Source organism: Nesoenas mayeri (assembly GCF_963082525.1).
Source record: "Nesoenas mayeri genome assembly, chromosome: 3".
In the NCBI taxonomy this organism is placed as follows: Eukaryota; Metazoa; Chordata; class Aves; order Columbiformes; family Columbidae; genus Nesoenas; species Nesoenas mayeri.
Window position 1 is genome coordinate 79,064,045 of NC_137544.1, and position 65,798 is coordinate 79,129,842.

Consider the following 65,798-nt stretch of genomic DNA (forward strand, 5'->3'; position numbering starts at 1 on the left):
GCAAGATTCATGAAGTGAAATGGCTTAATTATTTTCTAAGTATTTTTATTTTTACAATGTATATTCGGGTAGAAATACCTGATTATGATGAATATACTGTAAACACATGAATGGGTTGTTCAATTGCACGACAGTAACGATTCTTACATGCACATGAAAGTCTGTAAGGGAAAAATATCAACCCAATTAAATACTGTCTTTTCAAGTTATTGCTACAGTCTCAGCACAACTTACTCTTTGGATCATCACTGCTTACTCAGTGTGGCAAGATGGTTGGGGCCTAAGTGTCATCTACTCCAGTTATGATCTCAAAACACTGCATTCTTCTAAGCAAGCAAGAAAAGTGCATCTTCTCAGCGGCTATAGGGACCATCTCAGAACAGTAGAGAACTGCAAAAGAGGCTGGAAATTTTTAAGTCTGAAAAATTAAACTTCTGTGATAATCTCTATCAATAAGTTCTTGGTATATCACATAGAAGAGTAACTCAAATAGCTTACCAGGGAGATGGATACATATAACAATACTTATTTATTAAATAAAAAGCTAGGAACCACAGTTGGGGAACAAAACAAGAGCCAGGAATACATAAAGCAGGAGAATCCTCAAGTGCACATAGAGGATAAATTCTGCAGAAAGTCAGCAAAGCTGTGCTTCAGCCTTGTATGTTCAGGGATAGATCTGGTGGTTTCTGGGGGAAATGGTGGATAAACACCATTCTAATAGGTGACATTTGCACATAGTAAGCCTATAAATAATGAATACTAATCTACTGTGAGCAGACTCTACTAACACTACTTCAGGTTTCTTCATGGTGCCAAGTACTGACTGGTGTGATCTACTGGAAAGAATTCTGCATGGCCTGCATCTTTTTCTCCTTCCGTCCATGAAACAAATACTGTAATACAACCCACATTTCCCTAGGAGAACAATATTTCTTAGAGTAATCTTTACTTCTATAAAAGTAGTTTGCTTTGAGGTGGACAGGCTTGATGTTTTCCTCATATTCAACCTCAGGAAGCATAAGAATTAGACAATTCTTATGTACCTTTCACAGAGTATATACAGGAAAAAAAGGAAGGGTCGGGGAGTAGATCTGATCAGCTCTGCAAGGAAGCCAAAAGCATTGTGGTGCCACACTTACATTCCAAGTCTTCCACAGGGTCTTTGTTTGGGGCCTTTGTGGTAAAATGAAAGCACGAGCCTTGCCTCTGGCAGAAGCACCCCGCCATTTGTTTGCTCTCCAGAGCTTCCATTAGGTCCTTCACTTCTCCAGTGCTCACTGAAGAAAATAAGCCAATTAAACTATCAGCCAGAGATTAAAAATGGTGCCACAAGGTTGGACAAAGAACAGAAATTTTATTAAACGCTTTGGAGTTCTACAATCATGTTTGTACAAAACTGCCCAAAGACCTAGTGCAAGAAAAGTCTGCAGGAATTACATTTTCTTCACAGTAGATATAGCTGCACAGCAAAAAAAAAATTAATTACGAGAATTCTGTACCTAAAACAAGCTTAATCCCTGTGCCACAGTATGCGTGCAAAAAAGTGAAATTAAAAGTGACTGCAATCAATCACAGTAATGAATTAAGCACTCTCAGACACAGGAGATTTAAACAACAATGTGAAAGGTACAGATACTAAATTTTAAATAGATTGCTCTAATGATTATCTCCTGTGTAACACATATTTACCCACCTGAACTGAGGATGAAACATGTGTATCATTTTTAGTGAGGTAATTTGTTAAAAATACATACATGGAGTTAAACAGAAAACTGAAGAAACCCTGTAGGGAGAATAATTTCACACAAAGAGCCCCACTGAGTAAACCTATCAGAAAAAATATTTACAAAACTGATTTTATAAGCCATTCTGAGAAAGGAGCACAACAGGCCAAATTTCATTTCAAAATAAGCCGTTTTGCCTCTTAAAACAATTGAACTTAAACACTGGGTAATTTGGCCATATTCATACACAAGCAAATTGTAATTCTGCCACATTAATTTCTGATGTGCTGACAGGCTACAACGTACTGTAAATGGCAACAGGCACACTGGTTACATTCCTCTTGTGAGCATAATTAAAGTGAAAATGAAAGCCTGCTCATCATCCTAAGCTTAAATGACTGACATGTAAATAATTTAAGTTGTACATTTTCTACCAAGTGCAGTTGAAAGGTAAATGCAATTAAAAGAAAAAACATTTTAAAATGAAAACCCACAAATTCCATCCACAAAAGAAGTTGTAGCAGAAAATACTTTAATTTGCATTTAATAGATTCAAACATAGCAAAGATTCAGAATTGTTTAGATCTCAGCAAACAGTTCCAACATTGATTTTGATTTTAATAAATATTCCTTTTTAATAGGCTAGCTATATGGAGGAATTGTAAAGTGATGAACTGCTGATTGCTACTTTATAAACATAAGCATCTAGATTATTTACAATATATTACAGGCCATTTTCCAGAAAAGCACAAAGCAAGGTCAGATAAAGGCGACCCAGCCATCAAAACACAACTCAAGAAAGTGTGGCACAGTGTATTCCATGCACATATCATGACATACAGCACAAATCATCAGCTGAAGTAGAAAACCACTTCTGTTATTCCAGCTTACATAGGTCTCTGTATTTTGCTGTTTTAAATCTATATTCTCATCTTCCTCTGCAGGCACTGAAGAGCAAGTTGTTCAACAACAGCGCCTTACAGGTTACTTGTGCAGTTTGCACCAAGAATTTTACCATTTCGCCTAAGTCTTCACAACTTGTGAAAGACAAACTATTCTTCTCTGTCTTCTCACTACCTCTGGGATTACAATCATTGTGTCATTTCTAAAAAGAAATGTACTTTTACTCTGAAAGAAATGGCAGACAACATTGAGAAGCTGATTTCCAACAGGGAGCTGGAATTTAAAATTGTTTACAGGTCATGAACAGTGTCACCAACCTTATTCTTTAGTATAAAAACATATCTGTAAATTTCTAAAATTTAATTTAACATATAAAGAACTAAGTCATCCAACTCACATGACAAAACTTCATAGGCAGCACAGTCACAGAATGTACATCAGATGCAGTAAAAAACATGGTAACAGGAAAATTACTTCAACTCATTTGTAACAAGAAAAAAATCTTATGTCCTATTTCTACCATGACAAATGAAATGCCTTCCATATTTGACCACCAAGTGAGATGTACCTTCAAATCCAACAGAACTTCCCCATCCACAGCACTTGCTGCTCAGTTGCATTCCTGTGTCTTCATTACACAATGGAAAAGCAGCAAAGCTTCCCATCTCCTTACCCCATGGTACTACCCTTGCCTCCATTGCATCAGTGAGGGTTGCAAGGAGCAGGTGTCCAGGATCTGCTGGCCCAAATCTCCTGCATGCCTCATGAGCAAGTGCATGATGCTGATATGTGATGCTGCTCCAGTGTCCATGGATTTTAAGCCAGGCACGGGTGGAAAGAAAGAAAGAAAAAATAGCAAGTTGCACCCCCAGAAGAAGGCTGGAAGCAATTGGCTTTCCCCACAAAGCAAGGGGAAAAAGGGAAGAAACAATTCCAAGACTCAGGTCTTTCCTGGGGCAGCACAGCCAACACCATTTATTTACAACTAGAAAATCCTGCCTAAAGCTTTAGGCACTATAATATATAATAAAAATAAATCCCAGCTATACAGTGTTTGTCATGCAATTGAGCCTGTGGGTTTTAGCCCCTGCAGGTCAATCCAAAAGGCAAGGAATTAGTGGCCAACTGAAAAAACGCACGCTTTCTATATATACAATTATTGAGAAGAGTTAGGTACTCAGGCTGTTGCTCATTTACCAAACATAGGTGCTCACATATGAGCCTGGATTCCTGCTTCAATTTGATGGAGAAAAATAAACTCCAGGGTGCAAATTGCTGCATTGCAGAGTATATCATACAGAGCTTGGAACAGGCCAGATGAACTCACCGAGAAATCACCTGCCCTTCTCCATCAACTAGAAAAAGGAAGCCTGTGGTGACTTGCTCACACGTGGGTGCCCACCAGCAAGAGAGGCTGCTGGGTAAGAACAGCACATCCCCAGGCTGGCATCAGCTTTCTCAAACAGCTCTTTAAATTATCTACTGGCTTAAACAGGAGCTTCCAACTGGATACCAGTTCATTGCCGATTTGTGCAACTATCACCAAAACTTTGAAGATCGTCTTCCCCCCCTCCCCCCCTCTATTTTTTTCCCCTTACATTTAGCTTATCCTGGTTTGACTCAACACTGTTTCTTGAAAAAACAGCATTTTTTAATAATAGCAAGTGTCAGCAGCACAGCCTCATTTCCAGTCAGGTAGAAATTTGAGGCTAGTCTGGAAAAACAGGACACAGAGTGTATTCCAGCTTTCAGAAATTCTCAGCTGTAAAGGACCATGTTATGGAAGCCAATACTGTTACAATCCATTATATAAACAGGTCACTAAATATCTGGTAGGGTGAAAAATGTTTAAGAGCACTTTATTTTGCAAAGACTTATTTTTAAAAACAAGAGATGTTATCTACACTGTACCGGCACTTCCTACATTCATCATTCCTAACTTCGCTTTGACATGCTGGTTTGAAAAAAAATATTACTTCATTTTAAATTTAAACCAATATTTGGTTGCTACTAATCAGTAGTGCTGTTTCTGAATACTGTTTTAGACAATGGTAAATTATCATCGACAGCTGTGGACAATGATACACAAGTAATTTCTTATTTTATGAAAGTTACCCGTTTTATTACGCTGAATACCCTTTTAAAGAAGATACAGTTAGGGATTGCATAGATAGAGTATGCAGTACTAAATGTCAGTGTGATTACGAATTTTAAAAAGCATCTTTTTTTTAAAAGTGACTACAAAAACAAGTTCTTAATTTTTGCATTGACCTTTTCACATAGCACTAAAACATAATCTGTAAAAAGCAAATTATTTCCATGGCTCAAAGAATGAAGTATGCTATTTTAACATTTTAGACATTAAAAAGAATTTCTGGAAACTGAATTTGGGATTACAATCTAGAAAACAAAATGGACTAGATGCGAATTTGATTGCAGAAGCTTTTCGGCAAGCAGCACTCCACAAACATCTGCCCCGTCCTTACCCTACCCCCAAGCAAATAGAGGTAGCCAAGGGGCTGCAGAAGAGTCACTTCCAACTGTGCTGCACCACAGACAAGGTGGTTATTTTAAAGAAAAAAGGAAATTCTGGAAAGCAGCACTTAAGGAAAACAAAAGCTTGACATGAGCACGATGCAGAGGACCTCAACATTTTCTGCTCAGTAAGTTTCCTATTTTTAGGTAAGTTTCATTATTACAGTAAGTAGTCAGAACTCAACAAGAGCCCTATTTCCTTTTCTGTTTGTTTTTTCTTTTAGACAGCCAGAATCAGCATACCCAGTCCTCAGAATATAGAGAATGTACTCAGTACTGGGGAGAACTGAGAGGTGAACCACCTCTCTACAGACAGGCCAAGTCAGGGTGGAGGTACATATGTTTTAACATAAAAAACCTGTCTCAAAAAGGAAAAAAGAAAATGTATGAAGTTTCAGTACAACAGAACTGTGAGCAGAGAACTTAAAAAATAAACAGATCGTCATAATTTACACATTTTAAAACTATATATTTCATTCATAAATATATTTTCTAATTAATAACCGTTCCTAGTTCAAACATAAATATTCAAGTTGGTATTTGACTTTACTTTTTATCAGTTCATGTGGGTCCTGTAAGGATCAGTTCCCTCTGCTCAATGCAGTCATGTAAATGGTCTTCATCAATGGGTTGTGCAAAGGCCTTCATTACCTAGTTTGTTGTAATAAAACTTTAAAATTCTGCAGTTCTCTTATACTCGTGGAAAGCCTGTAAAACAAAAACCCCTTAAGTGTTATTAAGTCATGTCAAAGTGCAGTGCAAATCATCATCTTCCGTGGGGGCTTCCATATGTTTTTTTGAACATGATTCTGTTCCGAAGATTAACTAAGATGCTACTTTCCCTCTAAAGATTTACTATCTGACTCTCAGTTAGCTTTACGTAATATATTACAGGGGTTAAAGTTTAGATATGTTTTAATTTTTTACATCTTCATTAAACATCTAAAAATCTCTAACCAGAAGTAATAAAACACTAATTACATTCTTTTAAATGGGACCACATAGTTATATTAAAGAGCTGAAGAACCAGCATGATGAACAAAGCAAGCTCTACACATCTTTTAAAGCTGTTAAAATGTTATTTCATCACTTCCACAGGGTAAATTTTTGCTGTTTTCAAAAAATTAATCAAAATTAAAGTTTCACAAAAATAATCACATCATACACAAAAATACAAAAGTCTAAGGGCTAAACGACAGTGTAAAAAAATCTCCAAGTACTTTTCTTCCTTTTCACTACTTTTGATGTATACACACTTAAAACAGCAATAAAAAAGTGTAGAACAGCTCTACTCAGTGTCCAAAACTGAGGAGACATACCCAAAGCCTAATGCTTAAGACTGTTTGAGACTTAAATCCAGCTTTCACAAGATGGAATTTCAGCTTTGAGATCAATAGGTGAATTGGATCCCAATATACAATTACAACCCCTTGGCATTTTGGTTACCTTAATTTACCTTGATCTTGAAGCGCAAAATGAACCACCACAAGTCCATCACCAAATGGACCACGACAACAACCAAGGCTAATAATCAGCACCCTACATACTCAGTTTGATGGCATTAAGTTTATCAATATCACTACTAATAATTCAGCCTTTAAAAGCTGCAACTACATGTACAATACCAGCTTTCCACAGACCCTGAGTGTTGATACTGACATTTTATATTTTTTCCACTATACAAATGACAAAAAACTTACCTTCCAAAGGCATTTACAAGAGCAACTATTTCTTGACGTGTGAGTTGAAAACCTTTTGATGGGCTATGCTCAGGAAGGCTCTGTATTTCTTTCTCAGAAAACAAGATCTTCAGAGCCGTTCCTAAGCCTTGAGTCTGCAAGAAAAGTCCAGTGTTTTAACATCTGTAAGATCACTGCACTGAACTCTCAGAAAACTGTAAAAAAGTTTAAAAATTACTAATCTGGGCAAACTTTAGTACCAATTCTTTTACATTGACACACTCTTACCCAAATAACTGCCCACAAACCAGGACACTAATAGAAATGGTTGCCACTGACTGTGTACCAGGTTCAGTCACTTATTTCAGAACATTTGTTTCCTCAGGTACACCCATGCTTCACCCTTGTGTTTTTAATCTCTTCCCTTCCCATCTTTTTTCTTCTCAGCCACACCAGATGCACATGAACACGCACCTGTTACACCACTGCCAGCTCCCTCCTGCCCCTTCCCTTACAGATGCCCCAGGAGCTGCTGGATCAGATCTCCCCTTTGCTTCTCCTCTCCCCCTTCCAAGTCAAACCAGATTTTATTATGTGGTATCACAACTCTTCTGCTTTTTCCACCTCCAGTCCCAGTGGCAGACATCACAGTTTCAGTTTCAACCCCCATTTTCTATACAGAAATAGAACAGAAGCAGCTATTCTTATTTGTACTGCTAGCTAAGGTTAAACCATGACACCCTTTTAATCGGGCTACAGAAACAACCACTGGGTTTTGACAAGAAGTGGTTGAGGGTGGCTGCAAGAGAATTTTATAGGTCAGGAAATCCGGCCCTATTTTGTTTTATGTGAGAAGGAAAAAAACAACAACAGATCAGAAGCATTAACTAGGATGGAGTAGGCAGAACTTCAGAAATTCAGCAGAGACCACCAATTTTTTTATGTTAAAAATGTCTTTGAAAACTGAATTCTGATAAGCTTAATGTTATACAGCAGTATAGTACAGTAGGCACCCCAAAGTAACAACTGCTTTCAGTCTGGACTTAACATTAGTCTTGAGGTGAAAAATCTTGTTCTCAATACAATAAAAATAGTAAGTGTCCAGAAACTAAAATGGTTTTTCAGCTTCCAGCTTTACTGTGCACCTTTGCATCCATTTGTTGCCTTCTGCATAAACTGTGAAAATACGAATTGCTTCTTTTTCATATGCCTCAATTTGTGAAGCAAAAATCTCACTCTGGACTCTCTCACAATTAAGCAAGTGCTGTATTTCCATGAAGACTTCCCACAGATGAGTCTGCAAGGCTCATCTGATCACCAAATACGGATATTGACTGCCAGTAAGACTTTGCTGTGAAGCATCTGCTTTAAATACATTTTTTTCAGAAAATACAAACTATACCTTTTAGTGAACTAAACAGCTGTTGAACAAACAAATTTTTTTAACAAAATTTTTAAAATAAATTGTTTAACAGTGAACTAAACATGTCTATTTTTAATATATAGGTAAGGATATCAAAGACCAACCACGTACAGAAAGTCTGAGTGATGACTTAAGAGGCACCCTGCCAAACTAAAATAGATTCTTATCTTCTAACCTGCCCAACCGCCATGCAAGCATACACACAAAATAACCTTTACCTGCAGTTTGCCCCACAGCCTGCATTTGTCACATCCAACACAATCCATTATGCGGGATATGTTCTTGAAATGCAACCTGAATTCTTCCTATCAGTTAAAAACAAAATAAAAAGGGTTAAATTAAAGTAATTCCTTAGTTTTACAAAAACAGAAGGTTAACTAATCTAGTACCACTGGAATATCAATTCTTTATTTCTAAAACTGAACAAAGCCACAATCATATGTAGTCAGGCCATAACAAAGGTCCATGTAAACACAGATTCTTATTTCCTCGAAAAAACCCACAAAAATACAGGACATGCAGGGTTATGCTTGGATTCTATACACTGAGTTTCTCCCAACTTTCTCAAAATTTGCTGAGCTATAAGTACCATATCTGTGTTCCTGGCCAATTTCCTTGCATTATTCAAATCCCTTTGAATCAACCTACCCCTTTTTGACAAACAGGAAAACAAGTTACAATTTGCAAAAGACAGTTCCTGTCCAAAGCTGTGGGTAGATTGTTGCTCTGCAGGTTCAGTCATACTGGAAGCAAGCACAGCACAGAACTAATTAAGATGTTCTCAATTAAATATTTAACGTCAGAAAAAAACACTAGCTGGGCTGATAAATTACTGGCAACTTTCCAATAGCATTCTTTCTAATGCTGATGAAATTCCATACTACTACTGAAATAAGTATTAAAAGTGCTAATCAGTATTGAAACAGACCTTTATTACTGAGCCACACTCCAACTGTGGAATTGTAGCCCATACCAATCTGAACACTAGCACATTAACACTGGAAGTTGCTAGGTAGTAGCAACATTCACATTTGGTTCTATGTCTAGGAATTATGTTTTTCCAATGTTAAGTACAATATTATATTATATTCTACTACATAGGGCATCTGTTTTGTAAGTAAACATCACTGGTTGTTTTGTTTGTTTGTTCAGATGCTCATGTGAAACAAATACTATATTTAAAAAAACACCATTGCATCTACTGGTAATGCCAACTCAACCCAGTTGCTTCACCACAGTCCTGAGGACAGACCCAAGGCACTAAACCAGAGATTTCAGTCTGCTTGGCTCAGGACAAAACCTTATAGTAATTTACTGTAAAGTAGATTAAGAGGCCTTGGATACAACTCTCTAAGTTTTTATCTATGGCTTTTCTACTCCCAGAAGTATGCTTCTGGTAGGCAGAGAGACTTTCAGAAAATAGCACGATTTAATTCCAAAGTGGTATTTTGGATGTCGTTCAGAAAACTAGCTTTACCTTTAATGACTTCGCTCCTTTTTTATCTCCAGCAAACATGGACTTTTCATCGAAGTGCATATGGAAGGACCTAATAAAGACAAAACAAAAAAACATTGGCATGAACTTTAGTGTTCCATCAAGCTTGGTGAGTAGCTGATGTCATCAGTGTAAAATACTTTCCAGAGTTCCTAGTCTTTGCAGAATAGCTCTTAAAAAATTACTGAATGGTATCAGTTTTACCGTTCAATCCCCATAACTTGAAATCTGTTACAGTTTTGTTAAGAATTTTCTTCACTCTATTGCCACTGATAGAGATGTTTTTCTAATACACACTGAAATTGTCTTAATGTTTGCCTTTAAGCTGATGGTTGTTTGACCACATCTCAAATATGTAGTAAGATTATGACTAGGAACAGCAATGAAGCCACACAGCATGTTACCCATCACAAAATTAGTGAGAAGGTGAGCAAAGGAACCAGACTAAAGAACCTTAGAGTAAACAGAAGGAAGAAGGGATGGCTAAAACCCCAGAGGGTAAGTCTATGATAAAAGCTGGATTACTCACTGGATTGTTAAAAGACTACATGTACTATCTTCCTTTTCAAAATAAATCATGTATGACTTATGCTAAAGAATCAGAAAAAGCAACAAATAGGGAATAGCCCAGGGTGTTGCATGGGGTTGTGGTTTTTTCTCTTTGTTTGTTTCTGTTTTGGGATTTTTTTTGGTTCTGTTTTGTACATGTGTGGTTTTTGTTTTTTAAAGACTGGTATATTCAAACCTCAAAACAATTCATCTCTTCTCATCAAACGTGCAAATCCTTCTTGTTCTCTCTCATTATTTAATTTTATTTCTCCATTCCACTCTCCTCCTTGTCCTATCCTATCAAGAAGTCATCTATTCTCACTTGCAAATGTAACTGCGAATTTCAAACTATTGATTAAAAAACCAAAATCCTATGCCTTACTTTGTATCCCTGAAGATATCTAGTAAGAGAGCTTTAGATTCAGCATCTTCATGACCATTTCCAGTGTAAAGGTCAACAACTGAACGCTCAAAGTATGGTGCAACCTTTGACAAAGCACGCAGCTCTATCAAATATAAGAAATACAAATTTTTGAGCCTCCTTGGTCCTTCTCCTTTTGTTTCAATAGGATCAAAGCGGCGAGTGAACTCTTTCACATTTGGTCCCCAGCGAGGCTTCCCCCAGGTTTCTACACAGAGGAAAAAAAAAAGGGCAGGGGGAATAAAACATACAGACTTTGAAAAAGTAAGCAATTAAGTACACATCCAAAACTTCCAGAAAAAAACAAGTACATGTTACAGATATTGTAGAATTCAATTCAGTAATTTTACCTAGATTTAAATTACCTTCAAGAAGATAATTTGCACACAGATGCAAGTTGATGCTAGCATGAAGTCCAGAAATGAGTTTATAAAACACTCTTTTCTCAAGGCAAAGACCTGTCCAGGATAAAAGAAAAACAGACCCAAACTAAATACTGGAAATAACATATTAAAATGAATATACCTTGACATTTCAGTGATGCAAGTCAGGATCGTTTAACTTTTAAGTTACAATTACAATACATCAGCATTGTTAATAAGCCCTTAAATCCATCATAGGAAAAGTATGCTTTCTTTTTAAATATAAAGAAATACTAAGAATGAAGTTTGACATTTCTTACTTGATATTTCAGTGTTCCAGTAAATAGAGTTAAATAAGTATCTGGTCAATTAGTACAGTGCCACATCAAAATAAGATGCTTACATTGTTTGAGCAATGTATTTGAAATACTCTAGAATTTTGGCAGTCTGGAAGACAGAACTATACTGTGACCCGTCCTAGAATCAAATCTACCACTGAATTAAAGTAGTGACCTCACAGAAAAAAACATCGAAAACCCCAGAAAACCTTATGATATTGGAAACCAGCAAAAAATATACCTTCCCAGCTCTACTGTAAATTCACTGAAGACTTAAATGCAAAGAGAAAAACATTGAAAAATATGACTTTGACAAATACAGACTTCTACAGCATAAACAGAAGAAACAATGGCGTTGGGTGGACAAAATATAATTTAAATGCAGAAATTACTTATAATACCACATAGACCCAGAGAAAGATATTATACTTCGAATTTAGGAGCTTTTTTCTTTCTCAGATATACGTTTGGGTGTTTTCCCAGCCACTCCAGTCTCCACAAATGGAAGCAGGAAGAGCTGATGGTAAAGCCTCTGTAAGGCTGAGATATGGCCTCATTTACAGTCATCACATTTTAAAAAGTACATAAATTTGTATGCTTTCCTACAACACCACCAGCTAGAAATTTCCAACCAGACAAGTAAAAGCTTATGAAAGGCAGAATAAACTAAGTTTAATATTAAAGTCCATTAAACTGATTTACTTTCCTGCACATCTCCAAAATGTGATTTTGATTGCTACCACTGTAATAATACTTTCCATTTAAATATTAATAAAAAGCAAATTACCTTCTGAACATACATATACTTATGTTAGTTTTATACTGGGAACAGAACCATCACAAACTAATGTTTTTAAAGCTGTTTTCAAATATAAATGCCTAGCAATGTTAGTAATAATAATGTTCCTCCTTAAATGCCTAAAATGAGCAGAAAATTCAAAGGTAACTGGTATTGAAGTGAACTCCCTCTTTATAAAAGATGAAACGCTGAAGGGTGTTTAAGGGGTATACCATCTAAGTGAATGAGATTTCCAAACACCATCAAGAAAAAAAATATTCTTTGAATGGCACTCAGAAGTTCTGTGCACTTTATCAAAAAGACTACACTATGAAAAATATTTGGCAAGATGGAAAAAATACTACAGCATTTCTTCTAGTGAATTGAACATTATATTAACCCATCCAAGAGCCTTTACCTTCCAGCCATGTGTAGAAAGATTCTCCTGTAAATACAAAGCATAGAGTTAAATGAAGAGTATTCTTTTTTAACATTACAGTCTCTTTATATTACTATGCATACTAACATTGGCTGCCAACTGGACATAAATCTAAATAATCTAGTTATTAAAGTGAGAACTGGCACAGAAGTGGCTGAACTTTGAGGTTGGTTTAAATCTGTTGAGGTCAGAAGAGGAGAAATACAAAAATGACTAAGTTACTGGCCAGGGCATTCAGAAGCATATGGAAGTGAAAGCTGATTATACGCACTAGCAGTGAAAGATGTGCCGAAGAGTGTAAGTATATCTGACAGCCTTTGCCTTGAGTGCTGCTGTCTGAAGGCTTCCTGTAGGCTCAGATGTTTTGCCTGAGATCTTTCAGTTGACTGAAAAATCTTAAAGTCTGTCTCACTGTAGACAGACCAAATGCCTTTCCTCACTACTCTCTCCTCACCTTCCCAAAAATCAAGGACATTCAAGAAAGTACATAAAATAATGTCCTTCTTGGGAGGAGACCCAAGAATCCTTTAATTTATGCATTTTCAGTTATCTCGATAACATTATCATGACGCATTGTTACAAGGATAAGAACAAACAACAGAACTGTATTTTGCTCTTATCCACTCCTTCTCCCTACTCCGAATGAAAGAATTACCCCAATAAAAACATTTTTTTGATCAATCATCTGCATAAAAACATAACTCTCCTGCCCTCTAAAGCAATGCCAATAAAGTAATAAATCAGATGTCCAAAACTCTTTAATGCTTACTTCATTTCTGCAAGTCAAGCAAATTAAGATGACTTACCATCATCTCCTCCTTAGGGAAGGAAAGAAAAAAAAATTCCATAAGCATTTAAAAGATAATTTCCACAGCAAAGTAAATAATGAAACACAGGTTTTACTACAAACACTGAAAAAAGTCCAAGAAACCTTATTTAATCTACAAAAAGATAGGCTACTTTCCACCATCTTCCTCAAGATGACCTAAGACTAAACACATTTTTAATAATGAAAGTTGCTAAGAATTTGAAATCTTAGTCACAGCTGATTTACATGCACTTGAAAGCTATGTTTTAGCTTTAGAGAGATGGTTAGGAAGTCATCTTCTTCAGTTCACATTATTCAATAATCTGACCAGTGTTCCCTTCAGAAATTCTGATCCCTGAATTAAACTGCTCTTAAAATTGTTTTTATTTTAGTATACCAACAATATATAATTTCAGTATTTATAATTACTAAAAGCTATTTTGACTTTCTAATGTGTGGTGATGTTTTCTAACTCAATCTATTGATTAATAGTTAATTTTTAAGGGAAATGAGACACACTGACAGGAGAAAGCAGATTCATTTGGAACATCAGGTTATAGTTTTCAACTTAAATTTGAAAACTTGGGATTTAAGTCACTGCCATGCCTTTTTTTCTAAACATTCCTGCAGATAACTGAGTCGTCTTAAGTATCCACTCTTTCTTCATATAACGCAAGTATTTGTACATTTCTAATACGTTAAACATTACGGATGGAATATGTACAGCTACATTACACTAGAATGACTATGAGCTAAAGTGATTAGTGCTCTAGGAAAAAACACTAGGGAAGAATACAGGAATGCTGACATTTTAGTTGAACTTTAACTCCTTCCCATCCACACTGGAAAATTATTGTGACATTTACTAAACAGCTTGAGACTTACTTAAGCTTTCACATTAGCTCCCCTGACATTAAGCATATTCATATGCATAAGATTAAGCATGTATGTAATCAAGTATCACAAACCTTAGTCTAAATATTGAAAATGGATGGCTGCCTCTACAGAGGAAACTAAAAAAGCAGAAAGCATACCTACGAAGTCAAGATTGCTATTTGTATCACTTGTACAGCAATAGTCACTATGTTAAAAGAACTGCATTAGAAAATAAAACAGGCAAGACCCACCCCTACTAGGTGCCAGTGGATTTAAAGGACGATAGACAGATCGAGGCCTAGAAAATAAGATAGAAAACAAGAAAATCAGCTTTAAGCTAAATTGAAGTGCAAGCATAAGAAGTAGGCTTCCTCTCCCTCCCAATTACTTGAAGCAGTTTTCTTCGTAGATGCTGTTCCACACTCTCCAAGCAGAAGGCCCCTTGTATCCAGTGTAACGTTCTGGATTCAGCAGCAAATCCACATACTGTGCATCTGGAGATCTCTCATCTAAATAGGAAACCTTTTGTTACATATTCTAACCGATCAGTTAAAAAAAGATTTAATTTTAAAAAACAGTCACACAGAATTAAATATAAATAAGAGGTCTCATATAATACTATTCTGTCTTCTAGTTGGATTATGAATGCCTTTTACATAAAAATACAACAATATACACACTAATTAAAAGGCTAAAAGTATATAATTTTTCCAAAATCTCTCATGTGACCTTAATTTCTACAGTGTCTGAACACCTTCTATGTTGTTTCTTCAACTCTACCATGAACACTAGTCATGCAATGTGTTCTCTGATCATATGCTAAGATAAAACCAGTGTTTTCTTTTAAATGGGCTTCAAATTCAGGGTTTATTTTTTTCCAGCAGTATCTGGTTGAAGGGGTTGCTTTTTTGAAATGGATATACTGCTGCAAGGGCTTCTTAATAAAGACGAGGTCAAATAAGTGCATCTTTTAGTTGCTACATATTGCATTTTTATTAGCTAAATCCCTTTTTTCCCCAGATACCCTTGCATGCTGGCAGAAAGTCTGGTTCACATTGCTTAATTGAACAAACTTTCAGCATATTGCAGAATGCTGTCTTGGTTATGGCAAGAAACATTATTTAATCAGCATTTCCAAAAATTATACCCTCATCTCTAAAGCTGACTACAAATTCAGGCAACATATGCAAAAAGAATTGTGAAACAGTACTCTCTCTGCTTAAAAACTCCGTATGAATAGAAACTTGAGTTTCGAGCTACAATCAGTAAAAAGCAGGAAGAATTCCCTCCTCTTTGAAATTCTACGTCAAGAGCAAGTCATGCTTAAAAAAAACCTACATACAAGCCAGTAGTCCAGAAACTTATTCATAGGAATAGGCCAAGCAGAGCCACTGAGCATTTCCTCAGACGTCAAAAAAAGCCACAGAAACTACAGTGAATACTACTCTAAGAAGAAGAGATGACTCTGCATGAGCAGTTAAGCATCGCTTCAGCAGTAGTGACAGAAACAAAGGAAAGACACAGACACAAAATGCACAACAACATAGCGAGTGCCAGATGAGACAAAGTCAAATTACAGCTTGTGTTATTTCTTTGACAGAACGGCTAACCTAGGCAGTTCCTACACTTCCTGGTCACTTCAGGTCTCCGCTTTTTCTTCTCATTATCCACATACATTTGAGTCTGTGGGGCAGTGCAACAGAAAGATGGAAAGCCGACCTGGGTTATGAAGTTTTTTTCAGCTAGATCAATTCCCTTATCTAGTTTATCATTAAGCCAAACAAAAAGCTACTAAAAATTTAAAATGGTGATACGGTTCTGTGCTACAGTTGAGTGAATGAAGAGCTCTCTCACCACCAAGAAGAGAGAAGAGAAAGAAAACAAGAGTTTCTACCTCATCCCAGTAGTTATTCTCTCTCATCTCTCCCTGCTCCAGCTCACAAACTCATCTGATAAGCCACTTCATCACAACAATCGGGGAGATGAGAAGTAGTTGTCAACTTAGTTTCCCGCTAGTCAAGTAAGCTGAATCAGTTTACCATGCAGAAAGATGCACGCCCGTGGAAAAAATACACTGGAAGAACACAGCTGGGTGCAGCACATCCTCTTTCAGCAGGGTGTGATGCAAGGAGAGATGGAGGCAGAACCAGGAACTACTTAAGTTAGTATTACTCCTAAAATTAATGCTCCTAAACTATATCTTTCGCAACTAAGCCCTCTTAAAAAATTTAAGTAGGCAGTAGAGACAACAACAGCTTATTTTATATAACAGTTCATATCTACAGTAATGGTCACTGACTATTTATTACAGAAAAAGCTTATACAGAAAATTTTGACAGATAAGACACAGAAGTGCTAAAGAGACCCACAGTTGGTAAGTCCACTACAGCTGCTACTTTCTCAGGTGACACCAAACATTAACCTAAAGGAAGACTAAAGCATCTTGCATTATGCCCCAAGTTTTCCTAGCACAGAAAGCTTTCTAAGGTGTTTATTAAAAAGGCCTTCAAGCAGTCATTCCTGAACTTGGCAATTCTCATATTTATCTGAAAAACATTCATTTGAACTTTGAAAGTTACAAGCAAATAAAAAGACTCACATGTGGAGCAGAGGAAAGACAGCCTAGTATCCTAATGTTTTAACAATAAGAAAGTCCCTACAAATAAGGGTGAATTTAGTGCAGAGATCATCTGGAAACATAGGAAGGCTGGACAAGGAACCAACTCAGTCCAAGCACAGACAGTAGAATAGCAACAAAAATAATATAGTACTAAGAAACTGAATCAGCTGCAAGTAATTTGTCTTGTATTTGTGCTAGATGAAACTCTTTTGTGAGAATAAGCTTTTTTTAAAAAATATATGCCAAGCCCCTCCCATTTACCTTCTTTTTTATATCCATAAAAGCCTCCTGTTCACTATACTAACAGAAGGTAACAGTGAACGTGCACTGTGTAGAGTATCAAATGCTCCTTGTAAAAAAATACATTATTTGCCTGTAAGATGATATGAACTGTCACATCTCCATTTAGCACAAAATTAAAACTTTTTTAAAATCATTGTTTGCAGACAAAACTGTAATCCTTTATGTTTGTTTTTTTTTTTTTAAAGAGACAGAAAATAAACTCTGAAAAAGCTTAAATATTTTACCATCAAGTTCACAAAAATGATCCTGTGAATCATCGTATCTTGCCCAGTCAATGAAAGCCTCCTTACTTTGGTTACTGAAGGGAAAAAAATACATTTGATTTTAAACTTTTAAATTAACAATGTCAGCAAGAAACACAATCCACATATAGTAGTTAACTTGGAACTGAATTCTGAATATCTAACTCGAGAATATGTGGAGTTACTGCTTGTTAACTGCAGAGATTCAAGCAGGCATCAACTGCAGTACTTTTTAAAGTCGTTAATGTCAGACAGCAAGAAAGACTTCACCGTCATTACTTGAACAAACTGTGCAGTAGCAGTGACTTCTCTTCCTTTGGTAACAGCTTGGTAAAATACTGTCATAGCACACATTTTTAACACTTTTCAAAGTACTATAGCAGCTGTCACTTGGGCGTGAGGGGAGGATGCATCATATTTTTGTTTCCTGTAATTTCAACGAGATCTGCAATAGTTAGCCTTGCTTTTTAGTGGGAGACTGGATGTCTAAATGCCCTTCAAAGCTAAATTGCTCAATAAATATTATTTGTCTTAAGCCTTTTCTATTCAGGGGCAACTACAGAGTTCCTCCCACTCAACCCTGACTGTGCCATGCAATAAGCAAGACCAGGGAATTGATCCAAGCTAAAAATAACTTTACCAACAACAAAAGTAACTCACAAACTCCCTGATCTGGTTCACTGAATAATCACAAACAGGCACATCAGTGTAACAGAAAGACAAAGCATGAGAGAATCCTTTAACCAAGTACAGTCATCAAGAACAAAGACTGGTATAATCAAAAAGTAGAAGAAAGGTGGGTTTATGTGCAAGTTTCCTCCAACTCCTGATGCTGTAAGATACCTCTTTAAAATAATATCCAAGTGCACTTTTTTTTTTTTCACTTCACGCCTTTACCTTCAGATGTTCTTGCATCATTTCACATTTACTTTCTAATGGGCTATGGAAAGAATGAAGAACAAAAACCAGCACATTGCAAAAACAAGACAGACAAAAATGAAAAGCTCCTTTGTTACTATTTTTGTACTATTATTGTAAATCACAGCATACCTTAAGGTACTGTTAACTGCTCCCAGTTTGTTAGCTTGCTCACAGTCTTCCAATTCTTTGGAATTATTTGCTGCTTTTGAATACTGTAAGAAAGTTCATATTTAATATACAAATGAATTAGCTAAAATTCTCCAAGAACAGATGCTGTGAAAGATATTTCTAGGTTTAGCACTGAGTTGACTAGCATCAAGGAAAGTTCTCAGATTCTAGCAGCAGTAAGTAATTCTGGACCACTTCTTATTTCTATTTGCTTAATTTCATCAGGCAAATTTAACTCTGTGGACTTAACTATCACAGAAGATTTTTTTTGTTGTTGTTTAAATTGAGTTCTGAAGTGTTTCCCATACTTATTTACATTCTTGTAAAAGGACCTTGGAAGACACAAAGCATCAAACCTATAACATACCTTGTATTTTGCAAGCATAATCATACCCCCAGTTTCATTGTTCATTTCAGTAGGAAAATGTATCAGTATTAGCCATTTTCCCCTCATGTTTCATTTAATCCTTTTCATTGGCACTCTTTAGATGTGCACAGCTCTGAAGAGAGGCTTTTCAAGCTGAACTAAACTTTTTATTAAAGGCGATATTGAAGTATTTAGGCTGAACTCTGATTCTACAGTATTTTTAAAAGAGAAATCCACTAAAATAGACTTACTGTTGTAATACTAAGGAAAACATTCAAAGAATTAAAGATTGAATACCACTACACAAAAATAATATGGTTATTCGGGAATTTGTTAAATCTGTCAGCTTAAAGCTAAACAAAAAAAATCCTTCTAACAGTTTTGAAACATAATAGGTAGTATCACTGCTCTCTTAAAAGATAAACAAACCCAAATTCCTCTTTTTTTGGGTTTTCGGGTTAGGGGGTTTTTGTCTGTGTTTTATTTTGCAGGCTCAGCCTTAGGTTTACAGATTTCTAGCATATCACAGTCCTTAAAAGATACAGAAAATGATTTTATGTTAAGTGACTGGTAGCTTATATAAAACTAAACTTCTGGCTTCACTTCAGGGCACATATATATTGACATGAAGGATTACTATCCAAAACCAGCTCAAAATAAAAATGTAAGCTTGGGTCAACCCTTCAGCAATAGCAAACAATAGTAATTGTATACATTTTTAAAGAGAATGGTTCATTTCTGATGACAGACTTGTCGCCAAGATGCTAAAGCAAAGTATCACAACACCGCTCGAAAATGAAAGGATTTAATTAAAACTGTTCAAATGAGTAAGCAAGATGACTTGCTTTAAAATATGTTTGCCAGAACGAATACATAGAAAAATAGCAGAACCTACTGAAGACCAAAGACATTAAGGAGATTGAAAAACATAAGTAATTTAAACCTTTTTAGGGGCCTACTCTAGAAGGAAATGCTTAATTTTCTTGGATTTGCCAAGTGTGGGGGGCTCATTGTTTAGTATCATATGGATGCTAAAGGGAAAAATCTGAACAAGGAACATATCTGACCTAGAATGAATCAGGTATTGCTGATGAAATAACATACCGAGATGCTGAAGAAAACATTTTGCATGCCTAGAGTTGCAAACCATTCCCTATCCTGAAGTGAAAAGCCTTACTGCCAAGAATATAATCCTAAATTTAAGGTTTCAAACAGAATGAATATTCAAGCCTCAAAATACGTTTCCAGGATTCACTATTCTCCACTGTTCAACAGCAACAGCTATCAGACCAGTGCTCTGTGATCACTGAGTAGATCAGGACAAAGAATCTGTTCCTGCCAAAGCAGGATCTCCTAAGTGCAGTTTCTGGAAGAAAACAGAAAAGAGGTAGACTGGAAGTAAAATATTAAGTTAAATGTTTTAACCTCCAGTCAGTGCATCCTGTCCCTTGCTTCAAAGATTAATATAGCAGCTGTCATGACAGTTCTCTAATGTCTAGCCCTCCTTTGTGCCTCTCCAGCAGCATCTCAAAAACCTTATGTTGGTGCCAAGAATTAAAAAGAGATCCTCTACTGTTAACTGCACTTCTGTAGGGAAGCTGTGCAAGTGTAACCCTGGTCTTTGTGGCTAGATGAGATTTCAAAAGAAGAACTGTTCTCTCTATGCTTCAGCAAACAAACAAAAAAAATCTCCCACAAAAGCCTAAATAAAACTAGAAGTTTACAAGCTCATCTAAATTAAGAGAGAAGGGCAATAGGAAACTGCACAGAAGCCAAGCAGTTACACCACAGAAAACTTCTACCCTGAGTATATCTACTGAAGAGAACATAGATCTCATAATTCAAAACATGTCATGGGTTGTTTTCACTTTTCCAAGGCAGACACTATCAGTATGAAAGAGAGAAACTGGACATATATGTCCCCACAGGAAAAGCACCTTTTTTTTTTTTAACCAATACTTTAAGGATAATCCATAATACACAACTTTCCCAAATGGACTAATCACAGGCTAACAGCACAGTACTTGAATAGCCCCTGAAACAAAACATTCACACTAAGATGAGTTTGATGTTTCCTTAAAAGGGATATTAAATGAGATAGTAAATTTTTAATTGGCTCCGAGAAAGATCTTTAACTGAATCATAAGAAGAAAATACCGTAGGTAAGATTTATGTCAGTCCTGATGAAAATTTTCCTGCAGAAATATCTTTTTCTGACAAAGAAACAGCAGATATCAGTGCCTTTGTTCTGCTACAGATTAAAGGTGCAGAACTGCCCAACTTTCAGTACTGTAGCTGGTTGCAACAACCTAAAAGGCAATTCAAAGGAAACAACTGTAGCAAACATAGCAGCAAAAGATAGCTTCCCAAATAAGCTATCCCAGTTTCATTGTGGAGAAAGCAAAAGGTGGCTGATTTTTCACTTCCGAAGTGATGATTAAGGAAGTGGAGCACCTCCCTTATGAAGAAAGGCTGAGGGAGCTGGGGCTCTTTAGTTTGGAGGAGACTGAGGGGTGACCTTATTAATGTTTATAAATATATAAAGGGTGAGTGCCATGAGGATGGAGCCAGGCTCTTCTCGGTGGCAAACAATGATAGGACAAGGGGTAATGGAATCAAGCTGGAACACAAGAGGTTCCATTTAAATTTGAGAAAAAACTTCTTCTCAGTGAGGGTGACAGAGCACTGGAACGGGCTGCCCAGGGGGGTTGTGGAGTCTCCTTCCCTGGAGACATTCAAAACCCGCCTGGACATGTTCCTGTGTGACCTCACCTAGGCGTTCCTGCTCCAGCAGGATGATTGAACTAGATGATCTTTTGAGGTCCCTTCCAATCCCAAACATACTGTGATCTTACTTATGACTCTCAAGATTAATCAATCAGGTAGCTCAAATGCCTACTTGAAGAACAGTTTCTAAAACAGTCTTTAATGTCTTAGAATGCCTCTTTAGGAGGCACTATGGTGTTCCAGGAGTCAGTTTCTCTGCAATCAAGCTTGGAAGAGAGCAGAGTCAATGTAAAAGAGAACTGGCAACATGTTATGGATAATCTAAAGATTATGGATAATCTAAAACCCTAAATCTTCTGTCTAGAGTGCAAAAGTTTTCCCAGAACAACCAAAGTTGCTTGTCCTGAAACAGTGAATGACTGACATTTAAGTCATGTCAGTGAGAAAGATGTTTCTTCTCTGATCACCAGAAACCTTTCAATGAAGAGGCACACTTCAGTTTGAGTACGTATGTATGAACAGGAGCCAAGACTTCTTCCTGAGCTAAATCTTGGGCAGACTTACCTGCACTGTTTATGACAGCAGGACACAGAAGTCATCAATTCACAATGAAGTATTCCTCTCAGCTATTTTCAGTGATCTTTCTTGATATAAAGTCTACACCTAATGCCAATAGCCATTTACAATATGGTGAGCTACATTCAGGTGAGGCAAGCACCAACTGTGACTGCCCAGTGAGGTGGAAAATACTAGGGAGGATGGAGATATGATAGTTAAGCAACGGTAAGTAGGGGTCTACAACACAGCCAATGCACTCAACAGGAAGATCTCTCATTTGGGCACCATTACTCCATCAACTGCAAAAATTCTTATCATTGGGCAGTGTGTTTGGGATTTGGGGGCAGAGAAGGGTTGTTTCTTTTTCTGCTCTGACCTGTTTTATTGGGCATGTATACCCTCTCTACTTTTCTGGCTTTGCTAAGATTGCTTGGTGATTTAGGAAAGATGACTTGGAAAGAAGCAAGCAAAAGCCAACAGCACATACTGACTACTTAATCTGACACTGACCACTTTAGCCTAAAGACCAAATCATTTTTAGACTAATAACCGTCTCAACATTAGACATGGCAAAACTACATATAATTGTTAAGGTTCTTTTAACACTAGAGGTTGTGATTATATATGATTCTTAGAAAAGACTGCGCTGCTACTACCCGGTGCATCTTAGCCTAGGCCCTATAGAAGGTGGCCTGTACTCAGAAATGAACAAAATATTTTGCATCAGGCATTCTATGGGCACATACTGCTGTCGCTGGTCATTCATTGAGGCAGTCTGCACCAGCTCTCAAGTTGTGACAGACTCAGAATGACACAACAGTATCAGCTATGTCAGAAACACTATTATATGTAAAAGTGAAAATGTAAAGCCATGTACAGGAACTGATCAGTTATGGTAATGTTATGTTAACAATTTCATCACTATGCCAAGACTGAAGGTTTGTAAAAAGTCACACCACGACTGTAATGTTAAGGTTTTAAAAAACAAAGAAAAACACCACAAACAGAGAGAACTTGTATAATAAATGAATACTTACCTTATTAGTGCTCCCAGCCTTAATTCCAACAGGTATTTTGCTCTAAAAACAAAAAATAAATCACAGTTTTACACTGTTCATAGAAATGATTGTCTGATTAAAATCTACAAATCAAATATTACAGAGGTCAAAGCAAACTTGCTTTTAAATAACTAACTTTCTCCTTTACCTTCTCAAGATTATATATCCAAAACAGTGCTAGAGCTTAAAAGAGACTTATTCTTAATGTTTTATTGGTAAAATGACTAAGACCTTAAAATATTTTGGTTGAACTTCTGCTTCTGAAATTAATTTTATTGTCACTCCTTTATTTAAATTTAAGTTCCTATTAGTAAATATTGTTAGTCACTGCAAATTCACAAACCTTTTAACCAAATGACCTTTTTCTGTTTCATATTATTCAATCCATACCTCAGGACAAGGCTCTACATGACAGTCTTTGATAGAACAGTGGCCATCATCAGCCCAAAACGGGCACGGTCTCTTCAGGTTGACCTACACATAAAAACCCAAAAGTTTACAATCAACACTTATATAAGGCAACTTTAAAGAAAAAGCTCTCAGTACCAAGAAATCCTTTCAAACTAAAGGAGAGGATACAAGGAAAAAGCATTAAATTTAGTACTTAAGCTGGGGTGGGGAGCAGTGTGCAGGTTTGGTCTATCGGTTGGTTTCTTTTAACTACTCTACCTCTAAGCATATAAAGCTGAAAGTTGCCAGAGAGGAATTGTTAGTGATAATGGTCTCCAGTGGACACATAGTATATGAAATCACAAATTAAATCTCTCACCACTAATATCACTTCAAAGCAGTAAATAAGCTATCAGAAAGAAGGCAAATCAGCCATATGCAACCATAAAATGGTTGTATTTACAATTCGTTGTACTATACTGATCAAGAAAATACATTTGATAAAGGACAAACTAGTGCACAAGTTTATTAACTAAAATAAGCGCTTGGATGATTTCAGGTTTCAAGCAATAAAACCAGGCAATCTTTACTACACATCATAACTGGTCAAGGAAGAAAGAGTATTATAATGGCCTCCAATTATAGAGCAGCCCCCTAAGAACTGGCAAATGAACTCTAAATCGTGAACTTGGAGTCCACTGCATATGGTACCTGAAGGGTTCCTGCTATGATAAAAGAAACAGATTACTCAATCTTTTAATTTGGAGAAAACCTGAAATCACTGAGCAGCCTTGAACAATTATTCCATTTAAAAAAACCCTTTATGGTTCGAACACATTTAACTGCCAGAGTACATTTATACTGGACCAGTATTTTGCTTTAAGTGGCCTGTTTTGAGGGGTAATACAGTAACAGAAGCCCAATGGCTGCATTCACTGAATTGTCAAACCAACACCTCAACAATAGATAAATTAATCAAATTCATTTTTTCCCCAGCATTATACATAACACACTAACCAAAAGAAAAACTAAAGAAAAGTATGCCTCTGATACAAATGGGGTACAATACGAAGAATCTCGGATCAATTGTAGCCAGATTTTACTCTCCCTCCAGTCTATTCATTTAATTTTGACAGCTAAGAAAAATCAAAACCATGCACAAAAATTCAAGAAACAACCTTTAATGCTTGAAGGATAAACTGTTCTGAGGCACTGTGTACCCAAATTAAAGCACAACAAAAAGAATTGCCTCTTTAAGTGTTCTCTCGATACCACAAAAGATCTCCAAAGAACAAAACTTAATGTTTGACTTGCTCAGCTGCCCTTTATTATACTAAATTGCTCTACCAAACCTTTCAGCAAGTTCTTTCTGTATTTTCAAAACACATATACAAAGTTAACTACTATATAGCATCTGAAGGAAAGACTGATTTCCAGATATCAATTTTGATTTACTTATTTAGCATGACTGGGGATTATAAATTCAGATTCAAAAAGTTAGAGAGATTCCTCAGTCAAAAAACAAGACATTAAGCAGATGGTACAACTTCTTAGGAGTGATGACAACCATCTTCTAGTTGCAGTTCAACCCATACTAGCATAGATACATTAAAAGTAGAGATTTTAGGTCACTTCCTGCCTATTTCCTCTATTCAATCCACAAACACCACCCCTAGAAAAAAACCAAAAAAAGTAAAATTTTATAATTTTTGTACTTCTTCACTCATCTTTAAGTAAAGCACAAAGAGTATTACATTTTACATGACCTTCACAATAAGACCTATTATATGAAACATGCTCTTCCCACCAATTTCTACCAATAAAAAGACCAGCTAACAGACTACAACCTTCTTCAAAGTAAACTGTAACAATAAAAAAATGCTAACATACTTGAGATGCAAGTAACTAGGCAGTCACTATTCTGACACAGAGGAACACTGTAAATAAAAGAATACTGCTGTCTAAACTGCAGATTAATTCAGAAAGAACACCTGCAAATCAAGATACAGTATTTCCAGAATGACTCAAGAGCACTGAAAACCAGTGCACACACAGTCCTGAGAGACACTGTGGCTGTATAGCACTTGTACTTTAACCAATCATGCGCTGACTACACAGAACTTCCTTATACTTTCTTCAGGGTGTGAAGTATTAGATCTCATTATTATCTTTTGAAGCATTATTCAATACTTGTCACAGATTCAAAGTTAGGCTCCTTATCATGAGGCTTCCATAGTTTCTGTGTTTTGATGTATAAAACTACACAGAGACAAAATAATTTATTCCCTTATTTCTTTCACTAAGAAGTGTTCCATTAACCATATAGAAACCACCTAGCACAGTTTCATCAAGCTTTTAAAAGTCAGAGAAAATTTTAAAATAAAAAACTAGATAGTCTGTTCAGCATTATAGACTACATTTAGAGTTATTTTATGGCTGTTGAACTAGTAACACAACAGGAATACTGTGACTGTAGTTACAAAAGGTCATGATCTGAATTCCTATTACAAATTAAATTACTTCAGAGTAGGAGTGTTTTTACTCCCAGAATAAGTATACTCCCCTGCGCATATTCAGTATTTAGCTATACTGTAGCTGACCCGGATGATCATTGCCTACCCTCATAATCTCTACATCCATCTATGTGCTTAATAGCAACTCCATGATTCTCTGCAGGGCCATCAAAAAAACCGTTGCATATTCAGAGTGGAAAAGGTAAAAAACATTCTGACTTAGTTTTCTTGTTCAACACAGATTTTTCCCTGTCACAACTGGAAGTATTAGATAATGTGTGGTGATGGGTGGACTGCACACTGGCCTTTGTAATTGCCCATCCTTTAGGAAGATCAGTATGAAACATGAGGTAGGATGGCAACACTATTTAAGTATAGTCTGCAGAACTGCTGTTGAAATGATTAGCAGCTCTAGATTTGCAGGGTGAAAATAGGATTGTATAAAACCCTGTATATGTGTTGCTCCTCTGTTTTATCCCTTTCTGTTGTCTCTGGAGAATTTAATTACCACTACAATGTGATGTATTACCACTGTAGTTGCACATATTTTGTTTCTCCTGAAAAGTGAAGTCAGAGCTGTATCATGTAGCAGGAGGAGATTCAGAATGAAGTTACACATTACTGCTTGCTAAGCCTAGAAACTGAAGATTCTAGCACTTTTTTTCTCCTTCCTCACATTCATAACCCCACCTTGCATGTGTTTAATACTTGCCTGATTCCAGATCAGCTAGATAACTTCTTACATCCTAGGGAAAACAAAACCAAACCAACCAAACCCAAATATCCAAACTAAAAATCTACCAGGTTAAAGAGATGCATTGACCTAATGCACAGTCAGACAAGCCCAAGAAAGAAAAACACAGAAGGGGCAGGACAGTCTGCTCTTAAGGAGTGTAACCTCCTTTTTCCAGTGACAGGCAATCATATGATTATCTCAGAATGCAACTCATTTTCAATTTAAGCACATCTGAAACCAGACGTATCAGGCTTCAAATGTCTTATTTTACTCATCAGATTCTAATACAGAGAAAGAAAAATGTTTAAAGTAATAAAAAGTGATATTACATACTACTTGAAAATTCACAGAATCACAGAATGTTAGGGATTGGAAGGGACCTCAAAAGATCATCTAGTCCAATCCCCCTGCTTGAGCAGGAACACCTAGATGAGGCTACACAGAATGTGTCCAGGCAGGTTTTGAACGTCTCCAGAGTAGGAGACTCCACAACCTCCCTGGGCAGCCTGGTCCAGTGTTCTGTCACCCTCACTGAGAAGAAGTTTCTTCTCATATTTAAGTGGAACCTCTTGTGTTCTAATTTGAACCCATTACCCCTTGTCCTACCATTGGTTGTCACTGAGAAGAGCCTGGCTCCATCCTCATGACACTCACCCTTTATATATTTGTAAACATTAAAGAGGTCACTCCTCAGTCTCCTCCAAACTAAAGAGACCCAGCTCCCTCAGCCTTTCCTCATAAGGGAGATGCTCCACCCCATCATCTTCATGGCCCTGGACTCTCTCCAGCAGTCCCCTGTCCTTGAACTGAGGGGCCCAGAACTGGACACAATATTCCAGGTGTGGTCTCACCAGGGCAGAGCAGAGGGGAAGGAGAACCTCCCTCGACCTACTGACCACCCCCTTCTAATACACCCCAGGATGCCATTGGCCTTCTTGGCCACAAGGGCACAGTGCTGGCTCATGGTCATCCTGCTGTCCACCAGGACCCCCAGGTCCCTTTCCCCTACCCTGCTCTCTAATAGCTCGTTCCCCAACCTACACTGGAACCTGGGGTTGTTTCGACCCAGATGCAATACTCTACACTTGCCCTTGTTATATTTAATTAAATTTTTCCCCACCCAACTCTCCAGCCTGTTCAGGTCTTGCTGAATAGCAGCACAGCCTTCTGGCATGTCAGCCACTCCTCCCAGTTTGGTGTCATTAGCAAACTTGCTGATAGTACACTCTATTCCCTCATCCAAATCATCGATGAATATATTGAATAATACCAGCCCCAGTACTGACTCTTGAGGCACTGACCTAGACACAGGCCTTCAACTAGACTCTGCGCCATTGACCACAACTCTCTGGCTTCTTCCCTTCAGCCAGTTCACAGTCCACCTCACTACCCGATTGTCCAGACCACACTCCCTCAGTTTAGCTGTAAGGATGCTGTGGGAGACTGTGTCAAATACTTTACTGGAGTCAAGGTATTTTTAAGTATTTTTCAAAGGAATAACAATTCTCTAGGTAGAGAACTCAGATAGCAACTTACAAGAAAAGGAAATCACTGCAATATTTCAATTTAAAATTACCCACGTTTCTTAGAAGACAAGTATCACATGCTGTCAGAAAGTTGGTAATATACAATACTTTTCCAGATTAAGCAGTATAAAGATACTACCTTTAAAGTTACCACTTATCAGCTGAATGAACGCAGTCATGCTTTACTGTCACTGACTCCAGGATTAACATAGCAAACATGACATATTGCCAACATAACTGTCAGGGACTGAAAACCTGCTACAACCAAATTAAAGAGCTGTGGGCTTCTAAAAGCCAACTTAATATTGACAAGTTGATTTTATATGTAATCCTTCCTATATTTTTTTTTTTTAATTTAAATTATTCAGGGAAACACCATTCTAATTGTACCTTGTAATATCTGAAGTAATCACGTTCTTGCAGTTTCTGTATTTTGGGGAAGATCTTGAAAGTATTGAAGTCATCGATGCTTTCTATGTCACATAAACAATCATCCAGGACTCCTGTGAGCTATTAAAAAAATACATACAATTTTTAATAAAAATGCAATATTAACTACAGGAAAATATGACAGTCAAAAGAAATACCATGAAATGCAGTTCCATAGCAAATAATTTATTTCTCATAACTAAAATACTCTACAGGATACTTTACACACTCAGAATTAGAAAACAGACCTTAGCACTTTTTTTCAAGCTTAAGTCCACCTCCAACTACAATGCTGAATCAAAGTTCGCTAGATTAACACTTTCAGCCCTGAAATTTGTTGACAGATTCAGCATATAGAACTTTCTGCAGAATGATCAGTAAGATTTTCCATATTATGAACACGTGGTATATTAGCACAGAGTTGAATACCAAGTATTCTCCCACCAAACACTCGTTAGTTGATTTGCCAAAAAAACACCACAATAACGCACCGTCATTTTATTTTTATAATTCTTCCCAAAGTGTAAGAACACTTCAACTAGTTTCCTTAGAGACATGCAAGAAAGGGGAACAGGTACTTTTATGCCCCAAAAGTTAGTAACTTCGAAGTTAAATTCCACAAATAAATACTAGGAAAACCAGAAACAGGCACTTCTGTTGCAAGGCTGTAGATCTATTGTGAAATTTGCAGGTCCCATCCCTCTTCTTGTGCCAGGTCAGTGAGCTGGTTCAAGGTACCGCACTAGCTTAAGACCACTTTTATGAAAAGGACTGCTGACAAGTGCAGAAGCGCTACTGCCAGCATGGGAGAGGAATGTGGGACCATGCAAGTAGCAGAGAGAACAGGCCCAACTAACTTATCAGACTAAGCTACAGCAATACTTTGCTGAGATCCTGACAGTGTCTTAGCAGAAAGGGGAAAAAAGTTTAAAGGCTTTAGACCATATCTAAGGGAATGGAACCCAACACTGTTGCTAACTACTACTAGTCTTCAGCCAGACAGAAAATTCATTGACATACATGATGGCCTAGAAAGCATATAAAATAGGAAAGCCCACACATCTTATATCTTGCATGGTCTTAGAAGAACTTCTAATTATTAGAAGGTTATGTGCAAAAGGTGACAAAAAATATTTTATGGCATTTCTTTTTCTCCACAGGTTTCACATAAATGAGATTACAAAATCATCTAATCTGTTTTATGCATGATAAATCACTCCACTACTTCACAGAACAGATACTCTTATATAACCAAGCTTGATGTAAAAGAGTCACTAGAAACAGAACTGCAGGCTTCTGCTCTTTTATGAAGCATAAAAGTGGCCTGGAAAATGGATTTCCCCCAACCTCCTGTGAGAATAAAGAAGTGAGGGTATGGAAGTAAAGCATTTAAGTAGAAAATTCACCTTACGTAGATCCTACTTTTCCCAAGGCACTAAATAGGAAGTCACAATTCTGCAGAGTAGATAAGGCAATGAAGTAAAACTCATTTAAGGGAAGTTACCCAAAGTCTTCCACACTGTTCTGCTTGCCTTGTTGATGTTATCTATCTTTAAACCTGGGCAAACAGCTATAAAAGAGACTATTTGTAATTTCACGTTTTTCACAAAGCCAAGAAATCTCACAGCCCACATGACTACCAACTTCAAAGTCAGAAGACAAAATTTCTTATTACTGATACTTACAGAAATACCGCCCCCCCCCCCACACACCCCCCCGCATTTTAATCTATAATGACTCCAGTCACACATAGGCAGAAATTAATTTTGCAGTCTTAACAGGTAACACCATACCACAAAACAAACAGTAGTACAATTAATTATAATATAAAAAGGCAAAAAGATAACTGAACATTTTGCTCAAATACTATTAAACTGAACAAACAGAATAAACCTTATGTGAAGAGCAATCATTTATTAAACTGAAAGCAGTAAGAAATATCTGAGAAATTTTCTTTGGACTCAGAAGGTAAAGAGGAGGAAACTATTTTGATTACCACCTCAGGAAGATAGCCACTGCTCACAAAAATATTTATACCATCTATGCAAAACTGAAAAAGCTTTTTCAGTGGAAAAATGTTCCAAATAAACATGCGGTAGTTACACTCAGTGTCAAATCCCCATGGGAAAATAAAAAGCTGCAGTCTTTTTATTCAACTAAAACAGCAAACTAATGGAGGTCACATCTTTACCAGATGTATCTGATAAAAATCTCGATTCTAAGAACATCTTTCAAAGTACAGTACAGTTTATTTAGAACATTATGAAGCTTCAGAAATAAGCCCTCCCCAAAAATTAGAACTAGTCTAAGAAATTATTAAGAGAAAAATTAATTTAGAGTGACAAGACCAAGCAAATGAAATGCTAAATTGCTTTCTCACAACCTTTTCAAAACTGGAACAGTTGGCTCCTTGTATACATAAAATAGCAAAATCAATGTTTCCTTGGAAGTCATGCTCTAAAATTAAACTATGCTATATCTGTACCAAACCACAATTCAAAAAATGGGCTGACAGCACATATGAAACACCAATATCACACGTCAGTGGAGTCAATTCATCACTAACTAATACAATAGCAACACAGGCTTCAAGTAGCCCAGTTAAGAGGTTTTTTTATTAGTCCAGGTGTAGTCTTCAGTGCTCTCACTTGCATAATGATGGAACACTCTAAGCACATGCAGAAAATTGTTCCATTTTTGTTCCACCGGATCTTCCAGTGGATTATTTCTCCAACTGGAGACATCAAAATAAGAACAGTGTATTACACAGTTAAAATTCTGTATTGCAGGACCTATGTTGCTATTCACACAATTGGCACTTTGCCTTTTTTTAATTGAACTATACTAGTTAACTTAGTTCACAAATATAGAGCCAAACTGTAGTGTAAGTCATCACACCTTTTATTACAATGGACAAGTATCGAGCTTTCTTTTCACCTTGAACTCTACGATAAACCTCAAAAGCATTAGCCTACTATAATTTGTGTTCAAGAAGTTGTTTGACATTGAATAGCTGCTATTTCTTCTATATTTCCATATGCTTATCAAATATTTCCATGTATTGTCAAACCTAGTTTAGTTCTTGTACAGATATCAGAGCTGTACTGGAGATGTTAAACTTCTAACTTATCTGCTCCAAGATAAGCTTTTCGGAAGAAAAGGTCAAAGTCCAACCTGCCTCAATTTATCCTTATGAAATCTGGAAAAAGAAACATATTCAGCACTTCAACATTAAGAAAAACCTGAATAAATGCGTATACTAACAAGCAATCTATTAATACAAACAACCTTATTAGTGTTATCAGGTGGTTGTACTTTAATTGCCTCAACGATTAGAAGACCACCTGGGATACCTTGTTTTCTTCCTTTATGTTTTACTTTGCTATAGCTGCAGAATGACAGAAAAATTATAGGTAACATGAGTCCAAGAACTCATGGCTAGCTCATCTTTTCCCTGCACAAGTCACACTCTAGGTATTTAAACTCTGAATACAATATGCTAACAATTTTACAAAATAGCGACGACCAGCCTCCCTGCCAAGCATCATAAGACCATACCAGTTTGTTAAGAGCTTCTTTAAGAATCTCAACTCAATTAGCATCTAGTTACTCTAAAATAGCTATGAAAATAAGGCATTTTTAAACCTGAGAAAAACTTACAATAGAAAAAAACTGCAACAAAAGCTATCTGTGCCAGAATACTCTAGTCACTGCCTTGGATGGTCACAACACAGCACGTTACACAAAGCAGAAATTTAGAAAATAAAAAAAAATAATAATAATCAGGTACAGAAAATAAACTTTTCTCCACGTGGACACCATGTTTCCATATAAACTCACTCAAATGTCTCTGGCCCAGCTGAAACCCTTCCCTACTTGACACCAGCTATTATTTCAGCCACAGTCATGCTGATGATGATGAACAGCAAACTCCCAACTACAAACACCTGTCATTCTGAAACTGCAAAGGCATTTTACAGAAATAAGGTGCACTCTCACCCTTCTCTGTAATGTGGACAAACACACACGACCTAAACACAAGCCAAGCCTGGGCACTATAATTATCATTCAAACATACAGCTTCTCATCGACTTCATAAGGACAGCGAAGTTTCTGCCTAAAGTCAAGTATATGACCCAAACCAAAGTTCCTCAGCACAACACCCCACAGGCAGCAAGCAGTGTTACCTAGATTAAACAACTCTTTGGTGTGCCTGGACCACTATTCAACTATACTACCAGTGGCTCCCAGGTCAACCTGCTTCTCCCCTCACTGCAGCAGCGGGGCCCCACGGCACGGAGGCTCCCAACCGCCCGGCCCCGTCTGCACCCGAGCAAGCAGCAGCCGCAGGATACTAAAAAGGACACGGGCTACAGACTCCACAGAGGGATCCCCAGACTTCGCCGGAGGCTGCACAACGCACGGCCCGAAGCTGCCCTCTCCCCCACGACCCTCCCAAGAGCCCTCACCGCGTCCCGCAGCCCGCGACCGGGAGGACCTCTGCTTTCCCTCCCCTCAGATGGAGGCTCGCAGCCCTTCCCACGGCCAGCGGGGCAGCCCTGACCGGCCACGCTCCCCGCCCGCCATGAGGGGACCCTGCCGCATCGTCCCATCTGCCACTGGTTCCTACCTGGGCCTCCGCTGTCAGGACGCAGCCGAGCACCGCCAGCAGCCGCGCTGCCAACCGCGCCCTCGCCGCTGTGCTCCAGACGGCACCGCCGCCACTCATGCTGCTGTTGCTGCTGCCGCCGCCGCTCCGCCCGCCGCGGCTGACGGGGGAGGGCGGCCCTCGCCCCGCCGCGCAGCGCAGCAGCCGCCGCCGCCACAGGAAGGAGCCGGACGAGCTGAGGGTCGGCGGCGCTGGCAGCGTCTCCTGCTGCCTGCAGCGGGACCCGTCGGGCGGGGGCGCCGCGCCCGTCTCAACTTGCCCGCGCGCTGCCGCCGTCACAGCACCGCCGCGCGCACACGGTCCTCTCGCGCGGCCGCCGCCAACCCGCACAACGACCCAGCGCCCGCTCCTCGGGCAGCCGCGCGGCATCCCGGGAGCTGTAGTCCCCGCGCGCGCGCAACCGCCGCTGTGGCGCGTGGCCCAATGGGAGAGGACCACGCGCTCCTCCAAAACAAGCGGCGAGGGAGGAGCCGCAGAGCGTGTGCGCGCGGCCGGGGCGGGGGCGGCTGTGCCCGCGCGTCGGCGCGTGACGGGAGGCGCGAGTCCCGTGAGGAGACACGAGCGCGGCAGCGGCGCCGAACGGCACTGGGGCAGCCGTGGCCGGTAACGGGTGGCGCTGCCCCCGCGCTGCCCGGTTGCGTTAGGCAGCGGCGCATCCCGCCCGTCCCCCTGGCCCGACCCGCCGTAGGGCGGGCAGAAGGGGGCGGCTGCCGGCGAGTTAAAATGTTCGGTGTTCACCTGCGCCCGAGTCCCGCCTTCGGCCGGCTGTCTCACAGAGAATAAAAAGTAATTCTGGAGACTTCTTTTCCTGATGCTGAAAGGTGCTGGGAAGTGCCCTAGAGATGAATTGTGTTCAGTGTTTAGTAGTGGCTTTTCTTTCTTTCAGGTTAAACTGTCCCTTTCTTTCAGTACAGTTTTTTTTAATGTGGAGCTGTTTATTTAAAGATGGGCACACATTATTTTTAACACTAAGAAGTACAGGTAGATAGGAAAGGTGTCTTTGCCTTGTCCGATTCTCTTTGTTCCTTTGAGAGCAAGGCTGAAAGTTAATGGAAAAGCTACAGACTCTCCATGGACCGGCTTTTTTTTTTTTTTGCAGTTCTTATTTTAGTTGTAACCTCACACACGCTTTTTTCCGTAGAGGCACAGGCAGCAAATTGAAGCCTGCAAGACAGGAAGAAGGTGTTTTCAGATGTGGTTTCACGTTACAGATAAGAATGAAATTCTGAGTTGTGTGCAAAGAGGCAGCTCTATTTCTTCCTCTCCTCCCTCCTTCCCCAGGCTCCTCATCCCATGTATCTGAGTTAGCAGTCCTAAAGTTGCATGTTAAATCGATTCAGCTACTTGAGCAATTTTTTTTTTCCTTAGGGATACTTTTTTGCAAGAGCAGCTAGCTGAACTGACTCACTGTATGTCTGCTTCATCACCCAGCCTGGGGAAAAGGCAAAGGTACATATCCAGGTAGGACCATCTCCTCCAGTGGCTGCTTGTTGCTAGGTCAGTTTAGATACACCTAGTTTTATTTTATTATTTTTTTTTACTGCCTCCCACAAGGGAGAGTGGTTGACACTTGAGAGGCTGAAAGTTATGCTATGACATCAATTGAATTTGTCTAGCTGTGCTTTACCAATAGCTATTGGAACTGGTCTAAGACTGTTACTGCAGCTTCTTTTCAGTTCCTTTCAAAATCTTAAAAAACAAACAAAAACCAGAACAAAAACACACACACACAAAATACCCAACATACACAACAGCTCAGGAACAATCTTTTGGTCCCAACAGTCAAATGTATATATGTAATTCACTTTCAGAATTGCAAAAATTCTTATTCCTTTGGGAAAACATGAATGTAGCACTGTTGTTATGTGCAGGGTTGCTTGAATTATTGTTTTATTTTCAGTCCATCTGCTAACCCAGGTTCTTCTTACACCCTTTCAGTTTGAGGAGGATATTCCTTTAATGGTATATGGAGATGAGCTTTAAAATCAAGGAAAATATTTCAGAGAACTTAAAAGTTTTTAGATTGGCCATTATTCTCTACCTAAAAATTAATTCAAATTACTTTCCTGTCATTTTTGTTCTTAAGTGTCAGGATGTCACAGATTTTGCATTGCTGAAAATGGTTTGAAACAATGAAGGATTGATAGCTATGAACTACAGAGACCATGAAGTGAAGTAGGCAGTAGTTTTATAGTTTAGTCTCAGAGAGATTATGTAATTACTCCTTCCTTTCCTCTCTGGAGTACAGAAAGTAGACCTGTCATTTGGAAAGGATTGAATGAAAATCCGTTCCTACTTTCAGCATCAGTGGGCCAATACATTTGCTAGATATTTGAGAAGAAATGGCAGAACAATGTTTACATTGCCATGATTTGCTCTTACTGTCAGTACTCCATACTTTATCACATGTGGTTTATACTTCTCACAAAGGAACTGTTACTGTTAGGAGATTCAGGTGAATTAACTGTATTTTTTTTGCATTTTATAGCTTTGATTTTGGAGGAAGTTTTCTGTCATGAGTATTTTAAAAAGCCCCCAAACCTTGGAAGAATCAAGCACTTGCACTGTCACACATTTGCACTTCATAAAAGACTATGCAAAATAGATGTAAATTATAATATTTTATAAGTTGTCAGTTTAGAACATTTTCTTAGTTATAGAAAGGACTTTATTTCTTTACCTCTGGCAAAGTCTTATCCTGCTTGCATCAAAAGTCAGTAGCAGTTCAATTTTTGACTGCCATGTGAGAAGCATAAGGAGTTTGCTGTAGAAATGTATAATGAATCATTTTAAGAGGAAAAAAAAAGAAGATAAATTAATTCCTTGTATACATAAGTATTATCTGCACTGCCAGAGCTGAATTTAGGTTAACACAGTTTTCTAAACTCCAGGGTATTTTCAATCTTATTTTATCTTTCAGTGTTGATTTCAACCTATGAATGCTACTTTGGTAGTGGTATATATATATATATTTTTTTTTTTTTTTTTTTAATAAAAGTAAAAATCCTAATATGGGATTTATTTGTGAAATAAATTTTAGGAAATAGCTGCAGAAGAAACCATCTTACAATTGCAAATGAAACCTAACAGCATGTTACAGAGCTCGGAGTACCTACTACGTCTATTTCTTTTAAATAAATTTGCTGTGATGTCACAGTATTTTAGCGAGGGCTGAGGACAAGCCTCTACTGCAGAGAGGGATTATCATAGTTTACAGCTTCCTGGGCTCATGAAAAGAGTCTGGCAGATATATTTAATTTTTCAATGTATATGTACATTGTACAATGTACATGCTTGGCATAAGAACAAATACCTTCTGTGATTTCATAATATGCATTGCTATTAAAAATGATGACCGTTTTATTTTCAAGCTCTAACGTTTCTTTCTATGTGCAAGCAAAGCAAGCCTTGAACATGAGAACTAAAAACGTTATTCTGTATTAGTAAATAAGAGTTAAATAACGCCCACCAGAGTCAGCTCTTCCCCATCACAAGGTTGTTCTCTAGAGTGGACAGAGATCTGAGTGCACCAGCAAGTAACAGAGATGGTCTTTTAGCGAATCCAACAAATCCACAATTACCAAACTTGCCTCTAGCCTGCAGAGAGGACACAGTGGGAACTGAAACTGGTAAAGTCCTGCTAGTTTTCCTCTATTAGCTCCACTGGTGCTTTTTAGTAATTCTTATTTGCCAGAATTAAGCTTATGCTCTCTGGTTATACGCAGAAATAATGATTTGTGGTCATCAACCATATAAAAATGTATCTTAGAAATTATTGTGGACTAAATTAAGTGAACAAACAGCCAAAACAGGATGGCTTCACATTTCACCTTAGGAGAAACTTGGTAAATCCTAGCTGCTTTGCCAAGTTCATAAACTAGATTCACTAATCTGAAACGTGGATTTCTGGAAATTTTGTGCCCTTGAAACTTTTGCCTTTATTTATTTTTCCAAATTAGCATTTGAGTGGGTCCTTTTTAAACTTGGGATAGTAAAGCAGAGGAATCAATATACCAGAAACTTCTGGTTTAGTCTGGCAAACGGTAGTGGTGGGAGTGCAGTATTTGTTGAGTAATGGAACATCTTGTGGTAGCCTAGTTTTGAAGATTTAATAATACAGCAAGATAAAGCTGTGTGTAAGAACTTCTAGTGAAACACTTGATGTAAGTACAAAAAGCAAAGAAGTAGTGGAGTGCTTGGGTTTTGTGGTATATCAGGCCTGTTACAATTGAAGAACTTGTGTGCCCAAACCCCTGTTTTACCAAGGGGCTATTAGGCTTCATACAAGTTACTATGCTTCTTTGCAAGTCATGTTTCACTGACATCCTGTTCTCACCTACTGGTATCTGCCTTAAAACCACAGTATCTGGTCAAGTCTGAGGCAACTGTTGCAAATAACTTTCGAAAAGTACCCTGAAAGTCTTGACAAACAAGAGAAATCGGGAGACTATGGCCTGGAAATGGCAAAACAATAGGTCAAATTCAGTTTGGGGAAGAAAGGCAAGTGTTTAATGTGACAATTGCATATAGCAATATATTCACAATGAATATGAGGAAAATGAGGAGAAAGAACACAGTAAAAAATAAAGAATAGCAAAGTACAGAGAGAACAAGTTTTTGTAGATGGTGAAAAATTAACTACATATCTTAGCTGTGCACCTGTATCCTCATTCCTGTGTTTCATGTGTATGCGTTATAGCTACATTGCATAGTGTATGGCAGCATGGTCTGCATCAAGAGTATAGAAGTAATTTCTGGAGTCTTACTGTCATTCCTGTAGTATCTATAATTTTTGAAGAAGGAACGCTAACAAAGAACTGAGTCTACTAACTAACTGTGAAACTTCTGAATGTAGCAGGTGCAGAGCAACAAAAGTAATCTTGCTTTTAAAAAATCCCAAGATTTATGTACTTCCATTTTGTGTGCATATGCTTATCTGTCAACGAAGCCAATCATGAGGCAGAGATCTCAACTAAACTATTATACATTTCTGGATAAAAGCAACCAGGCAAGGGGACCCTGCTAATGCGCCTGCAGAGGGATAAGCTGAAGTCTGAAACCAGTCGTGTTAGGCTCAGTTTCAATATGTCAATCTAGAGAGCACAAGGTTTCACTGTTTCTGTGGTGTATGTTTGACTTGGACACAGCACAGCTCCCGGAGTGCTGGGAACATTCCCATATCTTGCAGCCCTATAAGGCAAACAAATTATCCACAGGCTTATGTAAGATGGTCTAGCTCTGTGTCATTTCTCCATATAATGTTGATTCTGTCAAATGTCACAATTGGGACATTCCTGTACAACTGTAAAAGAACAGACCAATATCACTATTGACAAAGAAAGCAGTTTTAACTTTTTAGCTGCTGGTTAATTATTCCTAGTCCAAAACAGTCTTGGAGTTTTAAATAACTGGTCTAGCAACACATCGAAGGTGCCGACAGTTGAAAGCTGTCTATAGGATATCTGGGGAAAAAAACGCAGGAGGTTATTTCCTAACTCTGCTGAAATACATTACAGGTGAAGAGCTTATATTGAAACAGAAGTATTTTACTCAATATGAACTTCCTTGAATAAAGATGTTTGAAATGTATAAAGCAAATGAATTAGGAAGAATAAACAAAGTTGCCATGCAGGCCCACAGTTACTGTGACTATTAGCAACCCCTGTCAGGGAGGGGAAGATTAATGTTCCGCTCTGTTAGTGGCATTTGTGATCTGGAACAGTTATTTATTTCCATGGGGAAAAGCTGTAGAGGATCAGTAAGAAAAAAGGTTTTATATCTTTTTGTGGGAAGATAGCAATAATATTTTGCTGGACAGGAATTTACTGTCCATGGCAGGAAAAAGGTTTCATCTGCAGCCTTGTGCTCAGAAGGCAGGAAGCCCCTCGAGACTGTGGGTTAAATGCTATTTCAAACAATAAACTAACTGGCTATGTATTACCAGATAGTTTGTGGATCTTTGGGAAAAGTCTCTGTCCTCATTAAATATGGGGCCAGGAAAGGGGTGAGAAGAGGCAAGTGCAACCTTGATTTGTAAAAACTATTTGAAAATATTATTACTGTGTCTGAGTGGAAATTTACAAAATCCTGAACTCTTTACATTATCATTAGTTACACTGAATTCAGCAGCTTGCAGGGTTACAACAAGGTAAGACATAGTTTGTACTTAAGTATAGAAGTTTGTTGAGAAAGTTAATTCACAGTTTTAGAGAATGCCACTGCTTAAAGTTATCTTATTTTGGATTTAGTTTTTATGATACAGTTATATTTAGTTTTGCCAAAATAAATGCTGGCTTTCTGGACTGGTCAGTTAGTTAAGTAACAAAGATTTCTATATCACTTGTTAAAGAATGATACAAGAACAGGCATGCAACAACCAAATTAATCTGTACTGTTGACAGTGCTCTAGAGATATTTGTATGTAATTGCAGGCTCCTCCTTCTGTACTTGGAAAAAGTTATGTTATTATGACTAACCTAAGTTTTGAGGTAGCAATTTTATCTAGACTGTTGGCTTCTGTTAGTAAATTCCATTATTTTAAAGAGTTCATTATGAATAGTTTGTTAAAAACATAACAAAACTTTCAAATTGAAAAGCCAAGGTAATTTACACATACCCTTTTAAAAATATGTGATTTTTAACATCATTAACCAGTTTTGGCTGCTGGTACAAGTGTTGTTCCGCTAAAATGATTTTGTCATTGTTTGCTAAACTAACTTTTTAATCCTAGTGTAGGAAGATTGCAGGTTGTAAGTTATTAGAAAAGTAAATGCTACATTGATGGTAAAACCTGGCCTAGCCCCCAGCACCAATGCTTTGTATGTTTCTGCAGTTTACAGCCACCTGTGTAACAACAGCATCCCAGGGATATTTTGAAGGATGGCAATGGATACATTTTTACATAGTTTATACATATATTTATAAAAAACTTTGTAGTCCCTGACTATACCTACTTCTGGTGTTAAAACCAGTAATATTCCAACAGCACACAGAGGCAATACACACATGCAGGTCCTCAGGGCAGATACAACATTCATTTTATTGAGGTGTAAATTTGGCAGGCTTAAAATCCAGAAAATTCTTAGCTCTACTGTGGCTTTGTCATTCTTTACAGTTATAGGAGAGGCTCCACTTGTTACTCTAGCATTTGTACAGATATGTGTTGGTAAGAATACACTTTCTCCACTTTCTAACTCTCAGCCTGATTATCCATCACCAGAAACATCATGCCTCTAAGGAAATCTAGGGAAACATACAGAATCAGCAATTTTATTTCTAGTTAGACTTGGTGTTACCCTTTTAAACTGAGAAATGCCACTGTTCTTTGGGAATGAGTTTCAGTATTAATGTGGAAGCAATCAGAGTCAACCCACACCTTGAACAGCTGGGCTCCAATGACATGCCTAAAAAAATACATCTTGGGTTTTTACACATCATGAATTACAGAAATATTAGTGATCTGTTAGCTCTACCTTGGAGACAAAGATATATAGATATGCACGTATGTGTTTGTGTGTGTTTATAACCCAGTGGCAAAACCTCCATTTATGTCAGGTGAAATAAGAATAATGCTCTGAATTTTCTAAATACCATGTCAGTACTCTGAGTGGTAGAATGATTTAAAGGTACACTGTAAGAGCTCTCCTCAGAAGACTTGCTCTTTTGCAAGAATTCACAAATTCAGTAACAGAATAATTGGAAAACAGTAATATTATTATTTATGAAAGGCCAAATAGCAAGATAAGACACAGTATTCAATCTATATTTTGAAAATATGAGCAATTTAATTTTTGTCACTTTTTTTTTTGTTATTGTTGTTAAGTTTTGTAACATGCACGTGAGATGGAAAATAAAGAATTTGGCTATTTGGCTGTAAAGTAACCTTGTTAATAAATTAGTAAGGTGGCCAATATGGAAATGTGGTCTTTATAATGGCAAATACAGTTGCGCTGGTTTATTTTGTTTGTATTGTACAATGAATAGCAATACAGGGTTGTTCATATTTAGAAACTGATTTCATGCACGGACCCCACTTAAGAAATCTATATTACTGTAAGTATAATGAAACCTTAAGTGAGAGAATATGCCAGAGAACACAATGGGGACCTAAAGCAATTATATACCAAGATTTGACACCATCGTAGCATGGGAAGTGCCTGTAGCATAAGAGGATGAATTTTAAATATTTGTGAAAAAACAGTGCAGTTTATGATTGTTGCTCTGCAGCACTTGGGTTCTTAAACTCCATCTGTGTACTGTGAGCCGTCTGCAGGTGAACCTTAAATACTAATCGAGACTACTCTCTCTGTCTGAAGATAGTTATTTAAGCGAATACCTGTAAAAGGAGGAGAGTGAGCATCTGATTTTGGATTGCTGAAGTAACTTGCTTTAGGTCCAAACTAGTATTACTTGATGAACCATGATATGCACCTTGTGTGTTTGTTGTGAACGAAACACGCAGTGTTCATACAGTGGAGTTAACCCGACGTATCGCCGGGAGAGCGGTATTTTCCGCTGGGAAATGCGGGCTCCCGGCGGGCGCACGTTTCACCTCGGCTAGAGCCGCGCCCGGCAGCGCCAGGGTGGGACGGAGCTCCCCGGGGAGGGCGAGGCGGGGCCCCGCGCCCGGCCCTACCTGCGGCAGGGCTCCAGCAGGAAGGGGGCGGCGCGGCGGGGCGGCGGTTCCGGGCACGTCGGCGGGCGCCGCTCGTTCCTCGCGCTGGGACCCCGCTGCCCGCCCCATGGCCGCTCCGCAGGACCCGCTGCCCACAGGTGAGGACGCCGCCGCGGGGAACCGGGCGGGCGGGGCGGCAGGAGGGGCGGTGGCGGCGGCGGCGGCGGCTCACGGGCCACTCCCGCGGGGCCGGAGCCGGGGCCGGCGCAGCGCGGGGGTGCGGCCCGCGGCGCCCTGCCACCCCGCTTCCCGCCCCGGGCTGGGGTGACCTGCGGCGGTGGCTCACGGGAGCCAGGTGAGAAGCCCAACCCCAGCAGAGATGAAAAGGGTTTTTTAGTTGCTCCCTTTCCCCTCCTCAGACGCTAATTTAGGATCGTAGTAACTTATCAGGTGCTATGTTGATGTGATTTAGTGCAACTTGTCGAGCCTGCACCAGTGTTCAGGGTGTGAGTTAGTTTGTGCTTGCTTAACGGCACATTTAAAAGAGTTTTTCTTAAAATCCCAGGCTCTGTGGATTTAGGAGGCCCACAGTCTTTGACTTACGTGGTTAATGGTGTACATGACTTTTGAGTACCTCATCTCAGGTGTGCCAGCATCATAATTTTTCCCTACCTGTCTGCTCAGACAGGGGCAAATTTTTGAGTAGTTAACAGTAAACAAAAATGCATAAGTAAGTGCTGATGGACTTAGTTTTTTCAAAAACCTAAATATTTGAATTTATTTTGTTATATTGTCTCCTCTGATTAAAATCTTGAAATTCATCTGTCTCTGGTCAAAGCACCATTGTTGATTTGGGTTTAATCAAAGCATTTGGCTCTGTGAACAACAGTAGTATTAGGGTGATCACTTTGTTAGAGTTGTATTATGTTAAGTTGCACTATTAACATGTATGCCCTGCCTTGGCATGAAATAGGTCTTATGTGTGTGGTAGAACTACGTAACTACAGTAGACCTTACATGCTTCACGCTGTACTGGTAGTGTCACATCTGTGTTACAGGGACAAACTGTAACATAGGGGAATACTATCTCTGCTACGTGGTGCTTTGTGAACCCCCTCCTGCTCAATGGTCAACATGCTGAGGTCTCCAAAACCCCCTTTCAAGCTTCCTTCCAATGCAGGGATGAAGAGCAGATGTAGGATTAGAAGTTTGAATGTGCATGTGTATACGCATATATACACCTTTGTGTAAATTATCTATAAAATCGACAGCTGTTCACACAGGTAAATGCACAGCATTGCATTCCTGTTAGAGTAGAAGTATTGAACAGGGAGAAATGGTGATGGGTACAAGTCTTGTGGACTGGTTATACTGGACAGTCTCAAGCAGAAAGGCCATGGCAGCTGCTGAGCAGTCAATGTGCAGGTGCTGGGCGGCAGAAAGGAACCTTGGGAGCAACCGTTGAACTTGACTTGTGTCTGAGTCAATTTGCACATGCTGATTTATGTCCATCTGAGTCAACTCACATGTGGTTCCTGGCTGAAGTGTGGGGAAGTAAATGCAAGCAAGTGGCTGTATGCAGTCAGGAAGTAGTACGGTGATAGTGATTTTTTGAGGGATCCCAAATAATGTTGTTATCAAGCTGTGTGCCAAAGTAACTATGAAATCAGACAGTCTGCACTGAATAGTCAGAGGATACCTGTATTTCCTGTTGGCCTTTCAACATGCAAAACTGTGGAAGTTTTACATTTGAGATAAGCAAAGAACTTTCCTGCCTGCTGTTTTGTGCACCTGCATCCAGCTGTATGACATGAGCCACAGAATGCTGTGAGAAAGAAAGAGGAGTCATGGCATTTTAATTGCCTTTTTCACAATTAAATATGAAGCCTGTGGTTTTCAAGTTATCTGCCTGCTATCAGTGGTCAACAAGACCATTGTGAATCATCTGCAGCCAGTATGTAGAGCCTTTATTCTTAGGTACAAATATTCATAGACATACATGCTACTTACAGAAAAAGTTGGGATTTGGTAGTGCTCTACAAACTAAAGAACACAGAGATTGCTGTTCTTCATAAAGAACTAGAAAAACAAAAGGGAAGGAGTTGAGGTATAGGGAAAGAGATAAATTTTTAAAATATCTTTCAGGATGCATACTAAGCAAGAAAGATGCGGGAGTCACGGATTCACACAATGACTGTGTTTCTGTGTGAGACCTAGAAAGTAAGAGTCAATTAAAGGTACCACCCTGTACCCCACTATCTCTTGTAAAGTCACCCTGGGGTCTGTCAGGTTCTTATTTCAGATGCTTGTATTCTTGGAACCTCTTATTTTTTTTCAGTGCTTCCCTCTGGGTTGTGGTAAGTAAATTACCAGTATCGCAATGTATCTGGGACATATTTTGGAGATGTAACAGAAGACAGGGGATGAAGCCCTTACCATAGCTACAGTAGTCACTAAGGTTCACAAGGGTATGGACCTTTTGTGGGGTCTGTTTTTGTCTACCTCAAGGCTCCTCTTACATTTCAAGGACACAAGATTTTTTTTTTTTTTTTTTTTTAAATGCATCTGAGAATCCATAAGGAGGAGCTATAAAGCCTCCAGAATAAGTTGACAGTTGCATGCTTCGCCACTGGATTTGTTCAGTCTTTACTGATAGCAGAGAAAGAGTGAGACAAGGCGTGCCTGGGCTAGCCTTCTTCCCTTGAGCTTTTCTTTGGCTTCTATTACCTTCCTCTTTTTCAGCTTTCCTTTACAGGGTGGGCTTCTTTTTTTGCCCCAGCTCTCTTTCCAGGTCATTTTCAGCTCTCCACTGCAGTTCCCACTTGGATCTTCCATTTTTAGCTCTACTCTCATGCAATGTCTTACGCCAGCTTACTGTATTTTCTCATATCCCAGTCTGATTCTCTACCTTCTGCATTTGATTTGGGAAGCTTATGGTGGTTTGTGCTGGCCCTTGCCATCAGAGCAGGCTTTCTGTTAATACCATGTTTCTGGAGCAGAGATTTCATATTTACCAGAAAGGGCACATGTGACAAGACTATGAGAGGTTTGGTTTGGGGTTTTTTTCCTCTTCTGCATATGTCTTCCTTAACTTTGTACTGCAGTGTGAACACGCTCATCTGAAAATTCATAGACCTTTGCCTTTTTAAAACATGCAGAGTGTCCGTGTGCAAAGGCTGTGCTCAAACCTTGTAGATCTGACCTCTCTGATTGTGTACCACCTGCCTGGGGAATGCGTGTGGTTTTCCTGTGAGCACATTGCTGAGAAAGGCTCTACTTGGCATTGCAGAGAGGCACTGGGCACCGCACCGGACACCCAGAAGCTGCTGCTGATGGGGCTGCCTCACAGAAGCAGGAGGGAGAATGGCTCTGTCCTGGGGCCCTGGGGCTGCCTCTGTCTCACTGCTGCCACCTTTTTTATTTTCAGACCTTTTTAAGTCTACCGTCTTGCGTAGTCTTATGCTTTAACTTGTTGTTCCATTGTATTGAGTGGATTTGTAGGAGTAGGTCCCAAAATAAATAATTATGCTAAATTTGAGTTAAGAATAACGTCTGTGTTACTTCTGTGCTATTTTGGGGCTCAGTGTTTATATTGTGCATTTTGTGATTAATTTCTGGGACTGTGTTCTAAATGCACTGATTTCTGTATTCAGGAGAAGATACTCACCAAATACTGATTTCAATCACCTCTTGCTGGTTGCAGTTGAAAACATTTAATGTGCACTTGTATTAAGTAAAAGCACTTTTAGAATGAGAATTACAAGAATGGAGTGAAAATCCTACTACATAATTTAAAATGCTTTTAACTTTTTGAAAACATGACCCTTATCAAAAAAAGAGATTGTTCAAGGAAATGGCAGGAGGATGTTAAATAACAGAAGTGGTTTTGTGAATCCTGACTTCTGTATGAGATTTGTTTCAGATTCTCTGTGCACTTTTGGTCAGTACCCCACTACTATTTGTCAATCTAGCCATTGATGCAGAGGGGTTGGCATATAATGATTCCCCTGGAAGTAGTTTGTATCCTTTTGATCTTACTATAATTGAAATTTTAGTTATTTTTATACAACAGAATAAGAAGTTTACCTCAAATATGTGTTTTATTATGTTTTGTACTACAATCTGCTGTTTATTATAGGTTAATTTTGTTGTAGTGGATATGTTTATTGTTTAAATTATTGCTTTGAGGAAAAAGCAGAGTGCTGTCACTTGGAGAACAAAACGTACCTTTTAGCATATTTGGTGGATTTTACTCTTTATTGCTGAAATGCTTTGTGATTTTTTTAAAAGCTAAAAAATAATTTAGAGTTTTCATTTAAGTCTATATTTTGTTAACTTAGAGTTGGATTTCCTTGTTGCATGTAGTTTTTCATCCATGTGCTAGGAGCTCTGACATTTTCTAGTTTGTCGTTTTTTCCTGTGGAAATGTAATTCGACATAACCCATGTAATGGCTGCATATTTGTGCTTTTTCTTCGTCAGACAAAGAAGCAAAATATGAATTGCCAGACAGAAATGGTTTTATGATGATGCAGTGATAAAGCTTTCTTTTTTCCAGCAGATCATGCAGCAAAAGAGCCGGTGGAGGATACAGATCCAAGCACTCTTTCCTTGACAATGGTATGTGTGTCTGGTCTAACACAGTTAAAATTGTTATACCTCTCTTCAGTTATGTAGTGCAGAAGTGAGGTAAAACATTCAAGAATGTTAATTTAAACTGAGCATATATATATAGGGGTTTGCTTATCCATATGACTGTATAAACAAATTTAAATTTACTAACCCTGTACAATAAAGTGTGAATAAAAATACCAAATACCAATAAGTACATAAGGTGAATTGGATATTATGAGCAGAGCTGTCCATGGGATAGCCTCTAGAGGCTATGACAATATTATTTTTTAATTTAAAAATAAAAAAGGATTGGTGCTGACATTCTTCAGTCTATGTGGGTTGCAGGGATAAGCAAACCCACTGGAGGCTTAAAATTTCAATTGTGCTAAGTTATTATTCCTTCCTGTACCTATTTTGTTTGGTGACTTAGTCATAGAAAGGTAAGACCAAACAGCAGTGTCTTACAGCAGGCGTGGGTGAACTTAGGGAGAGACCAAACAGCGCGCTCTAGTGCTTGCTGGCAAACAGAGTAGCACTGTTTATGACAAGTTTTTGTTTCTTAGGATATTAAACATGCCAGCCTTATGCTGAGACAAGGAGTATATCAGGTAAAAGTAATAAGAACTTCTGTGAAGTATTTTAAGAGTTTTTATTCTCATTGTTGCTATGGGTTATTTTTTTCTGGGAAAAAGTTACAGTGCTGTGTAGCTTAGAGTCTTCTGTTGTCTAATGTAGTTACATAAACAGATTGAAATGCATTCGTTTGTTTTATGGATGGCAAGTAAGCAATCCATTGCTTTGCCTTGATGTTTTCTTCCCATTTTGGAGCTTTGCAACAGAGAGTCAGCATGAAACTGAAAATTTCGCTAGTACTTGAAATGCTGATCTTTTACTGGGATCCATTATTGCAGTCTGTGTACATGCATTTGTGTAAGCAGGTTTTAATAAAAGATACAGACTTTGTGATTGGTTTTGTGGACTGACTAAATGAGATGCTATGTTTTGCCAAGGGGAGTTTTTAAAAGGTGGGGAAAAGTTGCTATATATGAGACAAATGAACGTTTGTTTATCTCCCTCACCTCCTTCAATTAAGATGTCTTTAATCTGTTTGCTTGGTTATGAGCTTCTATAAAAGCCACACCTACTTTTAAATAAGAGTAGGGGTCATAGGGAAGAAGGTAGTTTTCAGGCATAGTAGTAAGTTATAACATACCTGGAAATCAGCAGCTATCCCCTTAAACTCAAAAATAAAAGTTTTCTATTGCATCTTAATCAGCTTTTTATTTTTAGAGCAGAAGGGAAAAATATTTTCTTCTTTCAGTGCAGTGACATTTTAGTAAAAGCTTATATCTGCTAAGAGAGCTTTTGAAGTAATCTCTGTTCCTCCTGGTAGGCATTACCTTTTCTAGATTATTTTCCTACTTAAATTCAAAATTTCTTTCTCAATCCCTGCTTTTTCATTAAAAAGTAATACCTTTAAAAATACTGCAGCAAAGCAGGAATCTCTTTTGCTTGTGCTAATCAGTAGTGTTCCAGCATAAGAAGAGTGTTACTGTGTCTGATTGTAGACAGATCAACTAGTAGCAATTTAAGAGATGCAACGATAATTATGCAGTTTTATATACTCTTTCTCCAGCACAACTGCACTCAAAATAACAAACATCTGTGTCTCTTGCCTTTTTATGACAGACTGAAAAGTACCCTGTCCAAGACACAGGAGTTCCTAAAGGTAAGTACTGTGAATTCTGTCTATTAAGGTGTCATAGATCTGTGTTGTTATATGCAATAAAACTATTGATGTCATACAACCGACTGAAATACTCCTACTTTTTCCCATATGTTTTTTGTTTTAAATGTAGTGTCATCTATATTCTTAAGGTCAGTTTGGTGCGTGTATATGTATAGATAGATAGATATATAGATAGATAAAACTTATGAAATTGCCTTCCAAAACTCAGTTTTGATCTAAAAGTCAGTCTAAAACTATCATCAGAAGATTTTGGTTCTCAATCTGGAAGGAAAATACAGTGGTCCCATCAAAAAACAGTGTTCAGAGAGCAGATGGTAGACATGATAATACTAGAAGGTGGCTTTGAAGAGATTACCAGTACTTTCGGATTATTAGAAACATAATGCAGAAATACCTTCCAGGTCTCTTGCCTCTGCTTGCATTCTAAGCCCTAAAACCAATTAAATCTTCACACCATCTTTTACCTTCAGCAGATATTAATATCATCTACTTGGGAACCTAATATGAGTCTACTCTGTACAAGTTCCTGCCTCTCCTCCCTGAAAATGGAGGAAGGGCAGGTTCTGTATTTCACTAAAGTAAAATACTTGGATTATACAGTGTGAATATCTCCTTTATGGTTTTCCTTGATGTGTAGGGTGGGATTTTTGTCATCCCAGGCTTCACCTTTGGCTTTTGTCCAGAGAATGCACTGTCAAGGGCTCAGTTGAGGAGTGCTCTGCAGGTAGTATGTTCTCCATCCTGCGTTGCACAGCAGGTCTGCAGTGGGGACAAATCCAGGAAACTATGCAGAAACTAGTCTCAATAGAAACTTTCCTGAGGAGCATGAGCAATATACCATGGGAGTTAAGGAAAGGTTAGAGACTATTTTGGGGACTTGAGAGAGCCAACCAGAAGAAGTGAGCATCTTTTCAGAAGTGCTGCCCAGTAGGGAAGGAGAACGTGGGATAAAAACTAATCTGAAATCATAAACTACTTTCTGTTTATTTGCAAGCAGGTGGTTTGTTCCTTCAGCATTGTTTATTAGCACTAAAAGAATTTCTCTGTAACATTCTTTTCAATGTCCTGTTTTTTATTTCACCTGTGATGTTAGGTCCCTCTCAAAAATAATTAGATAAATTCCTAAATTTCAAATTTGTCATAATTGTTTAAACTATAAGATCACATGTTTTCAATACATTTAATTTAAAAAGGAAAGCTGGGAAGAAGTAGAAATTTCAGCACTTTCTGTAGAAAGCAAATTAACTTGGTTTATTTTTATTTTCTGCTTCTTCTTCCTAATCATAAAAAGATTTAAGTATCAATATAGCTTAACATTTCCCTGTTAGAGCTGAAAATTATAAAAATACCTGTTAATATTCTGTTAATTTCTGTGATTTTTTTTTTCTGAGAATGACTTTCATAACTCTTTCTATAAAAATGTAGACTTATGAATCTCTGAGCTAAAAAGTGTTACAGATGTGCAGGTGGGGTGGGGTGAAGGCTGTTCTGTCGCTTTTGTAGGTCAGTTACTTAATGGACCATTTTGGGGCCATAACTTATTAAAGTTTGTAGCACCATCTACCAATTATTAATTAAAGGTGAGCTGAGGGAACTTTTCATATTGCAGGACTAGGCTTAATGTTTACATTATGTTTTGATGATAATTCTGCCTCTGCTCAAATATAGAACAAATTTCACGCATCAAGTTTCCACACAGATGAAGTAGAATTTTGATGCCTATACTCTGCATTTTCAGCCAGACTTTTTTTTAAATTTATTTATTTTTAATCTCTGGATCTACAGTCATAAAGAATACAGATGACCCTTATTAAACATTTATCTTGCTGGGCCTGGAATACTATTTGGCTTTAAGTTTCAACAGTCTTATACAACCAGAAAAAAATAGGAAAATAATAATTTGGTGTTTTGTTCTTGCAAGTGTGAGGATTAATTCTTTGATTTATGTCAAGTTCTTGAGTGAGATAAGGAAATATGCAATCTTTCTGTTATCTGATGATTCAGAAAGATAACAGCTGTTTTTTAGTGAGATCTTGCCACTAAACAAACAGCAAATGGAAATGTATGATACCAGCACTAGAAACTGTCACCAGCATGGAGAGTTCTTGGGTGTAGATAGTATACAACAGAACCTCTTTTAAGCTCCTGTTAATGGTTGGTCACCACCTGACCCAGGGGAATTATCCAGATGGTTTTCTAATGAGGACCTTATTAATCATGCAGAGTGAAATTTGTTGGCACAAGGTTCGCAAAGGGGCTTATGCATCTTTCAAACAATTTTTAGGGCTGAAGTGAAGTTTGAAAGGTAAATAGGTTTAGTGCTGTTTGGGGAATGTTGTGCTTTTCAGTGGACTCTCAGGGCAGGTGATAAACACACTTTGAAATGGATTATTTCAGTGCTTCAGAAAACTCCTGTGTAGTAGAGAGAAGCAGAATGAATCTAATTCACAAAAGGGCAGAATAAAAGGCAAATATTTGTGTAGTACATATTTCAACAGTTTTTACCGTGTGATGAGAAAATTAAAGCAAAAAGGATTATCCTGATTTGCGACAGTCGTCTTTAGTCTAGTTTGAGGTATTAGTTCAGTTAATATTCTCTAGTTAGCTTTCTGAAAGAACATGACTCTTGCTTCAAAAATAGCGTGGTATTTGTTTAAAAACAACTGCTACACTATTGTCTGATCTCTGCAAGGATTATTTTTCTTTGCTCATTTATGCTCTGCATGATTGTTGCAGTCTCTGCCCGTTTCATATTTGGGGTTTTTAATCCAGCATTTCCTAGTGATTGGTCATCATATGGAGTTACATTTTGTATGCTAGACATCTGTAATTTATGTTTGATAATCTCGCTATTTAAATTTGTATTTGGGTGGAAGACCAACGTTTCACAGTCTTTGTCTTAGATGAGGAATACCTAACAGATCAAGTTACATTGGAAATTGCATCTGTGAACATCAAGACCCTTACGTCAGATTCTGGCCTTATCCAACAGGTAAGAAAAACGATATCTGAATGCAAACTAACTTATTGCTGTTGATTAAATAAGTATGTTAACAAGTAAATATATTTTCAGACTGTATCTGGAGAGCATGGAATTAGAACAGAAATAGGCGTTCATTTTCAAGAGTTTAATGAAGTGAGCTTTTGTGGAAAAAAGCAAAATAAAAGTTATTTAATCATTAATGTGTACTTTGTTGTTTAAATAGGTTTTGATTAGTGTGTAGATGGTCTGAAGAAGAACTGACAAGTGTTAAAGCTTTGTCATGCATACTCTCCCTCTTTACTGCTGAAAATAGATCCAAGGCAGAGAATAAGTGAGGAATTAAGGAATCCTAGGTTTTGGAGTCCTTGTGTTTTGCACTTAAGGAGGCATTTGACTGTTCTGCTTTGAATTTGGGACACTGTTTGTGAAATCTTACATTAACATAGGGTGGGTGATAGTGAATGACTTCCATGCTCAATGGTTACCATCTTTCGAGTGAATGTTATTTGCTGAATTTCAAATAGATTTTCTTTGGGTTGAGCAGAAAACTTGGAGAAGACAAATTAATGAGCATTTTCCAGCAAGATGAAAGATTAAAAGGAGTTCCTAATGCCAGGGTCCCAGCTGAATTTCATCAGTAACAAACATGGGTTTGGTATGCATTTCACAGATGATCGAGGTAACTGTCTCATTGCAATCATCAAGAAGAGAGCATTTATTGCCAGCTTAGAATTACTAGAAAGATATTTTAGCATATTAGGGTGTTGATGGGTCTACAGAGCTGGCAAACTTTCTCCTTATGTTCAGATTGTGCATGGGTTTATGGCTTTGATTAGACCTATAGAGACTGACTAGATCTTAGTTGTGAGCAAAAAATACATTAGATTGTCTTAATGAAATTACATTACAAGAAAATTAGTAACTGATCAGTAAAATTACCAATTTTGAAAACAGATATATGGCACAAGTAAGTATCCTTATTTTTATTTGTACTTTTTGCAGTACTAGCCACTCTTATTATTTTTATCATGAGATATGAGTATAATGACATTTCTTAAAGACATTTAGGTATTAGCTTTTACAGTACAGTTTGAACTTTCATGAAACCCAGGATAGCAACTTAGCTATTGCAAACTAAGTGAACAGTATCCACTTTTCCTTTTTTTATTTTCTTTAAATTTTATTTGCTTATTTGTTTATTTTGAAACAGATCTCTGGGGAGGCTGAGCTGTGATGAGCAGCTCCTCATTCTCCCAAGGAGTTAAGCTCTTTGGGATTTCCTCAGGACTTAATAATAATGTTCTGCCTTTCAAAGGAATTTGTGGGAATGGAGACAATGACTATGTTCAAGATTTCCAGATTTAATTTTTCTTAAACTTTGGGTGCTTACATGTTGCCTTGAAGACCAAGTTTGTGTTTAAAAAGTGCTGCCCAGGGAAGGGTTATGTGGTGCCAGTGCAAAAATTAAACTACTAGAAGATAATGACAAAGATTATTTGTTGCAAGTGATATGTGCACTGTTAGATCTGACTTGAGCAGGGATCGGACATTTTGTTGGGTGAATTGATGTTGCATGTGTGATCTTGCAGTTTTCAGGGAATAAAGACATGCTGAAAACAGCATGCAAATTTTTCCTTTCCTAACAAAGCCTTTAAATATTTTAGAGATAGTTTACCTTCTTTATAATAGGACTGTGAATGTATGCATGTTTACCACACCAACTGAAACTGCCTATAATCTATTTTTACTGGATTTCTCAGTAAATAAGGTGTTGTGGGTAAGAATATAGTATCTTATTATACTGTGTTGTTACCCAGTTGACTTGTGTTTGCATGGGCAGCCTGCAAAATGTTAAGAAGCTCACAGTGACAGTTTTGGAAGAATGATGCACTGCAAAAAAATCAACAATACTTTGTTGCAGCTATCTAAGGGGAAAATCCCATTCTGCTTTCATCTTTAAATCCTCAACAGAAGAAAGCTATTTCAGCCGATTCCACTTTCACATAGTTAAAATAAGGGCAGCTGCAGTTTCCTGCAGTCCTAGGATTGAGGTGATGTCCTTCCAGTTTTCAGATGTTGCACTCTAAATAGTAGAACTGAAATATTACAACATGTTACAGTCTCAAGCTGCTAAGTAATTTCATTAGGTTTAATTAGCAGGCAAAAAGCCATTGAGGGAATGTTTACTTCAAGGAGGAGGAGGGTTAGATGTGAGCCGGCACAAGTGTTCAAGTCCACCTGTTGTCTAAAAAGGTTTCTACGTATGTAAATAAATCTATAAAAAAAGTTCCTCCACCTTTCCAAGATCAATGAAACAATCCCTTACTGCTGCATATTACAGGCAAAATTCATGTTTTTTTCATTGCAAAGCATTAAAAAAAAAATCTTTTTAATCAAACCATATGAATTGTTGAACAGCTGTTGAGGGATTAAGAACAAATTATTCAAAAGATGTAACCCCATAGCTTGTCATTAATTAATATGATATTGTTCAGTGGTTAAAAACAGCAGGGCAGTTTTGTGAGCCAAAGCATAAAAATGCTGCCTGAAGATATTGCAGATTCTCAGTGGTTTCTCAAAACCAGATATATTCCCTGTCTGACTTTACAAGTAGCTTGGGATTTTTCCAAGTAATTCCTGTCACTTGTAAATTAGCCAAATAGTTATTCTGGTGTTCAAATACGTTGGTTTGATTTATATTTATTTTCTGCTTTGTAGCCAGAAGACAAAGACACACAAAGCCATACTGACGAATCACTTTCAGGTAATATGTCAGCTTTACTGTTCTACTTATTTTATTCCTAGATTTCCTTTGAAAGTACTTTATTAAAAACTGTAATTTGTCATAACCAAGAACTGCCTTGGTAATCAGTGCTTGTGGAGTTCATTCATTACTAGTGTCATTTACAGCTTCACCTTTCTTCTAAAGGGGGTGGCGATCAATAATGCAGACCATGCAAAATGTTTCAGTTGGGCTTTCAAAAACATCCACCTTTGGAAGAAAACTGTAAAAGCTACCTGGAAAGAGCAGAAGCTACCAGTAGCCTCTAGGGACTTAGCCCAGAATTTTATGAGCTCACCTTGTGCTGGGGTATCTGTGGATGAAATACAGCCCTGTTAATCAACACTGAACAACTGAGAATTTCCTGTTAGTAAAGAAGCTTCTCCTATCATGTAGCATTAGGATCATGCAATTAGGTGGGTAGGTCATTATTTGCTCATCAGGATCTAACACAGGGCATCTTAGAAAAGCAGTGTTCCTTATTATGTTTCTGATAGTCTGCACATGATGTAGCACAAGAAGCAGGTTGGTTTAGTTTTGTTTACCTGTAAGTGTGTCCTGTGTTTTGTTTACCCCTTCCTCCCTTCTTCTGTTGGAGGATTAAACTTACTCTGGCATCCTTGCAAAGCAAATTAAGATTAAATTCAGATAGGGTACTCTCCTGCCCTTTGAGCTCAGCTAGAACTTTGATTGGATTACATTCATTTTGTCTCATTTGTATAACTAAATCTTGGTATGAGTGAAGCAAGCAAATTTTGTCTCACTTCAGCAAGATTTTAGGGTACACAAGAAGAACAGAATAGTTCATATATCTATTTCTGTATATAACAGCTGCAAGGCCTGTGGAATACATGTGAGCGAAGATGTTACCAGAATGTTTCCCCTTAACAGGGAATCCAAGCATTTGTATGAAGTTACTTGTCTGCAGCAGTGTTGTTGCTGCATGTCCTAACTTGTTGAAAACTTCAGAAGTTGTCTTTGGCCTGCTAAAAAAGCAAGCTGATGAGCAGCGTTACAAAAGTAACAATAGCCTGTTCTTCCCTTAAAAACAAAAAACTGTGCATGCAGTAGCTACATTCACCTGAGTTGCTTTTGTCAGCACTAATATTCAGAATTAAAAAAGTCACAATTTGATGGTTGGTCTTGAATTTTCATACAGTCTGTCAATAATTATAGCAAATGTAAACAAAACAACGAACAGACGTTAACAGATGCTGTTGTCTGTATGAGTAGGTGGCATTGAGTATGAGATTTGCCCTTTGCCAGAGATAGTCAAGCACTGATACAGCACTTGTAAATTGTGTCACTGTTTTTTGTTGTTGTTTTAATCCATCTTTTGATGAATATAAGTTTTCTTATTTTAGTGTCCCTTTTTCAAAGAGTTTCATCCCAAGCAGGACCAGTTAATTTCCTATTTCAAGCTGTAAAATGAGGCTGGAGGGCAAAAGCTTTAGAAAGTGCTGCTAGGCTGCATCCATCATCTACTACTCTTGGAACATACCAAATTCTCCCTGCCTTCAAAAAGGAGCAGGGAGCGTTAAAGTCGCACCTGCAGACAAAATGCTCCAACAGTGCTCTACACCACTGCAATTTTAAAGGTCTTGGTATTAGTATTTGCCTAGAAGTATGACTAAAACTGGTTTCTACATGCTTTTATGGGCTATTAATATGTAATATAATCTGACAGCACCACACTGTTCACAATGCTGGGAAGATACTGACTTTTGTGTGTGGGAGACCTCTAAATGGCAGTTTTCAGTATTTGATGCAGATTTTTAGCACTACCTACTTCCAGCAACTTGGTATTTTTGTTTTGTTCACACATGGAGGAGTATGCACTTTATTCCTTTCTGTAATGTACATTCAAAATAGAGTTGCTTAGTAGAACAGGGACAGCTTTTATTTTAAGAGCCCTTACAAAGCAAAGGAACTATTCCACTTTTTCATTGTGTTAAAGTACTAGACATTAGTTGTGTTTGCAGCTGTCAGCAGATATTCTCCTGGTGCAAATATTTCATGTCGTTATGGGGGCAGCAGCTCAGAAGTGCAAAAACTTTTCCTTTGTTCTGCAACATATGTATACAAGATGCACATAATGTATACATAATCCTGTTGGTGATGCAAGCAGAAGTTATGGCAGATTCAAGAAAGCAATGTAGTTCCCAAAACCAAAATAGGCAATATCGCAGCTCACACACTGGGTTGAATTGCGTGTCTTTTCTATAAAAGTGTAAGTATGATACTTTCAAAACAAATGTCCTTTTGATTATAGCCACTGAGCATTGTGAAGAGAGAACTCTTAGAAAGTTAATTTCATGAGTACTTCATGAGGAAAGGTATTAACATGTCACTATTCTGACTTTTTCAGAAACAATTCACAGGAACATAATACTCTTCAACTCTGTGCTTTTAACTTTTGGTTCCTGGTGAAAGCACAACAATAGATCCTAACTTCTTCCCATGTAATGATTTTTATTGCAGATCTCAAGAAAACCTGCAAGGAAAATGGCACCTGCTCCTTGTGCTTATTCCGTGCACCAACCATCAGCGATATGCTCAATGATGAGGACTTGTTGTACACAGTGAGGCTAAAGCTGGATCCGTGCCACCCAACAGTGAAAAACTGGAGAAATTTAGCAAGCAAGTGGGGGATGACTTATGATGAATTGTGTTTCCTTGAACAGAAGCCCCAAAGTCCCACTTTGGAGTTCTTGCTACGGAATAGTGACAGAACTGTGGAGCAGCTGATTGATCTCTGTAAATTTTATAAGAGAATTGATGTTGTGAAAGTGCTGCTGAAATGGGTGGAGGAGGAATGGCCCAAGAGAGGGAACAGAACTTACCAGAATGACTTCTAGGTCAAAGAAAGTTGTTAGTCCGTACATGTTAAATGCTGGGACTAGCTGCCACTAGTACGTGGGACATTGCCCTTGCAAGAGAGAACCTGTACTGATGGTTTGTATACTGTGTAAGCTTTCTGTACTGTATACACATACATATGTCCTGTGCCCTCAGGGTTGCAAAGATAACCTTCCAAAAGTGGATGGAACAATCCAGGTTGTGTTCTTAAGTCTACAAATGCCTTAAATTTCTTTGCTGCTGTTCGTAGGCTTCCTAAGCAGAAGATGAATGAAAAAGCCAGACCACTGGTTTCATTGCAGCGATTGTGAACCACATCAGTTGTGTGCTGTTGCTACCGGGAAAGCCACAATTAGAAGGCAAGTCTCTTGGCTGTTCTGGCAGCCCTTCCACAATTTTATATGTTCTACCTAGTAGAAGATGAGGTGTAATTTTTTTTTTCTTCTTAAAAAAAAAATTTTAAAAAAGTAAGCTTTATGACACTGTTTTTGGCACAGGAACACCTCAGTGTTCCGAGCAGCAGTTTGGATTTGTATTCAATTCCATGTTTCAACATCATATTCAGGCTTCAAGCTTTAAATGTCTTTTATAAACAAGAATAGATGTTAAACAAAATCATTATTTGCATACTTCTACATCATAGAGCAAATATTTGCTATAAAAGAAATCATGCAGTTCAGAGAGACTTTCCAGCCATAACCACTAGGGATTAAAAAAAAAAAAAAATCCCCCCCCCCCCGAATTAAAATGCTTTATACTTAAAATTAGTTTCCAAAGTTTTGAAGAAAATTTACCCTCTGAATGCACTTATCTGCTTATCTCAAATGCCTCTCATTTTGCAGTGTGAGGTGACAGCTAATGCCTCACCCACAGTATATCCTGACAATTGAGTATAATTTCCCTTTTCACAGGCTGTGTTGTTTTCTTACCAACCTGTGTATTGACCTGCTTTCTATCCCCCCGCCAAACTAGTTGCACACTTGTATGAAACTAGCACAAGTTTATGTATTGATTAAGTTACTCTAATGGAAAATTAACAAGTGAATTCACCTACAGTCCAGGTAGATGTTTATTAAAGCACTTATGGTGGTTTAGGCTGATGTTTCTCAAAGAATTTTGATACTCTGAATTACACTGTTTACATTTAAAATATTTTAGAAATGAGACTTTTTCCTACCATTCTTCTGTGTTCTAACGTTTTTTAAAAAATTTGGAAAAATCAGTTGTACAGTACAATGTATGAAGTACTTACAGCTATAATGTCACACACAAAGATGTTGTGACTAAAAATAGTTCTAGTTGTTACCCTTACTAAAAGCATCTCAGACAATACTAATATGTACATAGGTGTATATACCAAAGCACTGGTGAGCAGTATGTCAAGATGTGGGGCAAAACTAGAATGGGGTACAGGTTGATGCACTGTTTACTTTTCTCAAGTAGAAATTACTAAGAATTAGTAGCAAAGCTGAGGGAAGTCTAATGCTGTATACTGAGTTTCTTACTGTAAGAGAATGAAAAGGGACCTCTAGTAATACTGTACTATAGATACTGATTGATACAGTTACAGAGGAGGTAGAAGTAGAGACTAACATTTTCAATGTCAGGCACTAGTTCTGAGGTGACATAAAATTAGCTTTATTTTAGCAACTTCAAGAAGCTGACTATCTAGTTCCAAGGTGAAAAGACTGACCTAAATTTGAGGTTTGATTTTTTAATTTTTTTTTTTTTTTAAGCTGTGGAAGACTGGAATTTTTAATAACTTTATTTTAACTGTTCCTCAAAAAAGCTGCTGCGCTCTGGAGCAGTATGTTTTCTAGCCATATTTTAAAGAGGAAATCCTACTACTCTATCTTGTTGGGGCTGCAGTTCAAATGTTTTCATGTACCTCTTCTAGGAACAGGGTTTTCCCAACATAGGTTTGCTGATTCTGACTTTTGCAAGTAATCTTCTGTTTTTAGTTGGGAGCTTTAGAATCATCTTTGAGGACTACTGCTGTGGCTGGGCTGCCTGCTATTTTCAGTTCCTACAAAGGCATCTACTGCATATGTGCAAATAGCTCATTATGTAGCTTGTCCAACATGATCCTCATACCTTGGGCCTACTACATGCATGATTAAGGATCGTGTGCCTGTGTGTTACATTGTTCTTCAGAGTGCTGTCATGTATGCCAGCAGCTTTACTGCCCCATAACATACTGCAGCTGTATGTGTGGAGTGTTACAGTATGCTCTGCTTTGGTGGATCCAGTACAGCAAGGAGCTGGAGCCCGCAGCTAACACTGACAATGGGAACATGAAATGACACAGCAGCATTTCTGAATCAAGATACCGAACTGAAATCTTACCCTTTTTCTTGTTTTCTGGCTAAAACTTGTAAAATTTTGAAGAAACACTGTCGTCTTGTGGAAGTGAGTTCTGATCCCTTGAAGTTCTTGAAAAGCCAATGTCAGCTGCAAGGATTCATATCTGATGGAAATAAAGCTGCTTCTGAGAGTTCATATGTGGATTCTTTATAAATTCAGCACTAAGGGTTGAAAATGTTAGCCTTAAACTTCATCACACACTGGATTACTTATTAGTATACTTGAAATATTTTTTTCCTCTTTGTATGGCATGAATTGAGATGTACACACCTTTTTAGTTTTATATCTGTTTACAAGATATTGGTTCTGAATGTTCAGTTTATTCTTATATTTTCTGTTCTAATGTGTACTATTTTTAGAAGAAATACAGATTGTCAATTTTTGACATTATTGTGTTTGTTGTTATTACAGCTAGGAAAACAGCTGTTTTCTTTTTCACCAGTCACATTGGACTCACTGAACTCTCAACTAGTTGTGCTGTGTAAAAACCATCTTATATGCAAGATTCATGGCATCATAAAGCACCTATGTTTGCAACAGATACTGCTGTTCAAGAAAGGAAGATGCACTTTTAAAATATTTTCCAGATGAAAAAATGATTTAATTTTAATCAGATGATTGAACAAAGATGTTTAACTAGGAACTTGCAGAGGAGTTAGTAACTATAGACGGGTATGAAACCTACACTGGATGAACTCTTCTGGAATTAATGACCAGTCTGATAATGAAGGTTAGAGAATCACATTGATATTGAAAAAGCTCTACTAGCCTATCAGTTTTGTTCCATTGCATCTCTCAGCTATTCCTATATGAGACCTGCTCTCCCTTCAGCGTTTTCCAGTTCTTTGACTGCCATCTCTGTGCCTGCAGGATAATCAGTGGCCCTTTCCACCCAAATCACTGTATTCTTTCATTCCTGCAGCTTTATCTAAGATGTGATGAGCCTAATAACTGTTCTTCAACAGCAAAGGTACAATCTTTTGCTCCAGGAGCCCCCAGTTTTACTGTGAGTTCAGCTATGGGGCATCCCCAACAAACTGGTGACAGCGTCCAGTTGCCTTCCTGGCTGCATGCACTTTCCTTTGGTCTGTGGAGAAGAATGCAAAATGCGTTTGGGGATGTCCTTTGGAAGCCTCACATAAAGGATAGAATAGTCCTGAATCGATAGTGAGTAATGGAGAGCTGCAGCTCCATCTGGGCAGTGCTTTGTGCAAGAGACTATAATTTTCATTGTCTCAAACTCTGACTGCCTCCCACAGTTCCAAGTCAAGCTGTTAGCAAGTGGAAAAAAAAAAAAGTAAATTCTGCCTTATAGTGGTTTACATTAGAGTAATACTGTTGACTTGTGGCCAGATATAGTTAGAAATTATTTGTTAGAAAAATTGTTTAAACAAGGGAAAAGAAAGTGCATAGCATTTATAATAATTTAAAGAACAGCCTACTTCTGTAACTTTTGTAGCATATCATGTTCTTCTGTCCATGAAGGAAAAGCAATTAGTTATTCATAGCTAATTTTAATATATCTTGTAAGTTTCAAGTTTTGGGTCAGCTTTGGACAGTAGGGCAGAGTGCCATTAAATGAGGAGTTTGGCTTGTTGCCTATTTTGACAGAAAAGTGGTTTTCTTAGTCCCTGAGCTCAGCTAGTCCTGATTGCATGGCTACAGTCGTTACCCTTAGCTGGGTGGGGAAGGGATGGATCTACTGATCAGACAGGCTGAATACAAGCAGCACGAAGAAGAATTTATTTGGGAAGGTGGAGTCTGTAGTATTTGTTTGCCTGTACCTTGGCCAAGGACTGGGACTGACTCCATTTTACAAGAAACTGATGGCAAAGAGGAGTTGACAGGCTTGGGAAAGGCTTGTGTGCACCCCCTGTTGAGGGTGGGAGGGTAGCGCAATTAAACAGCCAGGCAGGCTTACTAGTTGGTTTGATCTCTGTATTTTACCTTTGTAAAATGGTGATTCTTAATTTCTAAGGTAGGTCATTGGGGTAAATGTATATTTGTTACTGTAGCAATGAGAGTCTTGTGAGAATCTTAAATGTGAGAAAGATAAAGCAGTACAAGTCTTGTTAGGATGGGAGCAGCAAGGTTAGCTTTGGCCTTTTTGAACTCTGACATCAAAGAGTATTGGGGTGGTGGGTTTGTTCAGGCTTTTTTTACTGACCTTAACAGTGCTCTCAAGATGAGGATTAAACTTGGAGATGAGAAAGAAGTAGCTTCTATCAGAACTTTCTTTCTTCTCATATATGTACAGAAATAGTTTCCTTGACTGAAACTTGGTAATTTACAGATGCATCTTACAAATTTGTTTTGAGAAAATTCCAGAAACGAGGCCAAATGCGTCAGTTACTTGGATAATAAATGTGCTCTGTATATCTGTGTGCAGCATGAGATGGATACACAACTTTACATGTGTATATGAAAGTGATTTTTTTATTATTATTATGAGTTTGCTTCAAAAGTACCCAAGATTTAGTTTGGTAATGCTTTTTGTCTCCGAAAATAACCACAGTTTTATGGAGTTGATGACATAAAACACATTTACACAACTAAAAAGTTTCTTAACAGGAAGAGCCAGGATAAGAATAAGAAAGGAGTGCCCAAATCCTTACACTAGCAATAATATCTTGAGTCTAAGCTGAGGATTTTTTTTTTTTCATGTTTTTGCCCAATATATGTGAGCTTCCCCTACTCCTTTCAAGCTTCAGTTCATTCACAATCCCATAAATAATTAGATTTTTTTCTAACTTTTGTCTCTCTCTGCAGCTGAGTTATTCGCCAACTCTAAGGTCTGTTAAAAGCCTATTCCCCTCTAACCATCAGAAAACACCTCCCACCTTGTTCCCTTGAAAATGCAGCAAGGCTGAGGGCAAGTGAGCCCACCTGTAAGTGCAGAGACCCACCATGGAGATCCAAAGGCAACTGCAGTGAGGATAATGATGTAGCTAAGATGTGAAGGTGTAGTCCTGGGGATCCTGGGTTTGGTCACAGTCTCTAGTTTGGAGAACATCACACTTTTTTTTTTTTGTTGTTTTGCACAGATGCGTTATGTTTCCTGTGTTTTATTTCCCTAGGTAGGAGGGGGCTGAGGCACTATGTTTCTATAGACTGTGCCACCATCATCTTTTGTTGGAGCAGACAGGGCAGGCATAGGCACAGGTTTGCTGTAGTTTCTATTGCAGTGCAAATGAAGCAGTGATCCTGACTACTTTCAGAATCTTGGAGCATTATGTCACTGATTTTAAAACGAAAGGGCCAAGTATGTTATAAGCATTATATGGCCTTTAATTGGTTTTCAAAAGGACCAGTAACTTCTCCGTAACTCGTTTGTCCTTTGACCCTCATATCTAATCTATATCTTGTTTGCTCTTATGCTTCTCTTAAACATTTTGCTTTAAAAAGCAGGCATTGCAACAAAAAATAGAGTACTCACTAGGTTCTGAAAGAGCAGTAGCATTTTAATCTTTTGAATGAGTAAGCCCATTAAAAAAATAAAACAAAACAACAATTTTCATTTTGTCTGTGTGATTTGTAAGATTTGTGCATTTAGGCTTTAAACTGAAACCTGGAGGATATGAGTGATCACTGGAGCTAAGTATTGACATATCAAGGAAGAGTTATGGAAGGCCTCTGATTAACTTGTAACTAAATAACAGCTGAACCAGCTGGGATGTCAACTAAAACATTAATGTTGGTGTACCAAGAAGTGGTGACTCATGTCCACTTTGAATCCAAGGCCTTTCAAAGAAACTAAGGGCATAATTTCCATCAGAAAATGCCATAATGCACAATCAGCTCGACTAAAGCTATGGACTATGGAAGACAACAGTTACGTCAGGCTTTTGAGATCACAGAAAGTTCTTACACATAAAATTTCTGCTTAACAGTAAGTACAGTGCGCCAGAGGCTTTACCCCTGTGGCCTGTATTAACTGGGGGAAGAAATTACAGTTATTCTGGTATCACAGGACAATATAAAAAAGATGAGCTGAAAGTAACTTCCACTGGTCAGGCTTCTTAATGGGAACCAGTAGCCTACTTGATTGCCTCACTGCAAAGCTAAATTATCTGTGTATCCTTCAGCTTTGGCTGAGAACAAACAAACTTATCAAAATCCATATTTTTTATCTGTTGCCAGCCTGTTAAGGTACTCTTGAAGAGACCTGCAGAGAGCCATTGAGGTTATTAATATTGGATGGTCATAGTGGTACATGGCCATATAAGTGATATGTACAGTGAGGATAAGCTTCTTGTTCTGGACAGGATTTTTGTGGCAGGATAATCAGACAGTGATTCATTTAAATACACTACATGCTGCCATGGATTGTTGTGGAGACCCCAAAGTGGTGTCATTGAGCTAAAAATTAATGGGGCAAATTCATGGTTTGCTTATTCAGTAAGATGGTGCAGTTGTAGCCTCTGGCTCAGAAAGTCCTAAGTGGCTGCGGGGCAGAAGCTGGGCGTGTTGTACTATGTACTTGCCTCAGTTCCCACTCTGCTCCTCAAGGCAGCTTGGGATGGCTGCTATCTATAATGCTTGTGGCTATGTGACCCTTTGACTTGATGTGGTACAGCCACTTATGTCTCTACCAGACCACAGATGTCTTGTGCCAGCCTCAAAAGACCAGCAGTACTTAGGAAGCTGTTATGGTACTGGATGCATCAGAAAAAGGAGAAATGTAGCCAGTGGGGCAGCCAACTCTACCCCTAGTCTAAAGTCAGGATGACTTTGGGCTTTGGTACATAGGTTAGGAAGAAAAATAATTAAGCATATCTGATCACTGAGAAACTGCAAGTAACCTATTACAGGAAGTGCTGAGTAGGCCTAAAAAGGAAAAGTGGCCTCTTACACAAATGGAAGAATGGTGTTTTGAATTGTAGAGACAAGGAGAGTTGAACAAAAAGGGACCTGTGAGAGGTTTTGAAATGTGTTTGTGTCAAGTCTAGGGACTTCTCTTTTTTAAATAGCTCACCATTAATTCATGGAAATTTTATAATTGGAATGATATGTATAAAATATTGGTCCAAGTGAGTATGTGTAGCAGTTGCACACACCTTGATGAAGTCTGGAGCTTTCAATATGACAGTTGATGGCTCTTTAGCACCTTTTGTGCCCCACTGTGGGTGTCCACAGGTAGTCACCTGGGTTGGTATCCACTGTCACATCTCTGCCCCGTGGGGCACGGTAGCTCCTTAGGTACAACTCCCTACCTCCACTTTGGGGAGCAGGAGGGGCAGGACCCTCAGGCAATGGACAGGGTCCTCAGCCAAGGAGATGCCCAGGCCCAGAGACCTCATAATGACCACAGCCAGATCTGACCAAACTGTAAAACCAGGCAGCTGCCAAAACCCCACCTTCAGTGGTCTTCTCAGAGCAGCAGGACTGTGAACAGAGCCTTCTTCTTAAACAGGGATGCTGTTGAAGGAGGTTTCCCAGGATTGAAAGCCCTCACTTTCTCCTTGGTAAGTGATTATTTTCTTCTGGATATATCCTTGAGTGAGCCCTTGCCTCCCTTCCCTGCCTCCAGGTGAACAATTATTTCTTCTGGGTGCCTTTGACTGAGAGAGGCTTCTCTTCTGAATGAGTGCATGCACACTATGGATCATTATTCTTGTGTGGTCATGTGGTAATAATATCCCCAATCGGTATACCGAATCTGAAGTTTATTAAATGTTGCCAGAGTGCTGATTGATTTTGGAATACCGCTCTGCTTGCATTGGTTTCTGTGGTTTGATTTTGGTCTGTTATTTCGTTTGAGTTCTGAATTAAAGTTGGTTTAAGCTTACATTTGCTTAGAGTTGTCTTGGGGTGCCCTGTGACAGTATGGCTATGTGTGTTGTTACTATAACCTTGGGCAACGACTCAGTGCCCTGAGAGGTACAGGTTATAGGCTGGGAAGCAAGGACAGGAGGTCTGCTTAAGAAGTCTCCTTTGAGGAAGCAAGATAGCATGTAATCATGGACTTTGTGGCACTCTGCTGAAAACTGGGACAAACTGGAGAGCAGGAGCAGATAGCCGAACGGCAGCCGATGGCTAAGGCAGGTAGCAGAGCCAGAGCACTGCTGGAGTGAGTCACAAAGGGCAGAACAGCTTGTAATGCTGCTGGGTCTGGTGCAGTTTGGATGCAGCCTGACTGCCCAGCAGGAAAGGCACTGTCCTCTGCTTTGGAGAAGTGCGGGTGTGAGACGAGGTATTTACTGCAGAGAGAAAGGAGCAAACATAGCAGTTCCTATACCAAGAAATTACAGGAAAGCTCAAAACAGTCTGTGG

The 65,798-nt window shown here is 38.3% G+C and overlaps 2 protein-coding genes across 2 annotated transcripts; one reads left to right on the forward strand and one right to left on the reverse strand.

Annotated features, from left to right (window-relative positions):
* Positions 1 to 4,359: 4,359 nt before the first annotated feature.
* ERO1B (endoplasmic reticulum oxidoreductase 1 beta) lies at positions 4,360 to 33,880 on the reverse strand. The gene is made up of 15 exons (XM_080341630.1): positions 33,522 to 33,880; positions 28,853 to 28,972; positions 23,688 to 23,771; positions 23,277 to 23,318; positions 18,549 to 18,631; positions 17,481 to 17,554; positions 14,722 to 14,842; positions 14,585 to 14,631; positions 12,629 to 12,655; positions 11,098 to 11,190; positions 10,694 to 10,940; positions 9,745 to 9,814; positions 8,486 to 8,572; positions 6,866 to 6,999; positions 4,360 to 5,873 (listed from the first exon to the last, which is right to left on the reverse strand). The coding sequence occupies exons 1-15, from the start codon at positions 33,618 to 33,620 to the stop codon at positions 5,813 to 5,815; spliced, it is 1,389 nt and encodes a 462-aa protein (XP_080197756.1). The 5' UTR covers positions 33,621 to 33,880; the 3' UTR covers positions 4,360 to 5,812.
* Positions 33,881 to 42,301: 8,421 nt separating this feature from the next.
* EDARADD (EDAR associated via death domain) lies at positions 42,302 to 57,160 on the forward strand (the record flags this gene model as incomplete). The annotated part of the gene is made up of 6 exons (XM_080341867.1): positions 42,302 to 42,332; positions 46,735 to 46,793; positions 48,477 to 48,516; positions 51,441 to 51,529; positions 54,239 to 54,284; positions 56,784 to 57,160. The coding sequence occupies 6 exons, from the start codon at positions 42,302 to 42,304 to the stop codon at positions 57,158 to 57,160; spliced, it is 642 nt and encodes a 213-aa protein (XP_080197993.1).
* Positions 57,161 to 65,798: the final 8,638 nt, after the last annotated feature.

Excerpts from the sequence above, each read along its gene's own strand:
- ERO1B (XM_080341630.1), bottom strand. The coding sequence starts at position 33,620 with ATGAGTGGCGGCGGTGCCGTCTGGAGCACAGCGGCGAGGGCGCGGTTG. Across the intron at positions 9,815-10,693 it reads GATATCTTCAGGGATACAAA|GTCCTTCCATATGCACTTCG; the intron begins GTAAGGCATAGG and ends TGTCTTTATTAG. Across the intron at positions 5,874-6,865 it reads CTTGTAAATGCCTTTGGAAG|GCTTTCCACGAGTATAAGAG; the intron begins GTAAGTTTTTTG and ends TTTGTTTTACAG.